Raw genomic sequence first — 72,089 nt, forward strand, 5'->3', positions numbered from 1 at the left:
TTTCAAACTAAGACTAAAATATCAATATTACAATAATATTAAATGTGAGTGTGAATGTTGTCTGTCTATCTGGCCCTGCGATGAGGTGGCGACTTGTCCAGGGTGTACCCTGCCTTAGGCCCGATTGTAGCTGAGATAGGCTCCAGCACCCCCCGCGACCCGAAAGGGATAAGAGGTAGGAAATGGATGGATGGATTAATTAATGTGGAAAATATTTAAAATATTTTCAGTTTTTCATCTATGAATAGGTGGGATTGTTTTTTTCCCCCCAAATACTGTATGTTGTTTGTAACCCGCAGCTAGCTTAGCTTAGCCAACGCTAAATGCTACAGACAAAACCATGGCTTGATTCAAACTTAATGCTGTGAACACAATAACATGTAGCAGGTGATGGCGCTATAAAAGTCATGTTTGATCGTCTTAAGACTGGCATCCAGGCTATTCATCGTCTCTTTATTAGTTTCCCAACCTAACTTCCTTCGGCTTTGCTTTCACGCTGGAAATGTCACCGAATCATTTATTTCCTGAAGCGATCATGAAAACCATTGTGGCAGTTATTGATATCGCGCTTTCGCGCCATGTTTTGAACGAGTTAAAGAAAAAGAACTCCAGCACAGAGCCTAGTTTTCAGCCAGGGAGATAAGCTATTCAGGGTCCAACAAGACCCACAACGGTGATGTTCTTGCTTCGTTTACACAAGAAGAAACAAACATAAGTTTTGATTGGACAATTGATGAGCGCCTTTGAGGCAGCGCACATTTTTTCAAGTACTGGTTAAAATCCTGGAGGGATTAATTATTCAAGATATACCGTATTTTTCGGACTATAAGCCACTTTTTTCCTACGCTGCATACGCTGTGGCTTTATGAATGTTTTTCTTGGACAACGCCCATATTGTTTTGTGTTCAACAAATGGTTTTCTAATTACACTGACAAAAACACCGAAAATATGTGTTATTGTTTGTGCTATGGCACCATGTTTTGGACGAGTTAGCTGTTGCGAGTTGAAAATGTACTTCCTGTTTTGTGCCTTGAGCCAGAAGTATATCCAGTTTCATCTACTATTCGTCTGTAGCGTTTCTTCTTGGAATGATTCTTCATTCATCACTCCAAGCCACGTGTGTAAGCTTTGCAATATAACTAAAACAATTCATATTTTCTAAACCGTCCCGTGTATGATGTCTGTAGGAATGTTTTCATGCATAGTTGTACGTGCTATCGTAATGTAATCAAGCTCACGTTGCTAGCATTCGCTAATATGCTAGCACGTCTAGGTTAGTATTATTAACTTACAATGGCATTCTTTTTGTATTGTTTCAGTTTTATATATTCACCAAATCGTCACAGTGGAGTTATTGAGTCTGTTTAGCTGATTGGAGAGCTAGCTTCCGCAACACGTGGGTCTATGACGATGGCTTCTGTTTTGTTTGATCAGCCGTTTTACTGCCGGGTCACAGACACCGTTTGGAAACATTTTAAGTATGTAAATAAACGTTTACAAAGTCTTGTAGTCTGGTGCGGCTAATTTATGTACAAATAATAATTTCTTCTAAACTTTGGTGGGTGCGGCTTATATATCGGTGCGCTCATAGATGGGAAAGCACTGTACAGTTGTTCTGCCTATTTCAATCATGTGTTGTCTTATTTTCCCCTTCAGTTCAGCCCATGTCAGTTCAAAGTTTTCTATGGACAAGATTTACAACATTGTTTTAGTTTCATGGTGTGACTTAATTAGTCACGGCTGGGGTTATGTAACGGAGGTTAGTTGCTCGGGCTTGTCAGACACAGCTCGTTAAATCTGCCACCCCTAACGTGCTGCGCTAATTTCGCACAATTGATGTACAACCAATGCACTATGAATCTCATATATTATCTCTGCACAGATCATTAAGGCAGGCAACAAAAATTGAAAAAAAAAATGCTTTTACTGCATGACCTGAGCTTGACCTTTGACCAGAGCGCCACATCGTCATGACGACAATGATGCATTGTTATAATAATGACTAAAAAAGGTGATATTCACCACAGACACGCAGACTAATTGCTTGCACCTCCAGATGTGTGGTATCACCACTAAAGCCTGCTCAGTGGAGCATGTATCGCACAGTCAGACAGACCAGCTGCTTTGAGGAGTTGCAGCTGTTGTGGTAAATTGTTTCGCTCTTTGTTCACACTTCAAACATTTCAAGATAATACGTTTAAAATGTTTTTTTTTTTTTACTTCTGGTACGATACAGATATCGGAGCCTCAAGTATTGGCCAGAACATTGAGCCGATACGATATCAGCATAAACCATGCATACTAGTGTTATTTAGTAGTGTGGAATGTTAGAAAAGGTTTGATCCGGTGAAATGAGTCAAACAGAGAATAATAGTAGGTATAAAAAACACAAATGTATTTATTATTACTTGTCTAGCTTATTGGAGGACATTTGGATGTCAACCGGCTGTCCAGCTTGGCAAAAACTGCAGGACTGCCTGTATCGCACATGATATCACACACAAGTAAACAGGCTGCAGAACTGCTTGTATCGCACATGATATCCCACACAAGTAAACACGCTGCAGGCCTGCTTGTATCGCACATGATATCACACACCAGTAAACACACTGCAGGGCTGCTTGTATCGCACATTTTACATTGAAGCCGATTGAATCCATTACTAGTTTTTTTTCCGATGCCAGACCAATATCGGATATCAAATTGGATTGGGACAATACTACTAAATACAGTAGTTCCCACTTTTTCAATGGTGAGAAAATAATGCATACATTAGGGGTGGGCGTATAGATCGATATATTGATTGTAGTGATACTAAGGTGGGTATTGGTATTGAATCGATACTAATGTGATGGAATTGATACTTTTGGAGCAGTTTTTTGTCTATGAAACCAGCAAATAACTTGTTTTTCCTTCAGAGTTAATGTGGACACAACATTTCACCTCTTACCTCATTATTTATCTTTTTATTGACTTCTTTATACGTATATTTTTGTTGTTTTGTTACTTTTTGGTCATTTACACTAGTAACTTTTTATTTCATATTTGAGTGGAGTTGACATATTTTAATTAATTGTATACTATTTAAAAACATATTTTTTACATTTAGTTATAAAAACATTTTTATTCTGATTTAATCATTTCCTGTGTTACCAAAAATCTAATTCAACTAACTCAGTAGCCCTAGTATCATTTGTCTATAACATTGTTATAAGTACACCACTGCATGAGGTTGTATCCTTATTACTATTAAAGGAAACAAAAAAAAATCAAAAAATTAAGAAATATAAATCAACTTAACAAAGAAAAACTTTTTGAACATTGTAACAGAAAATACTTAAAGTGCATCAGTTTGCCTGAAAATAAAATTGAAATTGTATATATACGATACACACAATACAATAATACCAATATATTGTCTTTTTATGTATTTAAAAAATAATAGTATAACCTGTTCAAAACATTTTGGTTCCTTTTGAGCACATTCAATAATTATGATCAACGTGGTCATTTTTGCGATACGAAAATTTGATATCGTTACATCCCTAAAGTATTGCTATCAACGATAGTAGCCTGTATTTACTTGATGAATAGCGAAATTTACAGTGTCTAAATTGACAGTATACTTTAAAAAGACAAAAATAATGTTTTTGAATTGTTCGTTGAAAATATTTGTCCGAAGGGGCCGAGATGTAGACGACTGTTAGCGTATCGAATGTCATAAAACGGGTGTCGAAAGTGCGGCACCGGGGGCCATTTGCGGCCCGCAGCTAATTTTTCAAAAAAACATTGAATAATAGAACGAACAGGTGTAATGTAATGAGAAATGGTTGCAATATTGACACTAATAACATAAAACTGCCATATAGGCATTTTTTTTAAACTTTAAATTATCATTGCTAAAAAAAATTAAAAAACGTATTAATTAATTAATTAATTAACGAATAGATCTGAAGTTTATCTAGAGATTTAAGTGTTAAAATAAAAAATAATACATATTGATATATAACTTATTTAAAAATATTTTGATTCTTTAATCTGATTTATTTTAAACAGTCATTGTTCCAAAACAATAATGAATCAAAAGCAATGTCGTTCTGAAATGCATTCTCAAATTATTTCACATCAAATATTCATACATGTTTTTTTGTTAAAATATTGCATATTTTGTGATTTTTCTTTAAAAAAAAACAAAACGGGTTGTCTTTGACAAAAGGAACATAAATCATTCAAAAACTCTCTGTCAATGGATAGGTCTGAAGTTAATCTACAGATATTTTAGCGTTGAAAGTAGAACAATATAAATACATCTGACTTGTTTTAAACACTTTAATGACTGAGACCCTTTTGGGTCCACGGGAGTTTTAACAATCCCCAAAAAACAACGTCTATGTCACAATACAAGTTTGCACTGCGGACGCACACGCAAACACACAATTTTCCGGTGGAGAGTCAAAGGTTTGTGTTGGATGGTAACAAGGGCATGTCCTGACCTGCAGCTGAAGCGATCTGTCGACCAAACTCTTGTGAACAGTTCTCTACATGTTCTCCAGTCTGCCCAAACCCCACCTCTCACACAAACACACACACACACACACACACACACACACACACACACACACACACACACACACGCACACACACACACACACACACACACACACACACACACACACACACACACACACACACACGCACACACACACACAAACACATATTCATTGTGTGGACATGGTCTGCATGGTACCGGATCACACACACTGCAAGCTTTAAAGCGTAATTTAGGACTATCATGGTACGGTAAGTAACAAAGTTGTTGTGCTGCAGCTTATTCAACTTGTTTCACTTTTTAAACTCGACTAGTTCTTCTTTTACTTTACAGATTGTGTTTATTCTGGCTATTTAATATTTCATAGACAGAGGCACGCGGCAGAGAGGACCATGGATGTTTCAGTGCTAGGAGTTCTGTCTTTTGGTACCTTTGGGTTTCAATTGGCAGAATAGAAAGGGAAAGAAGTGGTAACTCTTTGGGGATTGAAAATAATGCTAGAGATGGGATTTATGGCTCTTTGAGGATTGATTATTTTCAAAGAGCCATTCAAATGACTGACTTGTTTTTATAGTTCTTTATTCTACTGTTTTGTTTTTTTTAAATCAAAGAAACAATTATTAGTATCAGTTATACTGTAAAATGTAGAGCAGAATACTTAAATTTACACAAATATTGGCTATTATAAAAATAGTGTTGCGTTTTTATAAACATTCCAAAGAACTCGGTACCATATTTCCATGCTTTAGCAGTGACATCACTAGTTTAGACTTTCTTTCATCTGAAAAATGGTGTAAAAATTTAACAATATAGAAAATTATACACAAATAAGTAAGAAAAAAATGCATGATTGTATATACCAATTATAAATAAAACTACAATAAATTAGGACATTTATTTTATATATATCCATCCATCCATCTTCTACTGCTTGTCCCGTTCGGGGTCGCGGCGGATGCTGGAGCCTATCTCAGCTGCATTCGGGCGGAAGGTGGTGTACACCCTGGACAAGTTGCCACCTCATCGCAGGGCCAACACAGATCAAATCCCTTTCAACCTATATTCAATTGAATAGACTGCAAAGACAAGATACTTAACGTTCGAACTGATAAACTTTGTTATTTTTTGCATATATTAGCTCATTTACAATTTCATGCCTGCAACATGTTTCAAAAAAGCTGGCACAAGTGGTAAAAACAGTTGAGGAATGCTCATCAAACACTTATTTGGAACATCCCACAAGTGAACAGGCTAATTGGGAACAGATGGGTGTTGATTGGGTATAAAAGCAGCTTCCATAAAATGCTCATTCATTCACAAACAAGGATGAGGGAAAGGTCACCACTTTGTGAACAAATGCGTGAGCAAATTGTCGAACAGTTTTAAGAACAACATTTCTCAATTGGCTATTGCAAGGAATTTAGGGATTTCACAATCTACGGTCCGTAATATCATCAAAAGGTTCAGAGAATCTGGAGAAATCACTGAAAGGCTGAAAACCAACATTGAATGCCTGTGACCTTCGATCCCTCAGGCCGTACTGCATCAAAAACCGACATAAGTGTGTGAAGGATATCACCACATGGGCTCAGGAACACTTCAGAAAAACACTGTTAGTAAGTACAGTTCGTCGCTACATCTGTAAGTACAAGTTATGCAAAGCGAAAGCCATTTATCAACAACACCCAGAAATGCCGCCGGCTCTGCTGGTCCCGAGCTCATCTAAGATAGACTGATGCAAAGTGGAAAACTGTTTTGTGGTCTGACGAATCCACATTTCAAACTGTTTTTGGAAACTGTGGACGTCGTGTCCTCCGGTCCAAAGAGGAAAAGAACCATCTGTTACAGGGCAAAGTTCAAAAGCCAGCATCTGTGATGGTATGGGGGTTTATTAGTGCCTAAGGCATGGGTAACTTACACATCTGTGAAGGCACCATTAATGCTGAAAGGTACATACAGGTTTTGGAGCAACATATGTTGCCAGCTAAGCAACGTCTTTTTAATGGATGCCCCTGCTTATTTCAGCAAGACAATGCCAAACTACATTCTGCATGTGTTAGTTACAACAGCGTGGCTTTGTAGTAAAAGGGTGCGGGTACTCATCTGGCCTGCCTGTAGTCCAGACCTGTCTCCCATTGAAAATGTGTGGCGCATTATAAGTTAAAAAGTTAAAGTACCAATGATTGTCACACACACACGAGGTGTGGCGAAATTATTCTCTGCATTTGACCCATCACCCTTGATCACACCCTGGGAGGTGAGGGGAGCAGTGAGCAGCAGCAGTGGCCGCGCCCGGGAATCATTTTTGGTGATTCAACCCCCAATTCCAACCCTTGATGCTGAGTGCTAAGCAGGGAGGTAAAGGGTCCCATTTTATGAAACGTAAAATACGACAACTGAGACCCCGGACTGTCGAACAAATTAAGCTGTACATTCAGAATCAGAATCAGCTTTATTGTCATTACGCAAGGTAACGAGATTGAGGCCATTCCATACAGTGCGATGTGAGCATGCTAGAAAAACAATGTGCAAATATATAAAAATATAAAAAATGTAGAAGTGCAATGAATATGGTGTGAAATGAATATATACATGAAAAAAAACAAAAAAAAAACAGGGTGGTTGGTGGAATGGGTTATTGCACCGAAGAGAAGGCAGTTATGAGGGACAATGGGGCAGTCCGTTCAGGATGGTTATGGCCCTGGGGAAGAAGCTGTTCTTTAGCCTGTTTGTTTTGGTTTTAATGCACCTGTAGCGCTTCCCAGAGGGCAGCAGGTGGAACAGGTCAGAGCCAGGGTGGGTGCTGTCCTTGATGATGGCACTGGCTCTGTTGAGGCAGCGGGAGGTGTAGATGTCCGTCAGAGAGGGGAGAGGGCGGCCGATGATCTTCTGAGCCGTCTTGACCACTCTTTGCAGCCTCTCCCTGTCTGCTGCAGTGCAGCTGCCGTACCATACCGTAATACAGTAGGTCAGCAGGCTCTCGATGGACGAGCGGTAGAAGGTCAGCAGCAGGTCAGCTTCAGGTTGTACTTCCCGAGGACTCTAAGGAAGTGTAGCCGCTGCTGAGCCTTCTTGATGATTGATGTGGTGTTGACTGTCCAGGAGAAGTCATTAGAGATGTGGACTCCAAGGTACCTGAAGGTGTGGACCCTCTCTACATGCTCGCCGTTGATGTAGAGGGGGGCAGGGTCGGTGCTGCTCCTCCTGAAGTCGACGATGATCTCTCTGGTCTTGCTGGTGTTGAGAGCGAGGTTGTTCTCCGAAGACCAGGCCGTCAGCTTCAGGACCTCCTCTCTGTAGGCAGCCTCGTCACCCCTGGATATGAGCCCGACCACTGTGGTATCGTCGGCGAACTTGACGGTAAGGTTGTCACTGTGGGCCGGACTGCAGTCATGGGTGTAAAGGCAGTAGAGGAGGGGGCTCAGCACACAGCCCTGTGGGGAGCCGATGCTCAGCGTGCGGGAGGATGAGAGGTGCGGGCCAAGTCTCACATTCTGGGGTCGGTCCGTTAGGAAGTCCCTTATCCAGGCGTTTGTGAGAGGGGGGAGGCCAAGAGTGTCCAGTTTATTGCAGAGTCTGTCCGGGATTATTGTATTGAAGGCAGAGCTATAGTCCACAGAGAGCATCCGGACGTAGCTCTGCTGCTGCTCCAGGTGGTTCAGAGCAGAGTGGAGAGCAACAGCGATGGCGTCCTCTGTGGACCTGTTCGCCCGGTATACGAACTGGTGGGGGTCGAAGTCTGGAGGGATATGGTCCTTGATGTGCTGGAGAACAAGTCGCTCGAAGCACTTCATGATTACCGGAGTGAGGGCCACTGGTCGGTAATCATTCAGGCTGGTGATGGGAGACTTCTTCGGCACCGGGATTATTGTAGATGACTTCAGGCAGGATGGGATGACTGCCTGAGCCAGGGAGAGGTTGAAGATCCTGGTGAGGGGGGGAGCGAGCTGGTGGGCGCACGTCCTGAGCACCTTTCCAGGTACTCCGTCTGGTCCGGTAGCCTTCCTGGGGTTCACAGCCAGGAGCACTCGTCTGACACTGTGCTCCTGTACAGTGAGTGGAGTGGCGCCGGAGCCCGGTGGGGGCGGGGGCAGGGCTGGAGCAGATGAGTGTCGCTGGGGGGTTTCGAAACGGGCAAAGAAACAGTTAAGCTCCTCTGCCAGTGTCGCACTCTGATCCGCAGTTGTCATATTGCAGCCTCTGAAGTTCGTGATGTCATGAACATTAAGCAAGAATGGGAAACAATTCCAATTGAAAATCTTCAAAAATTGCTCTCCTCAGTTTCCAAACGTTTACTGAGTGTTGTTAAAAGAAAAGGAGATGTAACACAGTGGTAAAAATGCCCCTGTGCCCACTTTTTTGCAACGTGTTGCTGCCATTAAATTCTAAGTTGGTGATTATTTGCAAAAATGTTCTTGTCACCGCCTGCTGCCACCTTGTGGTTTGTATGCTCAGTTTTCCCTTGGTGCATCAGACCTGGCTCTTACTTTTTGTCTTCCTCAGAGTTCCTGTGTCTTCCTGTGGGCGGAGCTGCAAGACGTGCACAGCTGTGTCTAATCTCACCAGCACTACTTAAGCAGCACCTGGCCAGCTAGATGGCACTCCTATTCCACTTCTTGACTCTGATCGTATGAAGACTCCTATGCTCCTTGTATTTTTGCTACGTTCCATTTTGGCTATTTCCAGTGCCATCCAGCTTGGTATGTATGTTGATAGTTTGCACGTCTTGCAACTTCGACCCAAAGTTTAGTTAGTTTGTATATTAGCTTTTGTTCTTTTTGTCACGGTGCTCTTTTTGTGTTCTCTTTTTTCGCACCGTCGCTTTTTGTTATATTCTATTTTTGGATCATTGTTGTGATCGCTTCTTTTGTTAAGTAAAGAACTATTTACCAGAGGTGTGGACTCGAGTCACATGACTTGGACTCGAGTCAGACTCGAGTCATGAATTTGATGACTTTAGACTCGACTTGACAAAATGTAAAAAGACTTGCAACTCGACTTAGACTTTAACATCAATGACTTGTGACTTCACTTGGACTTGAGCCTTTTGAATTGACATGACTTGACATGACTTGCTACTTTCCCCAAAACCCAAAGATGAAAAAGTTATTCGGGAGCGCTCCGTATTTTTCATTGTATACTTGTCTATCAGCGTTGCGTGTGTCAGCTGGTGTGGTCTCAGTACAACAGCCAATCAAATTAGATCTACTTTGTTTTCATCACACAGCATTCATCCAATCAAATTGCAGGACAACCAACGAAGAAGACATGTCCAAACCACACGCCAGTGAACAAAAAATGATACCTAAAATAATTTTGTTTGGGTATAAAAATTACGAGGTGGTCAACACAAAACGGTTTGCAGTATGCAACACATGCGGTTCGAAAATTACTGATGGAGAGGCAACAACTTCCAACTTTGTCCGGCATTTGAAGTTGCACAAAGAACGGTAAGTTTTGAATGTAAGATAACGTTTATTGGCAAAGTAACGTGACTTTTATTTGCTGTGTAGTTAAATCAGTGAGGCTGTAAACTCACTGCTAACGTTATAACGTTATTGCAAACACGGGAATCTGTTGCAGTTCACTACCTTATTCATACTTTTTGTTCAGTGATTTTTTTTAAGCAGGGTTACGTTAGTCAATATATCACACGTAACGTTAGACGGCGGTCAGCAGCACCAAGTATTTTAGCCACCTAAAAAAAGACAAAAATAGTAAAATAAAGGTCAGTTAAAATGTATACTATATTATGAATATGTGTACCGTTTTAGCTAGCTTTCTGACATACTGTTGGTTGTTTACCTCAGTGGTCCCCAACCACCGGGCCGCGGCCCGGTACTGGTCCGTGGATCGATTGGTATCGGGCCGCACAAGAAATATATTTTTTTTCTTTTCTTTTTTTAATTAAATCAACATAAAAAACACAAGATACACTTACAAGTAGTGCACCAACCCAAAACAACTCTCTCCCCCCTTTTGTTCTGGGCATTGAACATGAAGACTCTTCCTTCACTGTTACGAGTGGCCATGAGAGTCTTGGCAGTGCCTGCCTCCAGTGCTCCAGTGGAGCGAGTTTTCAGCCATGGTGGCATCATACTACTTCCCCATCGTGCACAAATGACTGACAGACTCTTGGCTAATTTGGTCTTTTGCAAATGCAATGCAGCATAGGGCCCTGACATATAAAAAGTACAACTTTTTTGTTATGTTAACGTATATGTCATGTTTTTTCAATGTTAACACTTTTGTACAAATAAGTACATTTGCACTTTATTTTTCAATGTGTTTGTTCTGTAAAGGAATGAGTTAATGTTTAAAATGACTGGTTAATAGTGCTATTATAAAGTGCAATGTCAGCACAATTTTCTTTCCTGCAATTTAAAATGCACTTGTTTTAATAAATAAATACAGCGTTTGAAAAGCATACACAATCTGTGTTAATATATTAGTCTGTGGTTAAAAGGACTTGAAAGGACTCGAAACTCAAAATGCAGGACTTCGGACTTGACTTGAGACTTTCCAGTCTTGACTTTGGACTTGACTCGGGGCTTGCCTGTCTTGACTCGGGACTTGACTCGGACTTGAGGGCAAAGACTTGAAACTTACTTGTGACTTGCAAAACAATGACTTGGTCCCACCTCTGCTATTTACTCACAAATCCATCTGCATCCTTGGGTTCCTCTGTTCCACATCTAATTGAATTGTGACAGTTCTCAGTTCAAACATTAAATATCTTGTCTTTGCAGTGTATTCAATTGAATATAAGTTGAAAAGGATTTGCAAATGATTGTATTCTGTTTTTATTTACGATTTATACAATGTGCCAACTTTATTGGTTTTGTATAAATATATATGTTACACTTGGGTCGCATGGTAATGCGCCAATTGTTTCCCCAAGATGCAGACGGAACTCCGGAATCAGTGTGTAGGTATGAAAAATGATTTATACTCATAAATCAGGCAAAAATGCAAGCAAACAGGAAAGTGTGCCGACAGCACGGGAAACTATGACAAAGCTATGGAAAAGCTTGGCATAGAAACAAGAGCAAGAAGTAATGATAACCAAACGTAAATGTTGCATGAAGCACGCAAAACAGCCAGACCAAGTGTGATAAGAGGCAGGAATAAACAGCTCTCTGATTAGTGGCCAGGAGCAGGTGAGCGCCCCGACCACTAATGAGAGGCAGGTGGAATAATCAGCACCCATGGCAACGAAAAAGCACAAATCCAGGTGCTGAAAAACAGAACTAAGTGAATCCTAAACATAAAGAAAACATGATCCGGGCAGCGGATCATCACAATATTGATATTTGTACATATGATATAAACATAATGGATATATAATTAATATATTTGGATATTAAGAGTATGTGAAAGTTGGACTCCTACCTACTAGTGCAACTCCTGACAAAATATATATATATATATATATATATATATATATATATATATATATATATATGACACCTGTGCCCAGATGTCAATCAGTCTCCTATTTCAGGCTTATTTCCTAATGCTTTGCCCATTGATTCTTTCTCTGCTTTAACTCCAAGAAAGAAGTTATTCGCCGTCTTTTGATTTTCTCCATTCTTTTTGTAAATAATTTAATTATTTTTAATCTTTTTTTTTTTTTCAGGAGTTGCACTAGTAAGTAGGAGTCCAACTGTCACATACTCTTAATATCCAATTATATTAATTATATTATATATATATATTATATATATATATATATATATATATATATATATATATTAATATTTTATATGTTAATACTATAAGTATTGTACTTATTACACACCAGCTGTTTGTCACGTGCATCTCCGTTGTAGTTCTTATTGACTTGCCTTAATTTGGAGGTATTGAAATCGCCATGTAAAATGCCTAATGCTAATCAGTAGCATGTCAATATCAAAGCCAAATGTTTATTAGCATCATGCTAGCACATTTCTTTGAAAACCGGAGCCTTACTTTATTTACATTGGAGCATTTTTTTAGGTCAATTGCCTTGTTGGCATTGCAAATTTCAATATTACCCGAGGTAGTTCAGCTGAGTTCGCTCTCAGTGCTGCTGGAGTGATCGCCAAGTGACGTGGTAAAAAGTATGTTGCATTAAAACTACTCTGACAAGTATAATCCATACAAATGTCACCTCTGGTGGTAATGCACTCCTTCTTCCTCTGCAGGTGAGTGACTGGCGCATCGGAATGAAGCTTCTTTATTAGAGGAGAGACAAAGATGGCCATTTTGAGTTTTTTTCAGAACTCCGTTTTTTGAGTTGGAGCTCTCCTGCCAGTTTCCAGATCAGTTTCTTGACAAATACACTACCAGAGTTCAAATTTAGTTTGGAGTGCTCAACATTTATAAGCTCACTCAAAGTTTTGTAAGCTTTTTCGTCAGTGGAATCAAATATTCAAATTCTATTTTTTGGGGAGTGAGGTCGACAGCAACAAACACACGAAGATCACTGTCGACATTGTTTTACGAAACCTCGACAAAACAACGCACATGGAGCCGGGTGCTATGACAATGGTCTCGCCAAACCTGTCGCCGAGCGCTACCAGGGCAATGGACTCCTTACAGAGCACGACCAGCCACTTCCTGTCAGCCAACGTCATCAATGTTGGTAAGTGTCTACCTATTTTAACTGTGAGCCGCAAGCTGCATGCTGATTGGTTGTTTCCTCGTGCTGTGTTTTGTGTGTGGCACGCCAGCGAGTAGGGGGTGTCCCGATACCACACTGATATTGTGGCCTTGAGTGCAGACCAATACCTATGTAAACCGGATATAATTTTATTATTTTATAGTATGAAACGTTAGAAAAATGGTAGCTATGAACAACACTAACCTATTTATTATTAACAATGTAAGTATTGGATTTATACTGTCTTTAAGTAGAAGTGGAGTGGTAATTGACTCATTTATTTTAACTCACGACGCAGCAAGTAGAATGATGCGGACACTTTTGTTCCTGGATATTTTCTTACACACTTTTCTGCATTGGAGACTCTGTATGCGTCAGTAATATAATTTGATGTTTGTCTGCATTTAGACCTATTGTTTCATTAAGGACACTTAATAGCGAGGAGAGTGAATCTTTGGGCACTTAACGATTCATTCCGATTCCTGGGGGAAGATACGATTCAGAATCGATTCTCGATTCAAACCAATTCCCGCTTTGTTGGTGTAATAATGATGATTAAACTTCTTCAAAACAGGTTACAGCTTATAAAATCTCTTTTTGATTGCATGGAAATTGCTTAAAATCTATTTTTAAAAGAAAAATGATTCCTATTAAAAAAAAAAAAAAAATTCTAAGTTGATTTTAAAAAGCAATATGAATCGATTTATAATCAGGATGAATACGAATCACAATTTAATTGTGAATCGGTTTGTATGTGTGTGACTATGATTATTTGATTATTTGATAATTTGATTATTTGACAAATGTGCTGTTTTACACTGCAATGTTGTTCATTTATTATTATGTACCGGTATGTCTAGCTTGTGTACTATTGAGTGCTTAGCTGTTGTGTAGCTGCGAGCCCCTATTAGCCTTTAGCTTAGCGTGTTTACCTTTTGTAAATGACTTGACTAAAATAGAATAAATGGTGTGCTTATTGGAGGACATTTAGATGTTGACCGGCTGCTTGTATCGGACATTTTGGATGCAAACTCATATAATCCAATACTTCTTTTTCGGCTGATATCCGACATCAATTCCGGATCGGGACACTCCTACTAAAGAGCACAGTTAGCATGTTAAGTTTTGCTCCATGAAGCCCACAATAATTTCTAGAGTAAGGGGATAATAATCAATTCAAAGGTGGCTTTTTTTGGATAATTTTGAGAAACTGTTTATTGACTCAGCCAAAATGGAGTGCAGTCTTTGGTAGTTTGCTGTCTGACAAAAAAAAAGCAAGCGGTATCAGTGTGAAAATGTGATGTTGAGTTGCATCCATGTTGATGAAGGAAGGAAATGAATCAAGTCCATAATATTATCTAACATTTCGTAACACATGGAACTGGTCCTCTGAGATTTGTGATCAAAAACGTACTCTCACGATCAAATTAGGTTCCTTCAAAGATCACATTATAGTGATACCTTGGTTTTCATACGCCAGACTTTTTGTATGATTTAGTTTTCGATGAAAAGTTTTGTCAAAAGTTTGGCCTCGTTTCCAGATGCTGTCTACAATGAACGGAACAAATGTGTCCGTTTTCCTGCATTGGCGTTGGTAACTCTTTGTCTGTGATGTCTTTGTTTAAAAAACGTATAAAGAAAAAAAGAGCGTTTGAAAAAGATTTATACGATTTGCTATATTTTTTACGGCAAAAATCTATACTTTTTTTTTGCGATTTGGTTTTTGTCAGACTTTTTAGAGTATATTAGTTGTCCCTCATTTATCGCAGCCTTTTGGTTTCAGACCTGACCGTGGTAAACAAATTCACACGACGTAGAATTATTATTAACTAGAATCTGCAATTCCGGAAGGAATTGGTTGTGAATGCCCTGTGAGCGGAACCAAAAGGCGTGAATGTCCAGGGTGAGTGGAGTGTGTGGATGTGGAACGGTTCAAATCGGATGAGAAATGTGGGTTATAGAGAGGTTTGTATATTGCCCATTTATTTTCAATGGGGAGAAAGTCCTGGTAAATCCAGGTAATCGGGGAGTATTCGTAACTGGGAAACATGCTGGTTTGAATATTCGGTGTTAGCGGAGTTTGTGGATGCTGGAACGGTTCAAATCGAATGAGAAATGTGGGATATTCAGTAGATTGTATAATGCCCATTTATTGTCAATAGGGGGACATTCCTGGTAATTCCGGGTAATCAAGAAATATTCGGAACTGAAACATGCTGGCTTGAATGTCCTGAGTGAGTGGAATGTGCAGATGTTGGAACGTTTCGAATCGGTTCAGAAATGTGGGATATGGAGAGGTTTGTATATTAATCATTCATTTTCAATGGGGGGAAAGTCCTGGTAATTCCGGGTAGTAAGGGACTATTCGGAACCGAAACATGCTGGCTTGAATGTCCTGGGTGAGTGGAGTGTGTGGATGTTGGAACGGTTCAAATCGGTTCACAAATGTGGGATATGGAGACCTTTGTATATTGCCCATTCATTGTCAATGGGGAGAAAATCCTGGGAAAACTGGGAATTTGGGGAAAGGGAAAACATGTTTTGTGTTCAATATATGGTCAAAGTAGTAGGGGTGGATGGTTGAAAGCTTGTAAAAAGGGTTTAAAAATGGCGCAACATTTTGAGAATTTAGGGCATTGTAGAACTATGAATATGTCCATTCATTTGAATGGGAATATCGTGGAAATTTGGGAATTTCGGTAAAACTGGGAATCTTTGAAAATATTGATACTAGCACAATTGTCCCAGATGATATGAATGGGTTAGTTGACATTTTTGGAATTGGTTGAAAAATGTTGACGAAGTAACAGTTTGAATTAAGAATGGGTATTGTCCAGGGTGTACCCCGCCTTCCGCCCGATGCAGCTGAGATAGGCTCCAGCACCCCCTGCAATCCCGAAAGGGACAAGCGGTAGAAAATGGATGGATGGCTATTTCAGAATTCCTGGAATTTCAGGAAAACCGGGAATTTGCACAAAAAATTAAATAGGAGCGTTTGTTGTCCCAACTAAGAGTTATGTTTTGAAGGTGGAATGGTCATCTTATATGTGGATTACATTTTTTTGAAAATATCTATTATTGTAGCCATATGGTTGTTAAATTTGAATATTTTTGTGATTTCTGATCGATTGTGAGGGCAATAGTCCCTTCTGTGTGTGCATAGTTAAGCTTGTCATTGTTGTTGTTTTGGCTATTTGATAAAGAAAAAGTTGATCCATCACCTTCTTGTTATGTTTGTTTGATATACAGTACTGTATAGCACTCAAACCTTCACTAGAATATAAACTTTTGTCGGGGCTGCAACCAATTCTTCACATTTACATAGTTTATGGAGGAATTTGCTTCACTATACAAACTTTTCAATTTACAATGACTGTTCATGAAGTTCATAAATGGAGGTTCCAACATGTCTTTGTCTCTTAAACTTCAGCTTCAGATGGTTTTTGGTGCACCACCCGCCAGCCTGCCTTCAGATACAGTTGAGCTGCTTCGCACTCCAAGTGATCTCTGTCGACGGCGATATTTTTGCCCCCGAGCACAAACTTTATCAGCGGGAGGAGGGAAATGAGATAGTCACAACTTACATTACTCAACAAGTACCCGACAGGTTTACGGCGATGCACTCGGCCCCACAAACACGGACTTTAAGGGCTTGTGTTTTCACAGATGGATCAGAGCATGTTAGAGTCATATTTCTCCTCTATTTACTGTCATTAAAACCTGTTATTAACTTGGGTTTGGAAATCCTAGTCAAGTAATCACACTAAATGAGGATCATTGGCACTTTCATGTTAATAACTTGCCAGACCCTGCTAGAAACAAATTTTATTGATAGGAAGTGTTTGTCCATGAAAATATGTGCACACGAGAACATCAATTACTGCTAAAGGACTGCGTACTTTAACTCTGCAGTCATTATAAATATATATTAACTGTATAAATTAGATACAGCAGGAGTACACACAGTTTTTTAGCAGGCGATCTACTTATATATACATGTATGCACATAGTTTTGAGCCTGAATATACAGAAGTTGACCTATAAGTTTTAAAAGCTGACCCAGAAACAGGCACTAGTGCCAAGTGCTTAACAAAAAATACAAAATATAAACATAATTGAACAATCACTTACTGTACAATGTCTGCTCTCATTGAGATGCAGACTTATTGGATGTTTATATCTTCCGGTTTAGATGAAGATTTAATCATCATCCTTTTGTGGTCGCTCATTGCGACCACAAAAGGTGGTCGCAATGAGCATCTTTTCGTGTCTTTCTCGCCATCTCTAGGTCTAAGTTGGAAGTCAAAGTTGACCAACTTCTCGGTTTGTGTCCACAACCTTCTACTATCCAAGTGAAAGGCATGATTCATAATCTAGATTGAACTTTTGCCAACTCAGAGGCGATGCAGCAGCTCAGTATGTCAATATAGCAGCATAAGCTAGTTAGCTCTCTGTGATCACGGTGCTGCTAAAAATAGTTGGTCTGCGTTAGTGCTTATAACAACAATATCGCTAATACTAGGTTAATATTCAGGTCACCACATGGAAACGGAGTACTGTTGGGAGTTTTGGGATGTTTTTTTTTGAGTGTTTTATGAGCGGAATAGTGTATTCCTATTATCTTTATCGTCAACCATAGATCTCATCCTCACTTCAGACCGGCTTAAAATAAAAAATAGTGGGGTCATGATCTGTGGTCTTAGCAACCACTATCTAACCTTCTGCACCCGCAAAATAGCTAAACCTAAAGCCAATGGCCACATAACAGCCCAATCCAGATCCCTTAAAAAATACTCCAGTGATAATTTCAATTTAAAATTAGATGAGTAGAACTGGTCCCCTGTGCTCGCGAGCAACCTGGTCGATGTTGCTTGGGATTGCTTCAAAACAGCGTTCCTAAAGATACTAAATGACATGGCTCCCGTGAAAACAGTCAGGATCAAAGCCCGCTCTGAACCATGGATGCTCCTGGACCTACTAGCTGCCATAAAAGACAGAGACAGAAAATACTCCGAATACCAAAAGTGTAAAACAGAAGTAGATAAACAACCCACTAATAACAACCTCAAATCACTCCTTTCAACTCTCAAAAAGAAATGCAATAAATTGAGAAATAAGTCAACGAACCTGACTAAATCCTTAAAAAAAAAATTACATTAACGACAAAATAGAGGAAAACACAAATAAGCCACGTGAGCTCTGGAAAATTCTCAACAACCAGCTTCCCGGTTGCAGCCAAAAACTTAAAACCAGACTCACCAACATTAACATCAAGGAGGGTGACTCCCTCATTACAGACAAAATGGAGGTAGCAAGCAGACTTAACGCCTTTTTCACCAGTATAGACGCAACTCTTGTCAACAAGCTGTCCCACCGCTCTGGTCGCTTTGGTGTAGAACACATTAAAGCCTTCTACAGAAAGCTAGGAGTATTTAACAATGATTTCAAATTAGAAATGGTTTCAGCGGATGAAGTGCTTAAAAAATTGAGCGCGCTCCACCCAAACAAGGCCACCGGCCTTGACAATATCTCCTCCAGATTCCTCAGGGACTATGCCTCCATCATTTCCCCAATCATCACGCACATAATAAACCTCTCAATTTCACAAGGCCAAGTACCAAAAGATTTCAAGATAGCAAGAGTAACTCCCCTCTTTAAAAAAGGAAGCAAATTGGAACCTGGCAACTACCGACCTGTTTCTACTCTCAGTTCCATTTTGAAAGTAATGGAAAAAATAGTTTATGAACAGGTCGGTGGTTACCTTGCCACCAATAAACTCCTGTACAAATTCCAATCCGGCTTCAGAACTAACCACTCCACTGACACATGCCTTCTCTATCTGACCGACCACATCAAACATGAGGTGGACGTGGGCAAATACTGCGGCATGGTCATGCTGGACCTTCAGCAGGCCTTTGACACCGTTGACCACGCTATACTGTTGGATAAGCTCAGAGCAATCGGATTTGACAAAACCTCATCGAGCTGGATGCAATCTTACTTGGAGGGGAGGGAACAGGTGGTAGAGGTGAACGGCACTGTGTCCCCCCCCCCCTCTCAGTGAGCTGTGGAGTCCCCCGAGGCAGTATATTGGGGCCTTGACTGTTCCTAGTATACATAAACGACTTGTCATCAGCATGCGACTGTGAATTGTTCTTGTTTGCGGATGACTCGGCCCTGCTGATATCAGACAGGGCATACTTGCCAACCCTCCCGGATTTTCCGGGAGACTCCCGAAATTCAGCGCCTCTCCCGAAAACCTCCCGGGACAAATTTTCTCCCGAAATTCAGGCGGACTCAGGTCCTCCACAATATAAAAAAGCGTACCTGCCCAATAACGTTATAATTATAGAATGATGGAGGGCGAGTTCTTGGTTTCTTATGTGGGTTTATTGTTAGGCAGTTTCATTAACGTCCTCCCAGCGTGGCAACAACACACAACAACAGCAGTCACTTTTTTGTATACAGTAAAGCAGTTCGTCTGCGGTAAACCGCAATGTTGTGACACTCTGAAACAGGACAATACTGCCATCTAGTGCATTTGATGAAAGCACTTTTGTGCGTGCCTCACATCAATGTATCATCAGAGAGGGTGTTCAGCATGGTTAGAAAAATAGTGACAGAGACTAGAACAAGGATGGACAATTCAACCCTTAACTCAACAATGAGTAGATGAGTGTTATGTGTGTGTATATGTGTAAATAAATGAACACTGAAATTCAAGTATTTATTTTATATATATACATATATATATATATATATATATATATATATTTATATATATATAATTAAAAAAAAATAAAAAAAAAAATATATATATATATATATATATATATGAAATACTTGACTTGGTGAATTCTAGCTGTAAATATACTCCTTCCCTTTTAGCCACGCCCCCGTCCCACCCCGACCACGCCCACCCCCACCCCCACCCCTTCCCCCCACCTCCCGAAATCGGAGGTCTCAAGGTTGGCAAGTATGAGACAGGGACAAGTCACAGGTAGAGAAAATCCTCAGTGCTGAACTCTGTAGAACTTGCACCTGGCTCGCTGACAACAAGCTATCCATACACTTGGGTAAAACAGAATCCATCCTGTTTGGGTCCCACATAAACCTTAAGAAAGTCAATGACTTCACTATAAAAGTGGGTGACATTGTTATCACCAGGAAGGATGAGGTCACCTACCTAGGTTCCATTCTAGAGGCTAATCTTTCCTGTGATAAAATGGCAACCAAGGTAATCAAAAAGGTCAACCAACGAACGAGATTTCTCTATAGAATCTCCTCTCTGGTCAACAAAAGCACCATGAAGATTCTGGCAGGAACTCTCGTTCAACCCTTTTTCGATTACGCATGCACCTCCTGGTACCCTAGCACCTCCAAAACCCTCAAATCTAGTCAGATTACTTCTAGACCTCCACCCCAGATCCCACCTCACTCCTACCCACTTCTACAAAGTGGGCTGGCTCAGGATGGAGGACAGAGTAAAACAACTTGCACTGAGCCTAGTCTATAAAATCCGCTACACCTCCCTGATACCGAAGTACATGTCAAACTACTTCCTTAACGTAAATGACCGCCATAACCACAACACCAAGGGGAGCTCCACTAACCACGTTAAACCCAGATTCCGATCTAACAAAGGTCTTAACTCATTCTCTTTCTATGCCACATCAATGTGGAATGCGCTCCCAACAGGTATAAAAGAAAGGGCATCTCTATCCTCCTTCAAAACCGCAATAAAAGTACACCTCCAGGTAACTTCAACCCTAAACTAACACCCTCCCCGGATTGTTGTTAATAATCAAATGTAAACAACCAAATGCAGATATTTTTCTTATGCCTTCTGATCTCTCTCTCTCTCGCTCTATGTCCACTACTTGCTGTACATATCCTACCAAGTCAGACCTACACGGTTTCAATATCCATTTCTCTGATAATAACCCCCCCTCCCCCCCTCCACACCCGAATTGTAAATAATGTAAATAATTCAATGTATACACCCCTGATGATTATCTTGTGTGATGACTGTATTATGATGATAGTATATATGATAGTATATATCTGTATCATGAATCAATTTAAGTGGACCCCGACTTAAACAAGTTGAAAAACTTATTCGGGTGTTACCCTTTAGTGGTCAATTGTACGGAATATGTACTTCACTGTGCAATCTACTAATAAAAGTATCAATCAATCAATCAATACTTGTACTTTCCATATTTTACGACATAAAATCCTTAAAAAAAAAAAAACAATTGTTCTTGTCTTATGTAAGGATTGTGAATGATAGGCAAAACTAAAAAAAAGTGTAGCTCCACTTTAAAGAGATGTGTGTGTGTGTGTGTGTGTGTGTGTGTGTGTGTGTGTGTGTGTGTGTGTGTGTGTGTGTGTGTGTGTGACATATAAGGCCAGTTTGTGTTGCACACCCCCAGAAGGTCCAGTGTACGACGCATGCAGCGTGGCACGCTCACGTTTTGCTGCTGACCCAGTTCCATTGAGCTGCCAGCCTCCCCTCTGCAAAGATAAGGAACTCTGCAGAGGTGATTTTGACTTTTTAGACTCCACATGCACGTGTACACAGCAGACGTCCCCCCAACTAAAATTAAACATGCACACATCTTGCATCATATGGTAGGCTAGGACACTAACTTCCTACAGTGATTCATGTACTTCATTGTACCTACAAGTACATTTAGTATACCTGGATTGAGGCAAAGCCTTTAACAAATGTAACAAGCAGTTGTCGGAAGCTAGAAAAAAAAGGAATTTTTTACCTTTCAGTGTAAAGACTGGTGCTGCCCTGAGAAGAAATACAAAGCCAGCAGGCACAAGACGTCGATACAATGTTGTATACGTACAGATCCTTTAAAACTGACTTTAAAACATTGTTGAAAAATAGTTTAAAACATTGAGACAACGTTGATGTCTAATGTTGCATACACGTTGTTGGTTGAGAAATGACCAAATTTCAACGGTCAAATCAACGTCACAACCTGACATTGAGTAAACGTTGTCAAAAAGCATGTTGTTTCAATGTTGTATTTGTGTTGTAGAATATTGGTTGAGAAATGACCAAAATTCAATGGTCAAATCAAAGTGAGAATACAACATTGTGAGGGTTACTCAGTGGTTAGAGTGTCCGTCCTGAGATCGGTAGGTTGTGAGTTCAAACCCCAGCCGAGTCATACCAAAGACTATACAAATGGGACTCATTACCTCCCTGCTTGGCACTCTGCATCAAGGGTTGGAATTGGGGGTTAAATCACCAAAAAATTATTCCCGGGCGCGGCACCGCTGCTGCCCACTGCTCCCCTCACCTCCCAGGGGGTGAACAAGGGGATGGGTCAAATGCAGAGGACACGTTTCACCACACCTAGTGTGTGTGTGACAATCATTGGTACTTTAACATTGATTAAACGTCATCAAAGAGCATGTTGTTTCAACGTTGTATTTGTGTTGTAAAATATTGGTTGGAAAATTACCAAAATTCAATGGTCAAATTTACGTCAGAACCCAACATTGATTAAACATCATCAAAGAGCATGTCGTTTCAACGTAGTATTTGTGTTGTATAATCTTGCCAAATGATTCTCGGGCGTGGCCACCGCTGCTGCTCACTGCTCCCCTCACCTCCCAGGGGGTGATCAAGGGTGATGGGTCAAATGCAAAGAATAATTTCGCCACACCTCGTGTGTGTGTGACAATCATTGGTACTTTAACTTAACTTTAACATTCATTAAACGTCGTCAAAAAGCATGTTGTTTCAACATTGTATTTGTGTTGTAGAATATTGGTTAGAAAATGACCACATTTCAAAGATCAAATCAACGTCAGAACCCAACATTGATTAAACGTCGTCAAAAAGCATGTTGTTTCAACGTTGTATTTGTGTTGTAGAATATTGGTTAGCAAATTACCACAATGCAATGGTCAAATCAACGTCAGAACCCAACATTGTTAAATGTTGTCAAAAAGCATGTTGTTTCTACGTTGTATTTGTTTTGTAGAATATTAGTTGGGAAATGACCAAAATTCAATGGTCAAATCAACGTCAGAACCCAACAATGATTAAACATTGTCAAAAAGCATGTTGTTTCAACGTTATGTTTGAGTTGCTCAACGTCAGGACCTAATTCAACAAGATCTCAACGTTGTTTCAATGTCTTGTGCCTGCTGTGAAGCCATCTGCTTGGTCCCACGGTGCATAAAGAGCTGTCACTCAAACTAATACCTTCTTCTGTTCATTTGGGTTTTTGTCAAGTGGAGAAATTACCCAAATCCCTTTGTAGTAAATAAAGAGCTCAATGATGTCTCGGTCAGAATGAGAAGCAGGAATCAGATGCTTTTTTTCCGGAAACAAGGCTGCTTCTGATTATTCAGTCCCTCCAAGATTTCGAAGGGTATTTTTATTATTGTTGGTGCTTAAAATTGCAATGTTTTGAGTGTTTTTTTTTTTTTTCAATAACGTCGAATCGACATTGAATTTGCTATCAATGTTTTAAGTAGTGCTTGTAATTAACATAAGAAAAGCACAGGATTTCAACAAAAATTGAGAAACCAATACTGTTTTCTTATTATATACCGCACAGACTGAGAAGTAGACACTGGATGGCAGTAAATGCACATCTCATTGTCAAATTACTGTGCTGTTTTAATTCGTTATAACTAATAATATGTATAAATCATTATAATTACAGATAGAAACACCATCAAAGGCTTCTTTCTTGTCCGCTGTCTGCTCTGTTTTTTTTTTTTTTTCACGCTTGAAAAGTGTTTATCTTAAACATTCATTTAAAAAAGGAAAACACATTTACCGCCGCACGTTAGGAGCATTTGTGTGTTGAGAGTGATGTACAGCGCTATTTTTTGTATATGAGACACGATGAAAGATCATCACACATTAACATCTCTAACATGTAAATGCTGCCTCATTGCGAGTCAACATTGCAAATGAAAACATGTTCTAAATTGTCTTACTCTGGATAAATACATATTGAATACATTTATAAATACATGGCAGGGAATGTTTCTATACTACATTACCCAGAAGACATAGCACTGTAAACGGGAACAGGAAGTAGGTCTGAGTTACGCGGGAGGACGACAATTGTGCCATTTTAGCAATAAAGAGTTGACATATTGTTACGTGCGTTGTCGCAGCCGCACAGTTTTCACCTTCTTCTCTGAGGGTTTCGCATACTTGCCAACCTTGAGACCTCCGATTTCGGGAGGTGGGTTGTGGGGGCGTGGTTGGGGGTGGGGCGGGGCGTGGTTAAGAGGGGAGGAGTATATTGACAGCTAGAATTCACCAAGTCAAGTATTTCATACATATATATATATATATATATATATATATATATATCTCCTGAAAATATGCAAACCAAACTGTGTTTGGATAATTGATACTTCAAACTTGCATAAATAAATATTAAGGAATATAACATAACTTGGCTTCTGAGAGTTTCAAAATGTAATGAATAAAATGCTAAAGTTGTTGATGAACAAGCAATTATTTTAATAATTAAATATGGTCATTTTAAATGAATTATTATGATAATTTAAAATCAATTATTATGTTTATTTTAATGTATAATTCTATGGCTGGATGTAATAAGGAGTCACAAAAAATACAATTAAATTTGATGTTTTTAGCAAAATATAGTATTTTTAAGTTAATAAATATATTTATTTTTAGGTAAAATAAACATAATAATACAATTTATCTCTAGTCTGGATGATTTAGTTCTTGTCACCCTGTTGTCCTCCCGTCATGAAAAAAGGCTGTCCTCACTCAGGTCCGCATGGAGCTGGAGGGGGCGTGGCTTTCAGCTCCGGCTGAAAATCGGGAGATTTTCGGGAGAATATTTGTCCCGGGAGGTTTTCGGGAGAGGCGCTGAATTTCGTGAGTCTCCCGGAAAATTCGGGAGGGTTGGCAAGTATGGTGTTATCATTACTTTCGTAATTTGTGTTGCTGAGTCAGCAGTCAGATGTCATCATTATTCTGAGTAAATCTACCTGCCCTCGTTTTAGCTTCAATTTTATTTTGCACTGTCATTACCTGGGAACATTTTCTTAGCATCACCTAAGGCAGTCTTTTTCAACCTTTTCTGAGCCGAGGCACATTTTTTTTTATTGAAAAAATCCGGAGGCACACCATCAGCAGAAAACATTAAGAAATGAAACTCAGCAGCCGATATTGACAGTAAAAAGTTGTTGTCGCAATTGTTGGATATGAGCTTAAACCACAACCAACCGTGCATCACTATAGCTCTTGTCTCAAAGTAGGTGTACGACCTTTTACATCACGCTGTGACTTATTTTGAGTTTTTTGTTGTTTTCCTGTGTATAGTGTTTTAGTTCTTGTCCGCGCTCCTGTTTTGGTGGCTTTTCCTGTTTTGTTGGTGATATCCTGTAGCAGTTTCATGTCTTCCTTAAACGCCATTCCCCGCATCTGCTTTGTTTTAGCAATCAAGACTATTTAAGTTGTTGCTATCCTTCTTTGTGGGGACATTGTTGACTGGATGTACTTTGTGGACGTCGTTTTTGCTCCACAGTAAGTCTTTGCTGTCGTCCAGCATTCTGTTTAGTTTACTTTGTAGCCAGTTAGGTTTTAGTTTCGTTCTGCATAGCCTTCCATAAGCTTCAAAGCCTTTTCTTAGGGGCACTCACCTTTTGTTTATTTTTGGTTTAAGTATTAGATACCTTTTCACCTGCATGCTGCCTCCCGCTGTGGTCTGCATATTGTGATCATGACAAACCATGTTCCTGACATCTACAAAGCAATTAGCTACCGACTGCCACCTACTGATATGGAAGAGTATAACATGGTTACTCTGCCAATCGCTAGACGGCACCGACACTCAACAATGGCACATTATTTGCAGACTATAATACTGGTTTGCAAAAAATATTTTTGCCCCAAATTGGTGAAATTAAATAATCTCCCATGGCACACCAGACTGTATCTCACGGCACACCAGTGTGCCGCGGCACAGTGGTTGAAAAACACTGACCTAAGGAGTGAAATGACTGCCAAAACTACACAAAAACAAAAATATTTTTACTCACGCCCAACGATTTGCAAGGAAAAAAACAATTTCCTGCAAATAGAAAAACCTTTCATAAAATAAAGATTTTTTTCCAATTAAAAAAAACATTCTCAAGTATAAAAGCAATTTTCTACACGTTAAAATTAGTGTGGAAAGGGCAGGGTTGAATACTACTGCCAAAAGTTTTAACTTCAATAAAAAAGTTGTTTTACCAGCAGAAAATTGTTTTTGTATTTGCGAATCTTTTTTTTTAGTTGCAGAAATTAGATTTTTTTTTTTTTTTAACTTGTAAATCGTTTTTTTAGTTGCACAAACATTGTTTTAAACTTGTAAAATGTTTATATTTGCAGAAAGAAAACGTTATACTTCAGAAACGTCTTTTACTTAGTTTTTTTTTTACTTCGGAATCGTTTTTTTACTTCCAGGAAATTGTGTTTTTTTTTTTTTTACTTGCAAATCGTTTTTTTACTTACAGAAAATTGTTTTTAAACTTGCAAATCGTTTTTTTTTTTACTTGCAGAAAATTATTTTATACTTCGGCGACTTGTCCAGGGTGTACCCCGCTTTCTGCCCAAATATACCCCCCGCAACACCGAAAGGGACAAGCGGTAGAAAATGGATGGATGGATGAACTTCGGAATCACTTTTTTCCTTACAGAAATTAGTTTTTATTCTTCGGAATTGTTTCTTCACTTGCAGACATTGTTTTTATACTTCGGAATCGTTTTTTTAATTGCAAAAAATTGTTTTTGGACTTGCAAATCGTTTTTTTTAATTGCAGAAAATTATTTTATACTTCAGTATGTCTTTTCCCTTACAGAACATAGTTTTTATACTTTGAATTCGTTTTTTACTTGCAAAAATATGTTTTTATACGTCGGAATTGTTTTTTTTACTTGCAAAAATATGTTTTTATACATCGGAATTGTTTTTTTACTTGCAGAAAAGAGTTTGTTTTTTTTCCTTGCAGAAAATTGTTTTTATACTTCGGAATCGTTGTTTTACTTCCAGAAATATTTTTATTTTCTTGTTTTTTTTTTACTTACTAATCTTTTTTTTTTTCTTGTAGAAAATAGTTTTTGTACCTGCAAATGTTTTTTTTATTCGCAGAATTGTATTTTATCTTATTAATTTTGGACTAAAATCGTTTTTTTTACTTGCAGAATTTGTTTTGTACTTGCGAATTGTTGTGCGTGAGTAAAAACATTGTTGTGCGTTTGTGGCGTTTTGGCAGTAAGTTCACTCCATAATCATCTGCCTGCTCTCTTCTCCCTGCATTTTGTCTTCCCAGTCCGTGACACATTAAATATTTTTTTTTAATTGCAATTCTGTGTGCCCGTTTACATATGTTACATTAAATATGATGCATATGTTACATTACATATTATACATTATTTATTATACATTCCTTCCACCCGAGTGCAGCTGGGATAGGCTCCGGTACCCTCCGCGACCCTAAAAGGGACAAGCGGTATAAAATGGATGAATAGATATATTATACATTATATATGATACATTTCATATGTTACATTACATATGATACATTATGCTGTATATTATAAATTACATATGTTACTTTACATGTGTTACATTACATATGATACATTGCATATTATACATTATATATGATACTGTGGGAGTCGAGATAATGAGAGCAGTAGTTCTGAGCCGGTGAGTTTATTATCAGACTTCTTTCCACAACAACTACAGCAACTCTCAAACAAAAAACATGATGATGAAACCTTTCACAGAGCCCGTTTGCTTGAGGGTGATAAGCAGTAGTAACCGGGAAACCGAGCTGTGGAACGCAATACTGCATCACATTCCACAGCTCTGAAGTGAACTGAGCTCCCCTGCCTGAGGTCAGTTCAGAGGGTGTGCCAAACCGCTAGAACTAGTTGGAAAAAAACATGAGCAATCTTGTCCGTTGTTGTGGACAAGAGTGGAACTACCTCTGTGTCTTTGAGCGTCCAGAGCAGCGACAACATGGTAGTACCGTGTCTCATCTGTTGTAATCCCCCTGAAGTCGAAACTGGGCTTCTGGAACCAGGGCTCAGGATCGTGCTGCCACAACTCCGGGAGTTTCACTGTTGCAGAGCCGCTACTGGCTGTTTTAATGGTGCCGAGCCGTCAGACATGACAAGACCAGCAGCGGTAAACATTTCCGAAAAACGTTGGGGTCACCAATGTGGGAGTCGAGATAATGAGTCGAGAGAGCACTAGTTCTGAGCCGGTGAGTTTATTATCAGACTTCTTTCCACAACAACAACCCTTTTTACCTGAAAGTGTGTCCCCTTATAACTGGCCACATCCGACCTATCTACCAATCCCCAATCTGGTGATGAGAACAATTAGTGCCCAGCTATAATACATTACAAATATTACATTACATATGATACATTATACAGTATATGATACATTACAAATGTTACATTACATATGTTACATTACATATGTTACATTACATATGATACATTACATATTATATGTAGCCGAGCTAAATTTTATTTTATTTTATTTTAATTTTGGTCATTTATTCACATCATTTTTTGTTGTGAACTTCCCCAAAAGTGTTTCTCATTGTAAATAGGTTCCACTCTATTATTTTCCATTACATACCTTGTTGTTTCCCTGGGGGGTGATTTGGCGTCGCACCTGTGTGTATCCAGCTTCAGTGAGCACTGATGCTTGGAGCTGGTAAGTCACGTTTATGTCTCTCTCCTTTTATTTTTTTATATACTTTTTGGTTGTCGCTCTTAAGCAGGGGTCTCAAACTCAATTTACCTGGGGGCCACTGGATGCAGAAACTGGGTGAGGCTGGGCCGCAAGAAAAGATTTCTTAAAAAAAATTTAACATGCACTTGTTAATGAATTCACCTTCTTTGAATGGCTTTCCCGCTCTAGCAACCATCTCACTCACCATGTAGCTAGCTTCATACTTGCCAACCTTGAGACCTCCGATTTCGGGAGGTGGGGGTGGGGGGGGGGGGGGGGGGGGGGGGTGGTCGGGGGTGGGGTGGGGGGCGTGGTTAATATATATATATATATATATATATATATATATAAAAAATATTTGACTTTCAGTTAATTCTAGCTATATATATATATATATATATATTTATATATATATATATATATATTTTATTACATATATATATATATAATAAATTATTATTTATTTATATATATATAAATAAATAAAAGAAATACTTGAATTTCAGTGTTCATTTATTTACACATAAACACACACATAACACTCATCTACTAATTGTTGAGTTAAGGGTTCAATTGTCCATCCTTGTTCTATTCTCTGTCACTATTTCAGAACACACACATTATACAAATATACATTATAAAATCAATAAGAAAACTGGAGCTCTAATTTGGGAGTCTGAATTAGGATCAGAAGTTCCTATATAAACATTGCGTACTCAAGTCGCCATTTTGTATTGATGACTGCAGCTGTGCACTGGATTCATTCACAAATACAAAGTACAACTCACAAACACTTTAGAGTTAGGCTCCACCATCAGAATGTGTACTTAAACTTATAAAGATCACATGGATATTATTCAGTGAGTTGATTCACCAAAACTAACCTGTTATACAGGAGGAAAAAGCACACAGGACGTTTCAATTGTTCACAGACTGGTCGCGCTCATCAGAATGACAAGACACTTCCGGTCTGCAGGTGATAGCATTCAATTGGGAAGAAACGCCCTACTGCCCCCTACTGACCAATGTGAATACTGATAAATGTGGAATGACAGCTCCAAAAACGAATTCAAACCACAAAATAAAATAAATAAATCAACACAAAAATGTGACACATTATGGGTGGGTCACATATGCATGTACAGTAGATGGCAGTATTGTCCTGTTTAAAAGTGTCACAACATTGCTGTTTACGGCAGACCAACTGCTTTACGTAGACGAAATGCTGTTGTTGTGTGTTGTTACCGCGCTGGGAGGGCGTTAATGAAACTGCCGTACAATAAACCCACATAAGAAACCAAGAACTCGCCCTCGATCATTAGCGGTTTAAATTGTGGGAAAGCGGACGTGTGACCAGGCTGTCAACACGTCACTCAGGTCCGCATGGAGCTGGAGGGGGCGTGGCCTCCAGCTCCGCCTGAATTTCGGGAGATTTTCGGGAGAAAATTTGTCCCGGGAGGTTTTCGGGAGAGGCGCTGAATTTCGGGAGTCTCCCGGAAAATCCGGGAGGGTTGGCAAGTATGCCAGCTTTGACTGCTGCATCGCTCTTTTCAGTTGCTTTCCTGAAGAAATCTTTTTGCCTCAGTAGACTGGGGTCCAGTGCACCACAGTTTTGTATTGTCGCTCGGTCCTTCGGCGGAGTGCTTTGGAAGCTACCGGACCGCTCGTCTTCCCCGCCCGTACTGTTTACAGCGGCGCCAGGGGCGGGAGCGAGCAGGCGGGCGAGCGAGAGAGGGAAGGAGAAAGAGCGTGTGCGGGTGTCGTGGAAAAGCGGCAAAATGTTTCTCTGCTTGAGTCACGCAAGTGACGTCAATGCATATTTGCCAACCTTGAGACCTCCGAATTCGGGAGATGGGGGCATTGGGGGTTTGAGGGGTGTGTGTGTGTGTGTGTGTGTGTGGGGTAGCGGGGGTGTTTTTGTAGCACGGAAGAGTTGGGGCTGCAAAGGATTCTGAGTATTTGTTCTGTTGTGTTTATGTTGTGTTACGGTGCTGATGTTCTCCCGAAATGTGTTTGTCATTTTTGTTTGGTGTGGGTTCACAGTGTGGCGCATATTTGTAACAGTGTTAAAGTTGGTTATATGAACACCCTCAGTCAGACCTGTATGGCTGTTGCTCAAGTATGTCTTGCAGTCACTTATGTGTGCCTGCAGATGCCGCATACAACATGTGATTGGGCCGGCACACTGTTTGTATGGAGAAAGACCGCGTGATGACAGATTCTAGAGGACACTAAAGGCAGTGCCATCACGGAATGCCCCCAATATTGTCGAGAGCCACATACCACACCGTGATTGGTAGATTCCTTCAGCTCCTTACACAACGCTGTCAAGCGCCATTCATTTAAAACTCGCGGGCTGCACTAACATTAAACTTTCATATCAAGGTGGGGGCCGCAAAATAACGTCTCACGGGCCGCAATTAGCCCGCAGGCCGCGTGTTTGAGACCCCTGCTCTTAAAAGTATTTTATAAAAATGCACACTGTCTTGTGACTTGTTGATAAGCATGCGGGTTGAATTCCCAAATTATGGTTGTTAAATTGTTGTAAAAACCCGACTTTTATATGCTAAATGATGTGTGGATTAGCTTAATTAGCTTAAAGCTAGCGGCAGTTATTACAGGGTTTCCTGGTCTCGTAAGTTTGTACACGGGTCAAAAACTCCGCTGGGTGTCTGTGTCGACATCTTGTGTGCTGCTGTGGCATTAATATGAGTGTGTATCATTTCTTTCTTTATTCTTTAGTGGAGAGAGATCCTGTTTACTGTGGACTGTGTGTGACACCCTGTTGTTTTTGTTTCCATTCAAAAAAAGGTATATCTGTTATGAGTTTTTTTGGCATAGTTTATTGTCGAAAAAATATAAAATGAGTTGATGTGAGTGGGGAAAAATGAGGTATATTGCTGTACATATTAAGGATCCTTTTTCTTAATATATATTTTTGTTCTTTGCTGATGTATATATTTTATATACTGTTTTTTTATTTAATTAATTTATTTGAGACTATTTTATGCTTTATTTACCTTTTATTATTATTTTATGTATTATTATTATTTTCGCATGTAAGCATAAATAATTGAATTGAGTGAGCACTGCACTTCAGCGGTCGCGGAGGCAAAAAATCGAACATGGGAGGAGTTCGGGGAAGCCATGGAAAACAACTTCCGGACGGCTTCGAATTCGATTCTGGACCACCATCCGCCGCCTCAGGAAGGGGAAGCAGTGCAATGTCAACACCGTGTATGATGGGGATGGTGTTCTGCTGACCTCGACTGCGGATGTTGCTGTATCTGTAGAGGGAAAACTTCGAAGACCTCCTCAATCCAACCAGCACGTTTTCTTATGAGGAAGCAGTGCCTGGGGAATCTGTGGTGGACTCTCCTATTTCTGGGGCTGAGGTTGCCGAGGTAGTTAAAAAGCTCCTCGGTAGTAAGGCCCCGGGGGTGGATGAGAACCGCCCGGAGTTCCTCAAGGCTCGGGATGTTGTGGGGCTGTCTTGGTTGACAAGACTCTGCAACATCGCGTGGACATCGGGGGCGGTACCTCTGGATTGGCAAACCGGGGTGGTGGTTCTTCTCTTTAATAAGGGGAACCGGAGGGTGTTTCCAACTATCGTGGGATCACACTCCTCAGCCTTCCCGGTAAGGTCTATTCAGGTGTACTGGAGAGGAGGCTACGCCGAATAGTCGAACCTCGGATTCAGAAGGAACAGTGTGGTTTTTGTCCTGGTCGTGGAACTGTGGACCAGCTCTATACTCTCGGCAGGGTCCTTGAGGGTGCATGGGAGTTTGCCCAACCAGTCTACATGTGCTTTGTGGACTTGGAGAAGGCATTCGACCGTGTACCCCGGGAAGTCCTGTGGGGAGTGCTCAGAGAGTATGGGGTAACGGACTGTCTCATTGTGGCGGTCCGCTCCCTGTATAATCAGTGTCAGAGCTTGGTCCGCATTGCCGGCAGTAAGTCGGACACGTTTCCAGTGAGGGTTGGACTCCACCAAGGCTGCCCATTGTCACCGATTCTGTTCATAACCTTTATGGACAGAATTTCTAGGCGCAGTCAGGGCGTTGAGGGTATCTGGTTTGGTGGCTGCAGGATTAGGTCACTGCTATTTGCAGATGATGTGGTCCTGATGGCTTCATCTTGCCAAGATCTGCTGCTCTCACTGGATCGATTCGCAGCCGAGTGTGAAGCGACTGGGATGGGAATCAGCACCTCCAAGTCCGAGTCCATGGTTCTCTCCCGGAAAAGGGTGGAGTGTCATCTCCGGGTTGCCGAGGAGATCTTGCCCCAAGTGGAGGAGTTCAAGTACCTCGGAGTCTTGTTCACGAGTGAGGGAAGAGTGGATCGTGAGATCGACAGGCGGATCGGTGCGGCGTCTTCAGTAATGCGGACGCTGTATCGATCCGTTGTGGTGAAGAAGGAGCTGAGCTGGAAGGCAAAGCTCTCAATTTACCGGTCGATCTACGTTCCCATCCTCACCTATGGTCATGAGCTTTGGGTCATGACCGAAAGGACAAGATCACGGGTACAACCGGCCGAAATGAGTTTCCTCCGATGGGTGGCGGGGCTCTCCCTTAGAGATAGGGTGAGAATCTCTGTTATCCGGGGGGATCTTAAAGTAAAACCGCTGATCCTCCACATCAAGAGGAGCCAGATGAGGTGGTTCGGGCATCTGGTCAGGATGCCACCCGAACACCTCCCTAGGGCACATCCGACCGGTAGGAGGCCAAGGGGAAGACCCAGGACACGTTGGGAAGACTATCTCTCCCGGCAGGCCTGGGAACGCCTCGGGATCCCCCGGGAGGAGCTGGACAAAGTGGCTGGGGAGAGGGAAGTCTGGGCTTCCCTGCTTAGGCTGCTGACCCCGCAACCCGACCTCGGATAAGCGGAAGAAGTTGGATGGATGGATTGATGGATGGAGTGAGCACTGACGCTCGGAGCTGTGGAGAGAGATCCTGTTTACTGTGGACTGTGTGTGACGCCCTGTTATTTTTGTTTCCATTCAAAAAAAGGTGAATAAAGTGTGTGCCTCACTACAAAAGACACAACGCAGAACAGTGACTGTTACATATACATTATATATTATACATTACATGTGTTACATATGTTACATGACGTTTCAGTCTTTCAGGCGAAGAAAGGACGAAAGTGTATACATCTGGTCACTTGGCCAGTGTTGATATTCTGTCATCACAGTTTTCTTAACCAGAGGGGGGCAGTGTCATGCTCTCACTGAATGTAGGACCTTCAGGGTGTCCATCTTTCCTCAAAGAGAGCAAAAAAGTCTTAATATGGAGGTTTGAGGGGTGGTTACTAATAATGAAACGTTAATAACATAAAAACTATAATAATTAGACAAAAACATTTTGCAGCACAAACATAGCACAAACGAATGGCAATGTTATGTTCATATGTGCAACGATATCAATACTGACTGCTACATACTGTATAAAACAAGTTATGGTAAGCATAAAATCTTTGTTTATTGAAACTATTTTCCTTAAAATACACGCTCAGGCTACAAAGTGAGTTTTATCTGATTACTCGTTTAATCGAACAGAATAATCAATAGATTACTAAAATAATCGATAGTTGCAGCCCCACTTTTGTGTGTTCATGTGGAAATACGTGTTGCTTTGTTTATTAATAGAAACTACATTTTAATATAACAATTAAAAGTACACTGTTGATAATTAATAACTATAATGATCTAATTTTAATCTATTTTATTCTATTTTAATGCAAACAGGTTAGTAGGGCAATTTAAATGTTGATGATATGCATTTTTTTTTTAGAAAAAATGAAGGTTATGACAAACAGAAAATCTTTGTTTTTGAAACTATTTTACTTAAAATACACATTGAGGCTACAAAGTGAGTTTTATCTGATTACTCGATTAATCGGACAAAATAATCAATAGATTACTAAAACAATTGATAGTTGCAGCCTTACTTTTGTCTGTTCGTGTGGTAATACATGTTAATTTATTTATTAATAAAATTAACATATTTAATGTAACAATTAAGAGTACACTGTAATAATTATAATTATCTAATTTTAATCTTTTTTTATTTAATTTTTTAATGCACAAATGTGAGTAGTGCAATTTAAGTTTTAATGATGTGCATTTCTTAGAAAAAAAATAAAATATTTGTTTATTGTAACTATTTTCATTAAAATACACATTGAGGCTACATGGTGAGTTTTATCCGTTTACTCGAACAAAATAATCAATAGATTACCCAAATAATCGATAGTTGTAGCCTTACTTTTGTGTGTTCCTGTGGTAATACAGGTTAATTTGTTTAATAATACAATCTAAATGTTTAACATAATTAAGAGTATGCTATAATACTGTCAAGTTGTGATATGTTGTTTTCTTGCACTTCTGAGTATCATTTGCGAGTATGCATTCATTTCAGTTTGTTCTATGTCTGTTGCCGTAGTCAGGAAGTAGCCTTTGCCATTAAGTTGAATGTGCCAATCTTATCTTATGTTGAGTCCTACAAAGTGTTTGTACTGTAAGTATTGTACTTATCACACACCAGCTGTTGTGCATCTTAGTTGTGGTTTTCACAAACAAATGTGTAGGTGTTGAAATCGCCATGTAAAACCGCTAATGCTAATCCGTAGCATGCATATGGCATATCCAGTGTAAATTAGCTTTGAGCCGTGTTTTGAATAATGGCGTTACATAACATTGTTATTTCAACTAGTAGCGAGTGATCTAGTTAACTGCTTTTTTTGTGTTACAACTTCATTCCTGAGACGTCTGATGTAACGCGGCACACTGCTTCTCATGTGGTTGTATGTCAACAAGACAGCGTCAGAAGCACAGCTAGTTCAAAGCAGGAAATAACGTTTTAGTAATGAAAGTAACAACCAGCACTGCTCTAAAATGTACTTGATATAAAAAAAAAAAGGAGGCAACATCACACAGCAAACAACGCACAACATGTAAGTACACACGCTCGTACACACAATACCCCACAATGACAATGTGAAAAAGTATTTTTTAGAAACGTTTGCAAATGTATTAAAAACAAAAAACTGAATACTACAGGGTATTTTAACAACATATGCTAACAGTGTCGCCCTGATAATATAGCTATGTGCGGACGTGCCTGCGCCCCACTAGAGTCTCGATACATCCGCACCCCTTCCTGCCCCTGCGGATACTCCCCTTACATTGGCACTCATTATCATCGATATCCCAGGCAATTAGCACCGATGGCGCCTTCCATCTTGCTATGGCTCCACCGCTACCATCTGCCAGCCGCCACACGCAAGCCTAATGAATTATATAGCAACTGCAAAATATCCTTATGTGCATAATATGGTGTGGCTCTCGCTGAGCCTAAACTTAGGCGATCGGGGAGGATAATGACGGCAATATCATGCAATATTAAAGCGCGTGGAAAGGGAGAGGGTTTGAAAAAACAACAACACGTGTTTTGTAATGTGCTGGACTATTAGTGCAATCGTTGTGTTTATTCCAAGATTTGTAAAGGTCGACTAAGGAGGAACATATAATGTTTGTTCATTGCTATGGGGGTGGTAATAACGCAGTAGTATTGCAATATGTTGCAAAAAATAAAGAAAAAATTGAACAGGGGTGTCCAAAGTGTGGCCCGTAGCTAATTTTTCAACGGCTCAATTGTTAGCATTTTTTTGTTGCTAATTTTGCAAGTATACACCTCAGCGTCAAATATTTTGCTTCTTGACGAATGATAACTGTTAGCATGCTAACATTAGTATGCTAGCTTTTTTTTTTTTTAGCTGATTATTTTAGGTTGACACCTCAGTCATATTTTTGTCCTTGATGCATGCTAACGTTAGCGTGCTACCAAATGCGTGGGTTCTCTCCGGGTAATCCGGCTTCCTCCCACCGCCAAAAACATGCACCTGGGGATAGGTTGATTGGCAACACTAAATTGGCCCTAGTGTGTGAATGTGAGTGTGAATGTTGTCTGTTTATCTGTGTTGGCCCTATGATGAGGTGGCGACTTGTCCAGGGTGTACACCGCCTTCCGCCCGAATGCAGCTGAGATAGGCTCCAGCACCCCCTGCGACCCCAAAAGGGACAAGCGACAGAAAATGGATGGATGGATGGATGGATATATATATATATATATATATATATATATATATATATATATATATATATATATATATATATATATATATATATAGTGGTTAGTGTCCGCCCTGAGATCGGTAGGTTGTGAGTTCAAACCCAGAGTCATACCAAAGACTATTGTCATGATTCGTGGCCGGATCATGTTTTGTTTAGTTATGTTCTGTTAGTTTTGGACTCCCTAAGTTCCTGTTTTGTGCACCTCTGGGTTTGTTTTGGTTTCTATGGGGATTAATTGGCTTCACCTGCCTCTGGTTAATGGTCGGCACGCTCACCTGCAGGCGACCACCAATCAGAGAGATATTTATTCACCTTTCTCGCCATGCTCAGTCTGGCTTCATTGTTTGCTGCATGCAACAGTCACGTTGGTATTCCTGTTTTCTGGCTAATGATTCCTGTGCTAAGTTTTGGTTCTTTAGCTTCTCATGCGAACGCTTTCATTTTGTTTGGTTCCTGTCTTTTTGTAAATTGGATGATTTGAGGAATAAATCATATCCTACCTTCACGCTTTCGTCCGTAGTTGTCCGTTCTGCATCTGGGAGGAACGACTTCGCAGTAAGTTGCACCCACACGTGACAACTATAAAAATGGGACTTATTACCTCCCTGCTTGGCATTCAGCATCAAGGGTTGAAATTGGGGGTTAAATCACCAAAAATGATTCCCAGGCGCGGCCACCGCTGCTGCCCACTGCTCCCCTCACCTCAAGGGTGATGGGTCAAATACAGAGAATATGCAGAGAATAATTTCGCCACACTTAGTGTGTGTGTGTGATATTCATTGGTACTTTAACTTATCTATATATATATATATATATATATATATATATATATATTAGAGATGCGCAGTTTGCGGGCACAACCGCGGAGTCCGCGGATTATCCGCGAATCGGGCGGATGAAATCTAAAAAAATTAGATTTTATCAGCGGGTCGGGTCGGGTCGGGCGATTGAAATTTAAAAAAATTAGATTTTAAATAGATTCAGGCGGGTGGCAGTTAAACCAATTCGGAAATATATATACATAGTTAAATGTTGTTACCCACATACGAAAAACGAGCAGGCACCTGCTGCATATGCCACAACAGAAGAAAAAAAAAAAAGAGATGGACACTTTTACGGAGCGGAGAAGGCCCCCGACGCCTCGCCGGGGTCCGGGACCGAGGCCCCTTCCCCCGAGAGGGCCCCACCGGGAGCCGTAGCTGAGGCGATCCGCGAGAAGGGCCCGACGCACGTCCAGGGTCACCACCGCGCCCACCGCACCGACACCCCGCCTCGTCCGCCTTCGCCGCGGCCGGCGTCACGCGCAGCAGGTAAGCAGCTTACCTGCCCGCCACCCCCGTGGCCGGGGGCTCGTAACAGGGGTCACTCCGCGCGCTCCGCCCGCGCAGCTTACCTGCCCGCCACCCCTGTTGCCGGGGGCGCGTAACAGGGGTCACTCCGCGCGCAGTGCGCTCACGAAAGGGGTGGGGCTCACCCTGGTTGATATAGACAGCAGCTAGGACGGTGGCCATGGAAGTTGGAACCCGCTAAGGAGTGTGTAACAACCCACCTGCCGCATCAACTAGCCCTGAAAATGGATGGCGCTGGAGCGTCGGGCCCATACCCGGCCGTCGCCGGCAGCGAGACGCGCTTGGAGGTGCGCTCAGCGCGGCTCCCATATGATTGCGCACTGGTGTGCGTCTGGGTCGTGACAGCGTGGCACGCGAATGCTGCATTGGATTAGTCTCTTTTCTTTAACAGGCAAAAGCTTTATAACCTCACTAATGCCTTGCATCGTCTATATTAGATATATAACAACGGGCGGGTGCGGGCGGATGGCGGGCGGATGCGGTTCTGATCAAATGTTAGATCGGGTGGATTGCGGATGGTTGACGACTTTCTGATGCGGTTGCGGATGAAATAATTGCCTATCCGCGCATCTCTAATATATATATATACAGTGACGTGCAGTCAATAGAAAGTCATGGAAAAGAAAGAAAATGTAAAAAGAAAAAAAAAAAATTAAATTGTTATATGTATCCAGTGATTATACTATAAAGTTGTTTTCCATTTAACTTCACCCGTTTTAGATTATTTTTATTCAAAATCGCTGAATTTTCACATTTGCCGTTCAAATACTGAGAAGAGACTGTGCGGTGAACAGCAGCCAGTTGAGGCACGTCACTCAGTGCCTCAACATGGATTCCGGACTCGGCTAACTGCTGGCCTGCTGTGCAGTGAGACTGTATTGCTATATGAATTATATTATGCATTTCCATAGTTTAGTTAGCTGAGGTATATAATGTACAGTGTATTTTGTCAACAACTGTATGTGTGTAACGTATTTCTTGTGCTGAGCGATCATAAAACGGCTGCAAAAGACGCACTGGCTGAGGCTCCAGTAATCCCACCTCCTGCACCCCCGCCGTAGAATTGTTATATCAACTAAAGCCCACACTTAAACTTTCCATGTGCAAGATTGAATCTATTTAAAAAAGTTATTTCATAAGAAGCCAAAAAGTGCAAAAACAATAATGTTCGTGTTGGAGGAGTTGTGAATGACTGCAGGGCCACAACATTAGGTACACCTTTAGACTGCAGGTGTATCTAATTCACAACTCCTCCAACACGAACATTATTGTTTTTGCACTTTTTGGCATCTTATTAAATAACTTTTGTAACCTATTTTCATGGGCTTTCCTCTTTGTGATGTTAAGTTCCTGTTATGCGCTGTTATACAGTATATGCCTTGAGCTCTTATTTTGAAGGCGCTAAGAGCGGAAGTGATGACACGGAGTGGAGCGGAGGTTTTTGAAAGAAGGTAAATAAAGTGGTCCTTGTGTAAACTGGAGCCTCCGTGTTTGTTATTTTGTAGTTTCATACAGTATAGGCGACATTTATAAACCCTCGGTTACACTTTTTTAAATAGATTCAATCTTGCACGTGGAAAGTTTAAGTGAGGGCTTTAGTTGCGCCGCATGGACTTAATTTATTAGTAAAGGTAAGACCATAGTAATCATTTTTGGTGATTTAACCCCCAATTCCAACCCTTGATGCTGAGTGCCAAGCAGGGAAGAATGCTGGTATGAGCTTTTAAACATAACCCGTTAACTGCTGCCAATCAAATGGTGAATAAGATACTCTTTAGGGTTCATATGTTTGTAAATCTGACTGTGATGAAGTCAGTGCCTCACCAGCCATCAACCTCACCGCACGTCACTGAGATATATATATATATATATATATATATATATATATATATATATATATATATATATATATATATATATATATATATATATATATATATATATATTAGTACTTGACGCATGTTACAGTTAACATTTTAGCATGTGAACATTAGCATGCTTTCGTTCGTGAAAAAGTTGTATCAGGGTGCCTTTAATTTGAACCCTCAAACCTTTGCGGCCAACATGCGATTCGATGCGTTCATGAATAAATCAATTTATAATTAATAATCCACTAAAATAATTAAACACTCTCATAACTTCGTTGATGAATTATTTTCTGGTGGGGAACGTTAGAAAAGGTTTGATCAAGTAAAATGAGTCAAACAGAGAACAATGGTAGCTATGCAAAACTATAAACTATTTATTATTTACCCTCTCAAAAGTACTTATGCTGTCTTCAGGTTGAAGTGCAGTGGTAGTGGTCACAATAATTAATGAAGTTAAGCTTGTGGCGCTGTGAATTAAATGATGCGAACACTTTTGTTACTGAATACGTTCACGTCGTGCATGTACAATGGTTAAAAAAAACTGCAACTTTTTAATATTTTAACAAGGGATGTCCTCATACAACTTTTTCACCTCCAATACTGACATTGAAGCCTTGAGTATTGACCATCCATCCATCTTCATCCGCTTATCCGAGGTCGGGTCGCGGGGGCAACAGCCTAAGCAGGGAAGCCCAGACTTCCCTCTCCCCAGCCACTTCGTCCAGCTCTTCCCGGGGGATCCCGAGGCGTTCCCAGGCCAGCCGGGAGACATAGTCTTCCCAAAGTGTCCTGGGTCTTCCCCGTGGCTTCCTACCGGTCAGACGTGCCCTAAACACCTCCCTAGGGAGGTGTTCGGGTGGCATCCTGACCAGATGCCCGAACCACCTCATCTGGCTCCTCTCGATGTGGAGGAGCAGCGGTTTTGCTTTGAGCTCCCCCCCGGATGGCAGAGCTTCTCACCTATCTCTAAGGGAGAGATCCGCCACCCGGCGGAGGAAATTCATTTCGGCCGCTTGTACCCGTGATCTTGTCCTTTCGGTCATAACCCAAAGCTCATGACCATAAGTGAGGATGGGAACGTAGATTGATCGGTAAATTGAGAGCTTTGCTTTCCGGCTCAGCTCCTTTTTCACCACAACGGATCGATACAGCGTCCGCATTACTGAAGACGGCGCATCGATCCGCCTGTGGATCTCACGATCCACTCTTCCCCCACTCGTTAACAAGACTACGAGGTACTCGAATCACTCCACTTGGGGCAGGGTCTCCTCGGCAACCCGGAGATGGCACTCCACCCTTTTCCGGGCAAGAACCACGGACTCGGACTTGGAGGTGCTGATTCTCATCCCAGTCGCTTCACACTCAGAGCTGAAGATCCTGGCCAGATGAAGCCATCAGGACCACATCATCTGCAAAAAGCAGAGACCTAATCCTGCAGCCACCGAGCAATTCTGTCCATAAAAGTTATGAACAGAATCAGTGACAAAGGGCAGCCTTGGCGGAGTCCAACTCTCACTGGAAACGTGTCCGACTTACTGCCGGCAATGCGGACCAAGCTCTGACACTTCTCCAAGTCCACAAAGCACATGTAGACTGGTTGGGAAAACTGCCATGCAACCTCAAGGACCCTGTCGAGACTATAGAGCTGGCCCACAGTTCCACGACCAGGACGAAAACCACACTGTTCCTACTGAATCCGAGGTTCGACTATCCGGCGTAGCCTCCTCTCCAGTACACCTGAATAGACTTTACCGGGAAGGCTGAGGAGTGTGATCCCACTATAGTTAGAACACACCCTCCGGTTCCCCTTCTTAAAGAGAGGAACCACCCCCCCGGTCTGCCAATCCAGAGGTACCGCCTCCGATGTCTACGCGATGCTGCAGAGTCTTGTCAACCAAGACAGGCCCACAGCATCCAGGGCCTTAAGGAACTCCGGGCGGGTCTCAACCACCCCCAAGGCCGTGCCACCGAGGAGCTTTTTAACTACCTCAGCAACCTCAGCCCCAGAAAGAGCCCACCACAGATTCCAAAAGCTCTGGAAGACGTGTTGGTGGGATTGAGGAGGTCTTCGAAGTATTCCCTCCACCGATCCACAACATCCGCAGTCGAGGTCAGCAGAACACCATCCTCACCATACACGGTGTTGATAGTGCACTGCTTCGCCTTCCTGAGGCGGCGGATGGTGGTCCAGAATTGCTTTGAAGCCGTTCCGGAAGTCGTTTTCCATGGCTTCCCCAAACTCCTCCCATGTCCGAGTTTTTGCCTCCGTGACCGCTGAAGCCGCATACCGCTTGGCCTGTCGGTACCTGTCCGCTGCCTCAGGAGTCCTATGAGCCAAAAGAACCCGATAGGACTCCTTCTTCAGCTTGACGGCATCCCACACGGCCGGTGTCCACCAACGGGTTCTAGGATTACCGCCACGACAGGCACCAACTACCTTGCGGCCACAGCTCCATTCAGCCGCCTCGACAATAGAGGTGCGGAACATGGTCCACTCGGACTCAATGTCCAGCACCTCCCTCGTGACATGTTCAAAGTTCTTCCGGAGGTGGGAATTGAAACTCTCTCTGACAGGAGACTCTGCCAGACGTTCCCAGCAAACCCTCACAATGCATTTGGGCCTGCCAGGTCTGTCCGGCATCCTCCCCCACCATCGCAGCCAACTGATTGGTAGAAAGCTATGCCCCTCTCTTCACCCGAGTGTCCAAAACATGAGGCCGCAAATCCGATGACACAACTACAAAGTCGATCATGGAACTGCGGCCTAGGGTGCCCTGGTGCCAAGTGCACATATGTACACCTTTATGTTTGAACATTGTGTTCGTTATGGACAATATGTGACGGGCACAAAAGTCCAATAACAAAACACTACTCGGGTTCAGATCCGGGCGGCCATTCTTCCCAATCACGCCCCTCCAGGTTTCACTGTTGTTGCCAATATGAGCGTTGAAGACCCCCAGTAGAACGAGGGAATCACCCGGGGGAGCACTCTCAAGTACTCCCTCGAGTGAATCCAAAAAGGATGGGTACTTTGAGCTGCCGTTTGGCGCGTAAGCGCAAACAACAGTCAGGGCCTGTCCCCCCACCCGAAGGTGGAGGGAAGCTACCCTCTCGCCCACTGGGTTGAACTCCAACGTGCAAGCTCTGAGTCGGGGGGCAACAAGAATTGCCACCACAGCCCGTCGCCTCTCACTGCTGGCAACGCCAGAGTGGAAGAGAGTCCAGCTCCTCTCGAGAGAACTGGTTCCAGAGCCCTTGCTGTGCGTCGAAGTGAGTCCGACTATATCTAGCCAGAACTTCTACACCTCGCGCACTAGCTTCGGCTCCTTCCCCTCCAGCGAGGGGACGTTCCATGTCCCAAGAGCTAGCTTCTGTAGCCGAGGATCGGGCCGCCAAGTGCCCTGCCTTCGGCTTCTGCCCAGCTCACATTGCACCCAGCCTCTATGGCCCCTGCTATGGGTGGTGAGCCCTTTGGAGTGGGGACACACATTGCCTTTTTGGGCTGTGCCCGGCCGGATCCCATGGAGACAGGCCCGGCCACAAGGCGCTCGCCATAATGCCCCACCTCCGGGCCTGGCTCCAGAGGGGGGGCCCCGGTGAAATCTGGGTCCTTCGTTTTTATTTTTCATGGAGGTCTTCAAGCTGCTCTTTGTCTGATGCCTCACCTAGGACCAGTTTGTCTTGGGAGACCTTACCAGAGGGCATAAATCCCCCGGACAACATAGCTCTCAGGATCATTGGGACACGCAAAATCCTCTACCACGATAAGGTGGCAGCTCAGAAAGTAGGAGTATTGGCCAATACTGATATGTATCTGATGCGATATCGGCAGGAATCATACATGACTAAATCCTTAAGAAAAAATGACATTAACGACAAAATAGAGGAAAACACAAATAAGCCACGTGAGCTCTGGAAAATCCTCAACAACCAGCTTCCTGGCTGCAGCCAGAAACTTAAAACCAGACTCACCAACATCAACATCAAGGAGGGCGACTCCCTCATTACATACAAACTGGAGACTTAACACATTTTTTAACCAGCATAGCCACAACTCTAGTTAACAAGCTGTCCCACCACTCTGGTCGCTTTGGTGTAGAACACATTAAAGCCTACTACAGAAAGCTAGGAGTATTCAACAACGATTTCAAATTAGAAATGGTCTCAGCTGACGAGGTGCTCCAAAAATTGAGCACGCTCCACCCAAACAAGGCCACCAGTCTTGACAATATCCCCTCCAGATTCCTCAGGGACTCTGCCACCACCATTACCCTAATCATCACACACATAATAAACCTCTCAATTAAACAAGGCCAAGTACCAAAAGATTTCAAGATAGCAAGAGTATCTCCCCTTTTTAAAAAAAGGAAGCAAATTAGAACCTGGTAACTACCAACCTGTTTCTATTCTCAGTTCAATTTCGAAAGTACTGGAAAAAATAGTTTATGAACAGGTTGATAAATACCTTGCCACTAAGAAACTCATGTGCAAATTCCAATCCGGCTTCAGAACTAACCACTCCACTGACACATGCCTTCTCTATCTGACCGACCACATCTAACATGAAGTGAACGCCGGCAAATACTGCGGCATGGTCATGCTGGACATTCAGAAGGCCTTTGACACCGTTAACCACGCTATACTGTTGAATAAGCAATCGGATACATTTGATAAAACCTCATCGAGCTGGATGCAATCTTACTTGGAGGGGAGGAAACAGGTGGTAGAGGTGAACGGCACCGTGTCCCCCCCCCTCTCAGTAAGCTGTGGAGTCCCCCAGGGCAGTATATTAAGGCCTTTACTGTTCCTAATATACGTAAACAACATGTCATCAGCATGCGACTGTGAAATGTTCCTGTTTGCGGATGACTCGGCCCTGCTGGTATCCGGCAAGGACAAGTCACAGGTGGAAAAAATCCTCAGTGCCGAACTCTGTAGTATTTGCACCTGGCTCGCTGACAATAAGCTATCCATACATTTAGGTAAAACGGAATCCATCCTATTTGGGTCCCAAATCAACTTTAAGAAAGTCAGTGACTTCACTATTAGAGTGGGTGACATTGTTATCACCAGGAAAGATGAGGTCACCAACCTAGGTTCCATTCTAGAGGCTAAACTTTCCTGTGATAAAATGGCAACCAAGGTAATCAAAAAGGTCAACCAACGAACAAGATTTCTCTACAGAATCTCCTCTCTGGTCAACAAAAGCACCATGAAGATTCTAGCAGGAACTCTCATTCAACCCTTTTTCGATTACGCATGCACCTCCTGGTACCCCAGCACCTCCAAAACCCTCAAATCTAGACTCCAAACATCCCAGAACAAGCTAGTCAGGACCTCCACCCCAGATCACACCTCACTCCTACCCACTTCTCCAAAGTGGGCTGGCTCAGGATGGAGGACAGAGTAAAACAACTTGCATTGAGCCCAGTCTATAAAATTTGCTACACCTCTCTGATACCGAAGTATTTGTCAAACTACTTCCATAACGTAAATGACCGCCATAACCACAACACCAGGAGGAGCTCCACAAACCATGTTAAACCCAGATTCCGATCTAACAAAGGTCTTAACTCATTCTCCTTCTATGCCACATCAATATGGAATGCACTCCCAACAGGTGTAAAAGAAAGTGCATCTCTACCCTCCTTCAAAACCGCACTAAAAGAACACCTCTAGGCAACTAACCCTAGACTAACACCCTCCCCCCACCACATCCCACCTCCCCGGATTGTAATTAATCAAATGTAAATAATCAAATGTATATACTTTGTTGGGAACTCGCATGGCTGCCGTTTGTGTGACCCCAAGATGCAAGAACCAGGAGGAGGATGAGCAGGTAAGATTACTTTAATTAACATCAACAGAGAAATGAAAGCAGTCTTGCATGAACGTTCCAACATAAATAGTTTATCATCGAGCACTGAGGAGTGCTCGAGTGAAAACATAAATAGACATGCTGATTGGCAGCAGGTGTGGACCGGCTGTCAATCAATGGCAGGTGGGGAGAAAACAGTGCTCCGCGTAACAAACAGGAAATTTAACAAAATAAGAGCACTGACAGGAAGTAATACAAAAACAAGGAAAACCAACAGAAATTAAGTGACCGATCGTCACATACTTGTTCTTATGCTTTCTGAGCTCACTATAATCCCTGCTCGCTGTACATATCCTACGAAGTCAGACCCACACTGTTTCAATGTCCATTTCTCAGATTATATTATTGTTGATGACTGAAGTGGTGATATCAACCAAACCTGCAATCTAGTAATAAAAGTCTCAATCAATCAATCAACATGCTTGTATTATTTCGTAATGTGGAATGTGAGAAAAGGTTTGATCAAGTAAAATGAGTCAGAGAACAATGGTAGCTATGAAAAACACTAACCTATTTATTGTTAACCAGCTGGAATGGACTGATGCAGTCTTTAAGATGAAGTGGAGTGAAAATTGTTTTTGGCGACACATAGCAATCACAATAATTCATTAATTTTAGTTCATGACACAGTAAGTCAAATGATGCAGACACGTATGTTACTTGGAGACTTTGTATGTGTAAGCAATATGCAACTATGATTATTTGATACTGTGACAAATGTATCATATGTGCTGTTTTACACTGCAATTTGTTAATTAATTATTACGTATGTTAAGTTTGTGTGCTATTGTGTGGTTAGCTGTTGTGTAGCTGCTAGCTCATGTTAGCCTAAAGCCAAAAGACAACCTTGTGTGCTTATTAGAGAACATTCAGACGTTAACTGTCGAGCTTTGCACAAATAAAGCAGGATTGCTTGTATTGCACATGATGTCACACCCAAGTAAACACGCTGCAGCACTGCTTGTATCGCACATGATATCACACACAAGTCAACTCGCTGCAGGACTGCTTGTATCGTACATGATGTCACACACAAGTCAACACGCTGCAGGACTGCTTGTATCGCACATAATATCATACACAAATCAACACGCTGCTGGACTGCTTGTATCGTGCATGATGTCACACCCAAGTCAACACACTGCAGGACTGCTTGTATTGCACTTGATATCACACCCAGGTCAACAACATGCTGTAGGACCGCTTGTATTGCCCATGATATCACACACAAGTAAACACGCTGCAGGACCGCTTGTATTGCACATGATATCACACCCAGGTAAACGCGCTGCAGGACTGCTTGTATCGCACATGATATCACACATAAGTCAATGCGCTGCACGACTGCTTGTATTGCACATGATATGCACACAAGTCAACACGCTGCACGACTGCTTGTATCACACATGATATTACACACATACAATCCTATACTTTTTTTTGTTTTGACTGATATCGGACTCATATTCGATTTAAGACTGGTTTTCCAGAGTTCTGAGTGGGCTCTGAGGCCATCTTCAACAGGTGCACATCATGTGTGGCCCCTTTATGATGTCATCACTGGTTGACTTCCTAACAACCACAGTTGTGCTTCACATACAAATGTTCTATTTATGAATTGGACTATAAAGCATTATTTTATGAATGTATTAACATTAATTCGAGGCATGAAGTCATAAACTGCTCTTGGCTCATTTGTCGGCCTTTACGCCGCTGCGCAGCTAGCTAAGTAATATGTTGCAACTTAATGTTAAGAACCAGGCTTTGTTGGCTCCTGCTGCATAGGGGGCCTCATAAAAGCAATGGTGCAGCTGAGGACAATTCTCCTTCCTCTGCTCCACTTGCAGATGCTGCACATCACCATGCCCCCCTTCCCCCTTGCTCCCCCCACACGTCTTACTCGTTGTCTCTGTCTTTCGTTCATGCCCCTTTCATAATTCATAGCCCGCCCTGCCTTCTTCCTCCGTCCTCTTTTCCGTCACTTCTTCCACCGACACTGGAGAAAACAGACAGGAGGTAACATAACAACATCTGAAACATAAACGTCATTATTAACCAGCATAAATGTTCTGTAACGTTTCCTGTGGAATATGTGCTGCATCTCACCAGTCCGACAGTCGGTGGATCTGTGGTTTTTTTTTGACATAATGAATACTCATTCATTGCTTTTTTATAAAGAAACCTGGAAGAGTAAAACACACACAACACAAATGTTGTTTATTAAAACGGCTGTATGACTATGCTCTTATCATGTTGTATTACTTTATTGCAATAATTTCACAAAATCATTGCTCCCAAAAAAAAGAGGAATAAACCATAATAACAGTAAATGTCATATAAATAAAATTATACATACATATAAATAAATATAAGTAATAGTAATAAAACACTAACAAAATAGGTACATAAAAAGCAAATAGATAAATAATAAATAAAATAAATAATAATTAAACACAAAACATTGTTCCATCTCAACAGTGAAAGAAAAGCCCGTCATTTATTTTTTCATTACTTTATTGCAATAATTTCATAATAATACACAATATGTTGACTTTTATTATTGCCCTTTAAATATATATATATATATATATATATATATATATATATATATATATATATATATATATATATTAATATTACAGTGAATGTCATATATATAAAAAATACTAATAATAGATACAATAATTAATAAGTATATTAACAAATAAATTAATTAATAGACAAATATTAGTCACACATAACAAACACAAGTAAGTACAAAAAAAATGTTATAGATAAATTGTAGTCGTACAAAACAAACAAACAAAAAAATACTCCCATCTCAACAGTGGAAAAAATACCCCCCATATTAATTCTTTAGTATTCATTTGTTCATACTTTATTGCAAAAATTCCACAAATGTATACAAAATATTGACCTTTAACATTGCACCACCTTAAAAAAAAAAAAGGAATAAACAATAATTACAGTGAAAGTCATATATTAAAAATATATGACTTTTAAAAATAAATAAAAATAAGTACAGAAAAAAAAGATAAATAATGTAAATAAAAAACAAAACAAATATTGGTACATAAAAAATGTATAGATAAATAATAGTCGTACAAAACAAACAAACAAAACAAATCATCCCATCTCAGCAGTGGACAAAATGCCCCAATTATTATTTTTTTGTTATTTATTTTTTCATTACTTTTTTGCAACAATTTTACAAAATATTGACCTTTAACATTGCCCCCGCCTCCTTTAAAAGAAAAAAAGGAATAAACAATAATCACAGTGAATATCATAATTTTGTTAAAAAAAAAATAAAAAATAATAATAAATACAATTTTTTTTAAAGTACAGAAAAAATAAATAGATAAATAATGTAAATTAAAAAAAAAAAATCACACATGCAGTTTGTACAGAAGTAAAAATAATAGATACATAGTAGTCGTACAAAACAAACAAGTAAAAAATATTTCCATCTCAACACTGTCAACAATGCCTCTCTTATTAATTTGTATTTATTTATTTTATTCATTACTTTATTGGAATAATTTCACAAAATTATACAATATATTGACCATTAACAAAGCAATAATTACAGTGAATGTCATATATATATATATATATATATATATATATATATATATATATATATATATATATATATATATATATATATGCCTGCAGCAACATAGATAATAAGTCTGAAACGACGGGGTCGCATGGTGATGCGGATGTTGTTCTCCCAGGGATGCAGACGGCTTCGGACACAGCTTGCAGGTAGGAAAATGATTTATTTTAAGACATAAATCATACGGTGAACAAACAAAAATGTGCTCATAGCACGGAAGGCAAAAACAAAGAGACTAGCGTGGGAGCTAGCAAGCAAAAATAGCATAGCGTGAAAAGCTAGCAGGAATCAAAATAGTCGTCATCCGTTGCATACAGCAAATTAGGAAGCCAGGCCAAGTGAGGCCAGGGCAAAGACTAAATAGCCCTCTGATTAGCGCCCGGGCAACAGGTGTGCGTCCCCAACACTAACCAGAGGCAGGTGAAAGCAATCTGCCGTCATGGCAACTGAAACAAACAAAACTCAAGGTGCTGAAAACACATGTGCCTCGAAAACATAAACAAACTATGATCCGGGCAGCGGATCATAACAGTACCCCCCTATAAAAGGACAGATTCCAGATGTCCCTTGAAACCAAAAAAACTAGAACCCAAAAAACAAGAAATAGTTAAAGAGTCAAGGGAGGGCGGAGGGAGGATTTGGTGGTGGGTCGCCAGGCCAAGTGTCCCCGAATCCACCGGGGAAGAGTCAGGTGGCGGCGGCGAATGGAATGCCGCTGCCGCAGGCGAGGCGGGCGACCACGGAAAGGCCACATTCGTGGCCGCCGAGAAGGTGGGCGTGAGTGGTGCCAGAAGTTCAGCAGCCGGAGAGTTCTCCGACAACGTCTTGGGTGTTGCTGCTGTTTGCGCCACTGGTGTACATTCACTGACCTCGAGAGCTGCATGCGGGCCCCAGATTTCCGCTTGCGCAGCCGGACAGCTCGAGGTCGCAGAGACGACGCCGTAGAAGCAGGAGCACGAGATGTAGTCGTCGCCGTGGAAGCAGGAAGAGACGTCGTCGCCGAGGAAGCAGGAAGAGACGTCGTCGTCGCCAGGAAGCAGGAGAAGTTGTCGTGGACGCGGCACCTGGTGCAGGTTCTGGTGCTAGCCTTGGAGCCGCGACTCGTGCTAGCCTCGGAGCAGGGACAGGAGCTGGTCTTGGAGCCGGTGCTGGTGTGAGAATCAGTCTTGGAGCCGGTGCTGGTGTGAGAATCAGTCTTGGAGCCGGTGCTGGTATGTGAACCAGTCTTGGTGCTGGTGTGGGAACCAGTCTTGGAGCCGGTGCTGGTGTGGGAACCAGTCTTGGAGCCGGTGATGGTGTGGGAACCAGTCTAGGTGCCGGTGCTGGTGTGAGAACCAGCCGAGGTGCCGGTGCTGGTGTGAGAACCAGCCGAGGTGCCGGTGCTGGTATGAGAACCAGCCGAGGTGCCGGTGCTGGTGTGAGAACCAGCCGAGGTGCCGGTACAGGAACCTGCCGTGGAACTTGGCGTGGTGGAGCTTGACGTGGTAGAGCTTGGCGTGGTGCAGGTACAGGAGGCGAAGCTTGGCGTGTCAGCTGAGGTGCAGGAAAAGGTGCAGATGCTAGCCGAGGGGCAGCTAGAGGTGGCCTAGCTGGCGGTTGTGGCTTAGCAGGCCGAAAAACCGGTGGTGGCGGCCGGGCAGGAGCTTGCGGCTTAGCACGCCGAAGGACTGGTGGCGGTGGCCGGGCAGGAGGTTGCGACTTAGCACGCCAAAGAACTGGTGGCGGTGGCCGGGACGGGGGTTGCGGCTTAGTTCACCAAAAAACTGGTGGCCGGGACGGAGGTTGCGCCTTAGCACGCCGAAAAACTGGTGGCGGTGGCCGTGCTGGGGGTTGCGGCTTGGCTGAGCGCAGTTGTGCCACTCAACTAGCACAGCTCCTAGCACTAGCCCCCCTCTCAAGACGCGGATACCGGACGCGCTCCTTGCGGTTTGGAACCGTCTTCAAGGGTGGGTGGAGGGAGGTCAGGAGAAGGGCAGAATCCTCCCCTCTAAATTGTCCAAAATGTCTATTCTTACCCCCCACTTGAGACTGGGTGGGAGCACAGGGGGAAAAATATATGTGCAGTGGGCGGAGCAATAGTCACTGGGGGCAGAACCAAAGTCACTGGAGGTAGAGCTTGAAAGTCAGAAAGTGACTGGGACTGACTAGACTTACATTCAACAAAAATGTCCTGATAATGTTTTATCTTGGAATTAAAGTCATTTGGAAGTGGCTGACAGAAAGAAGCAGAAGATATGGAAAAAAAATCTTGATCTATGACGTCATCTGAAGTGGGCGGGGTTACCTCCTCAGGGGGCGCCAATGGAATGACGTCATCGTAGCCGCTGTCCAGGTGACTGACAGCCCAGTGGGGAAACTGTTTGACAAAGTGGTCAATTGGATTGCCAAACATCTGAGAAGGGGAAGCTTGGGCTGCATGTAGCTTGCTTCGGTCCGGGGGAAGAGCTTGCGGGAGCGGCGCGTCTTGACGGCGAGGGAAAGACCTTCTGGCCGGCTTCCGTCTTTGCCGGCGCGCCCGGTACTACGGTGTGCCGGTGATGTCTTCCGACCAGAGGGAGTCGATGGGGATAAGAGAGCCTCCAGCTCCCCACATGAGATTCGACCTCTCCTCCGTCAAATAGCGAAGTGTCTCGGCTTCCATCGCTCGCAACACCATGAGCGTACCTTCATCCATCTCCTAAATAACCGTTGCGGGAGAATTGTAATCTGCTGGCTTCCTACTGAAACGACGGGGTCGCATAGTGATGCGGATGTTGTTCTCCCAGGGATGCAGACGGCTTCGGACACAGCTTGCAGGTAGGAAAATGATTTATTTTAAGACATAAATCATACGGTGAACAAACAAAAACGTGCTCATAGCACGGAAGGCAAAAACAAAGGGACTAGCGTGGGAGCTAGCAAGCAAAAATAGCATAGCGTGAAAAGCTAGCAGGAATCAAAATAGTTGTCATCAGTTGCATACAGAAAATTAGGAAGCCAGGCCGAGTGAGGCCAGGGCAAAGACTAAATAGCCCTCTGATTAGCGCCCGGGCAACAGGTGTGCGTCCAGAACACTAACCAGAGGCAGGTGTAAGCAATCTGCCGTCAAAGCAACTGAAACAAACAAAACTCAAGGTGCTGAAAACACATGTGCCTCGAAAACATAAACAAACTATGATCCGGGCAGCGGATCATAACCAAGTCAGTGTCTTTAAGTCTTCAACACGGGAGGTAAGAGGTGGCACTCTGGATTTTAACATCTTGTCCTGTGTATTTGGAAACATTCCCTCTGGAGTCATCCAGTGACTGCCGTGAATAGAGTGGCTGACAACAAGGGAAAGACCATGTGACTGCTGGAAAGACAGCTGACAGTAGGAAATAGACCCCACCGGGGCAGGCATGGGATAGCTACCCATATCGGAAGGATCCAATAAGTATTTTGGAGACACCCACCAATTGCTACAGACACAACTAAAGAGAGAACACCCCTAGAGTCTGCGAGAGCGGGGGCGGACAATGACTCATCAACGGATACCATGGTTTTAGACCCAAGAACGGAAAAGACTACGAGGAAGACTAGCACTGAACAAGAACCAGGCACAGCATTATCATCAACATTGGAGAAAAGGCTCCAGGTCTGTTCCTTTGGTTGGAAGAAAATAACATCTTCACGGAGGCTTGAAAATACATCAAGGAAAGAAAGGGTGCATGAGAGAAGGAAAACAGGGATCTCGCATTGATAAGTACTTCTTGAGAAGTAAATCAAATCAGTCGAATGAAGTCCAGCAACTGGAGTCTCACCAAAGCTTGCAGAACGTCAGCCTCCCTGAGGAACGAAACTCAAGCACATTGACAGATGCACAGTGCAGAGCCCATCCAGCCAAGGAAACCTGCAGTGGAAAAGAAGATCAGCGGGAGAAAACCTCGGGTGAAATGGTGGGGAGCCTCCCAAAAGAAAGAATGGGCAATCATAAACTCAGACCTAATCAGCATCCTACATGGACTAAAGGGCACAGTCGAAAGAAAGTTTGACAAGATGGGAGACATCATCCACAACTATGGGGCAGAACGATATGGAGCAAGATTCAAAACAGCAAAGGTAAGCACCACAATGCAAGTCCAGACGGCAGCAGGAGATAGAATGCCTGATTCGGGAGAGAAGACACCTTAAGAAGCAGTGGAGGAAGGCTTCAGACAGTGAGAAAGAAGGCATTAACAATCTCCAGGGAAACATCAAAAGCCGGTTAACAACACTAAGACGAGCAGAAAACCTGCGAAAACAGCGGAAAAAGAAAGAACGTGCAAGATCAAGTTTTTTCAAGGACCCCTTTAAATTTGTGAAATCACTTTTCACTGAAGAAAAGGGGGGAAACCTAAAAATGTCTAAGCAGGAGCTGGAGAAACATCTGGGAGAAATGTTTGTGGATGACAAGACGAACGTGCAGACAGCTATTCCATCGGACATCCGACCAATTGAACAACCACAACACCAGATGGACATTAGCCCCCCAAAGTGGAGTGAAGTGGAGAAAGCAGTTAAGCGGGCGAGAGCATCATCAGCCCCAGGGCCAAATGGAGTTCCGTATCGACTCTACAAGAGTGCCCCTGATGTACTTCGCTTCCTGTTGCGGCTAATGAGGGTGGCTTGGGAGAAGTGAATCATACTCAAAGCATGGCGTAGGGCCGGAGGAGTCTTGATTCCCAAGGAAAAGGAATCTACAGATATCAGCCATTCCGCCCCATCAGCCTCCTCAATGTAAAGGGTATGATTTTCTTCAGCCTAACAGACGTGTGGATACCTCAGTCCAAAAAGCAGGAATCCCAGGGTTCTCCAGATGCCTCGAACACACCAGCATAATCTGGTATCAAATCCAGGCTGCGAAGAAAGAGAGGAGAGATCTCCACACCATCTTCCTAGACCTTGCCAATGCATTTGGTTCTGTCCCACACAGTTTCCTCTGGGCATCCTTCGACTTCTTCAGGATACCTAAGACCATCACCAACCTTGTCAAGGCATACTTTGAAGATCTGCAGCTCTGTTTTACCACGCCAGACTTCACCACCACTTGGCACCATATGGAGGTTGGAATAATGGCAGGGTGTACCATCTCCCTGTTGGCCTTCACCATGGCAATGGAAGTCATTATGCGAGCATCCAAGTGGGTAGTGGGTGGCGAACAGCTAAGTTCGGGAATCCGCCTACCTCCTCTCAGGGCCTACATGGATGACATGACAACCATAACAACTACAGCACCCTGCACCAGGCGCCTACTAGGGAAGCTTCATGAGAACATCACTGGGGCCAGAATGAAATTCAAGGCCTCAAAATCAAGAAGCATCTCCATCATCAGAGGCAAACTGACAGAACAAAGGTTTCTCATTGGTGAAGAACCCATTCCAACTGTGTCAGAGAAGCCAATTAAGAGCCTGGGAAGGTGGTATGCCTCAAATCTGAAGGACACTGAGCAAGCAGACAAGCTAAGGCAAGAAGTCACCAAAGGTCTGAAGAACATTGACAGATCTATGCTGCCTGGCAAGCTGAAAATCTGGTGCCTCCAGTTCGGGTTACTACCCCGCCTCATGTGGCCACTAACCATGTATGGTATCTCCCTCACCAGAGTGGAGAAAATGGAAAGAACAATCAGCTCTTACGTAAGAAAGTGGCTAGGTGTCTCTCGATGCCTGAGCAGCATCGGCCTGTATGGTCATGGATTACTTAAACTGCCTCTCTCTAGCCTGACAGAGGAGTTCAAATGCTCCAAAGTGAGGCTCGAGATGACCCGGACAGAGTCGAAGGATACTGTGGTCCGAGCTGCTGCCCCAAATCTGAGAGCAGGGAAGAAGTGGTCAGCTAAGAATGCAGTACAGCAGGCAAAATCTGCTCTTCACCACGTTGACATCGTGGGCCAAGTCCAGCATGGAAAAGCCGGTTTGGGACTTGGAGCGACACGGTCTTCCTGGAGCAAGGCATCCTCTGCTGAGTGGTGCAAGCAGCTTGTGGCCGAGGTCCGTCGACAGGAAGAGTCGAATAGATATGCCAAGGCTGTGGCGCAAGCTAAGCAGGGCCAGTGGACAAGGTGGGAAGGGGTGGACAAATGGAAGATCAGCTGGAGGGACATATGGGAGATGGAATCGAGTAGGGTAAGTTTCCTACTTCGAGCAACCTATGATGTCCTTCCCACCCCCAAAAACCTCAACAAATGCACCGCTGAACCTACTTGAGGCGTCGTGGGCCAGCGAAACGTCAATGAGAGTAGGAGCCCACTTGAAAACCCTAATGATGTGTCTGTCCAGCCTGCAGCAACATAGATAATAAGTCAGTGTCAATAAGTCTTCAACACGGGAGGTAAGAGGTGGCACTCTGGATTTTAACATCTTGTCCTGTGTATACATACAGTATATGTATGTGTATATATATATAAATAACAATAATAAATAAAATAAAAATAAGTAAACATGCTAAATGATGACTTGTCCGCTGAGTATGCAGGCCATGCAAGAACTGGGATGTTTTCAGCGTGTACAAGTCCTTGCAACATAGGGCCGTGCACTGTCAGGCTGCAACATGAGGTGATAGTCTCGGGTGAACAGCACAACAATGGGCCTCAGGATCTCGTTCCGGTATCGCTGTACATTCAAAATGCCATCAATAAAATGCACTTGCATTCGTTGTCCATAACATACGCCTGCCCATACCATAACCCCACCCCTGCCATGGGCTACTCGAGTCACAACATTGACATCAGCAAACCGCTCTCCCACACGACGCCACACTTGCTGTCAGCCATCTGCCCTAAACAGTGAAGAGAACACTTCTCCAACGTGCCAGACGCCATCAAATACGAGTATTTGCTCACTCAAGTCGGTAACGATGAAGAACTGCAATCAGGTCGAGACCCCGATGAGAACGACGAGCATGCAGATGGGCTTTCCTAAGACGGTTTCTCTCCGTTTGTGCAGAAATTATTTGGTTATGCAAACCAATTGTTGCAGCAGCTGGTCTCAGACGATCATGGAGGTGCACCTGCTGGATGTGGAGGTCCTGAGCTGGTGTGGTTACACGTGGTCTGCAGTTGTTAGGCCGGTTAGATGTACTGCCAAATTCTCTGAAATGCCTTTGGAGACGGCTTATGGTAAAGAAATGAACATCCAATTCCCGCGCAACAACTCCAATACATGCATACAAACATGGTGGAATGCACTCCCTTATGAGTTGAGAGCTGCACCTTCTGTTGACATTTGTTTTAAATCCAGTTAGAAACACATTAAGTGTGAAGTCCTATAATATTAAATTTTAATTTTTTATCATTTGATATAACATTTTGTATTACTTTTTTTTGCAATGTTTTTGTTGTTGCATTATTATGCTTCTTTTGATCGTACTATTTGTATTTTAGCCATGAGAAGCACTTTGTGAGCTCTCTCTGTGAGAAGTATCAATAAAAAATACTTACAATATTGACCTACATTCTATTTATCATTGATCATATTACAGAAATATTCTGGTTATGATTGATTAATTATGTCCATTTTATCTCTAATACCAAATGTTAATCTTTCCATTTATATCTGTGCATACTTTTTTCTGAGGTAATTTTTGCATGAGACATAATTATTCATGCTCCAAAGCCCCGACTATTTGTAAAGGAAAAAAAAGAAAAAGTACTGTTTCCTTGGTAACTTGGGGCGTAGGGATTCACTGCCCCACATAGGAGAGAAACCACAGGAAGTAAAAACTGCATTAAATAAAATATTGACAAATATTAATATTAGGGTTGTCCCGATCCGATATTGATAGTGTACATTGGTTTGATATCATCAAAAAAAACAAGTATCAGATTGTATCAGTTTGCGTCCTAAAATTCTGATACAAGAACTGCAGTTAACATCTAAATGTCCTCCAATAATATCACACAATGTCTTCTATTTTAGTCACGTTATTTATAAAGTATATATATGTGTGTGTGTGTGTGTGTGTGTGTGTGTGTGTGTGTGTGTGTGTGTGTGTGTGTGTGTGTGTGTGTGTGTGTGTGTGTGTGTGTGCGTGCGCGATGAGAGAGATGTCGTTTCTTGAGTGTGCGACCCCCGCGGTCAGCAAACTTTTTTTTGCAAATTTTGCAGGTATACACCTCAGCGTCAAATATTTTGTTACTTGATGAATGATACTTGTTAGCATGCTAATGTTAGTCTGCTAACTTATTTTTTTTGCTAATTTTGCAGGTATACACCTCAGCGTCAAATATTTTGTTACTTGATAAATTATACATATTAGCATTCCAATATTAAAATTCTGTTTCGTTTTTGTGATAATTTTGCAGGTATACACTATATTTTGTTACTTGATAACTGATACCTGTTAGTATTCTAATATTAGCATGCACACTTTTTTTTTTACAAATTTTGCAGGTGTCAAATATTTTGTTCCATTGTGAATGATACTTCTTATCATGCTAATGTTAGTATGTTAACTTTTTTTTTGCTAATTTTGCAGGTATACACCTTGGCATCAAATATTTTGTTACTTGATAAATGATACATGTTAGCTTTCCAATATTAGCATGATATAATGGGTTTTTTTGCTAATTTTGCAAGTATGCACCTCAGCATTTGCTTATATTTCTTTGATTCTTTACGCTGTCCAGCCAGCATGCTAACTGTTAGCATTTCAGTTAGGCTTTGGCTCTTTAAAATAGATTCACATGAAAATGTATACCAAATTAGCATTTTCTAGTTCTTTGAAGGCAATTTATATATTGTAATGGTTTTGAAGGTGAAAATTACCAAAATGTCCGCCGCATCCTTTGATTTTGTCAGTCTGTGGCCCTTAGTGGAAAAAGTTATAGCACTCCTGATGTAGATATTGCACGTCCAAACAAAATATGAAGTCTGTTTTCTAAAATTCAGTCAACTAAGAGAAAAGTGCAGCACATGGCGTTTAGAAGCCTCCATCTGCTGTGTGCAGATACGCTTGTGCTGCTGTGGTGTTTGTACTTTGGGCTGACATGCAGTGTTTCATGCAATGTTTGCCAACGTCCGCCATTAAAAAACACAACGGGGGTCTCAAAGGGTCCGTCCAGAAGAGAAGAGCCTTGGGCTTAGTATTTGTTAGATATATCATCTGCGCTCACCAAGGAGATATACACTTTTATATTCGTTACAAAAGACCATTTTTACAGGTGTACGCCAAAGTTTGTCCGACAAACTTTTGCACACTAAATTTCCGCACACGCTATGATATATATATATATATATATATATATATATATATATATATGTATCTGTGTATGTGTGTGTGTGTGTAATCTTGAGGGCAACACTTACGTTTTCAGTCATAAAATTGTTTTGTTTTTTTTAAAAGTAATTTGTTATTAATTTTTTCAAAATTAAACAATTATACATTCTATTCAAATCTATCTGTCGATGTAAAAAACATTGTTTTTTTGTTTTTGTTTTTTAATGTTTTATGCCCTTTTTGTAAAAGAAAACCTTGTTTTTTATGGCAGAAACACAAAATATGCAACATTTTACCCCTGAAAATATTTCAAAGTGGAATATTTTATGTGAAGTAATTGGAGCCTTGAATAAGTAATTAATTCTTAGCAACATTGATTTGAGTCATTATTATTTTTTGAGCAATTAGAGTTAAAAAAAAATCCAACTAAAATATTCTGGGACTTAAATAATAGTGTAAAAATTATTATTTTTTAACTTTCAATGCTTTAGTCTCTAGATCAACTTCAGATCAGTCGATTACCCTTTTTTTTGTTTTTTTATGTTTTAAAAAAATGTTTTAATGGAAAACACAAAATATACTGTGGGGGGAGGTGCAGTCAGTGCTGCCTGTAGGAGGAAAAGTCACCTCCACTGTCCACTGTACTGAAGACGAGCACCAGCGGGCAGGGGCGGGGCATGTGCTGACGGCGAGACACAGCTGGCAGGTGATTAGATTTCACAGGTGATACTTGTTAATCTGTTGTCTTTACAGTAAGCGGTCGGGAGCAGAGGGGGAGAGAGGATATGGACAACACTGAAAAGTCATGTTCTGGGAGAGAAATCGATTATTGAAGAAAACATTATCATTAAAAACCTTGTTAAACCTGCACGTTGGACTCTTGTGCCGTGTCTTCAGTGGAACTGCTAGGAAGCGACTTCCACATATACAATATTTTCCCCCAAAAAATTTCAAGTTGGAATATTTAATGTGAAGTATTTGGAGCCTTCAATAGGTCAGTAATTCATAACAATAATTTTGATTCATTTTTTTTTTTGAGGAGCAATGACAGTTTAAAAAAAAAAAAATCCCCCTAAAATTCTCAGGGACTCAAAAGTGCCCACTCATAAAAGTATACAAATAAGTCCTGCATTATTCTATTTTTTTTTAACTTTCAGCGCTTACATCTCTTGATCAACTTCAGATCTGTTGATTGTAAGGTTTTATTATTTTTTTCATGTTTTTGTTTGTTTGTTTGGTGCCCTTTTTGTCATAGAATTTTTTTTTTTATTTTTTTTTATGGCAAACACACAAAATATGCAAACTTTTATTTCAAAGTGTAATATTTGATGTGAAGTAATTGGAGTTCTGGTTAATAATTCATAGCAACATTGATTTTGATTCATTATTATGTTTTGAGCAATGACAGTTTTAAAGAAAAAACAGCCTGCATGGCATCTTTGTGTTATTAGAGTCAACATTGCAACTTTTTCTCGTTACATTTCACCTGTTTGTCCTTTTATTGCACTTTTTTATATATTTATTTTTGTAATTGCCGCAAGCTGCTGAGATAGGCTCCAGCACCCCCCGCTACCCTGTAAGGGACAAGCGGTAGAAAATGGATGGATGGATATTTAAAAATTAGCTGCGGGCCACAAATGGCCCCTTTGGACACGGGTTGGACATGATTTTGGCCCCAAATTAAATTCCAATTATTCGCTTTGAAAACTCCATTTTCCATTTACCTTTTTGGTTCAAACTTCAAAAGACAACAGAGAAAAGCACACTCTCTTTGTGGGCTTGTGTAGGCGGATCTCGTTTTTTGAGACAACTCTCACTCCACCTTTAAAAAAAAAAAAAAAATGTCAACCAAAGGCAATTTTTATTTTTCAATTTGTAAACAAAACTGGTACTTTGGTTAAAAAAAAATTTTGTTTGCAAATGTATTTTTTTAAATGTCAAACCAACTATTTGAAGTGTTTAGAACTGGATTATTTTGTGTTGACTATTCAAAACCTTTTTTTTTCTCATGAAACAACACATTTTCTTTGCATTGTATTTTCTTAATTATTATTTTTTCAAAGTTTTGGTTGTGAATCAATTTCAATCTTGTGGGCGGGGCCTCCTCTGAACAATATTGGAAGCCTTTTTATTGGTCAGTCTCGAACCACGAGACTGACCTGCGATGAGGTGATGACTTGTCCAGGGTGTACCCCGCCTTCTGCCCGATTGTAGCTGAGATAGGCTCCAGCACCCCCCGCGACCCCAAAAGGGAATAAGCGGTAGAGAATGGATGGATGGATGATGGCACGTGAGGCCCCGCCTCACCTGCCTCCCCTGACTGCATGTCACTGCCATGGTCTCACTAGTTAAGGGAGGGGTAGCGGGGGAATGATTTATGACAGGAAGTATACTTCATATCCAGCTGCCAATGTAATTTTTTAGTTTTTCAAGCTATCCGCCATTTTGGTTGTAGTCCATACTGATTCATGACACTTACAGGCTGAAAAAGCCTCTAATTTTGGCTCGTATCAGAACCATATTGTGCAAAATCCATAACAGTAACTTTAAACATGTTAGTGTTTCTCCTGGGAGACTGTCCAGATGCATGATGAAGCAATATTTCATGATTATATGCACATTGACAGTCATCACAGAGAGCTAAAACAAAGTTAGTTCTTATGGATTAATTATGATTATATTCCCCTAGCTGGAATTGCCTTTAATACAGTCACATAAGACACCTTATCGCATACAATAAGCTGCCGAAACAGTATCATGACGTCTACGCTTATGACGTAGCATAAATTTATGTTTTAAATACGATTATAAATGACGTGCCGCTAAAGAAGCATCATAGTGACCTACCATCTGCCGTAACAGAGAGCTAGCAGGTGTGTAGGAGTACGCCCGACCACGTTACTGACCACATGTTACCTTGTTTTTGATGTTTAGTATTTATTCTTACATGTATACAGTTGACAATAGCTTCAGAAGAGCCAGGAAGAGAATGGAGTAGAGATCGGTCCGGCAACACCGATGCATCGGCGCATGCGTCGAGCTCAGAGAGCAAAACCCTGTCGGTGCGCGTACCGCTTTTAGAAAGTCACGTGACCGATACGCGAACTGTGTCGCACTGACGCCTCCTCTGTGCCCTGTAAGCGGGTCTTTTCTACAGCCGGAGAAATAATAACTAAGAAGAGAAATCGTCTAAAATGTACTACGTTGGAAAAACTGTTTTTTTTAAATAAAAATGTGTAAAAAAAAATAAAAAAATTCCCAGTCCACAAGCATCCTCATTCACAACACGTTCTCTTAGATTTCCAAGTTATGATACATGTTCACATTATTTATTGACTCTATCTAAATGTATTTATTGACCGTATCTAAAAGTCGCCACCTCATCGCAGGGTGTACACCGCCTTCCGCCCGATTGTAGCTGAGATAGGCTCCAGCGCCATGCTTGCCAACTTTGAGACCTCCAATTTCCGGAGGGGGGGAGGGGCGTGGTTGGGGCGGGGGCGTGGTTAAGAGGGGAGGAGTATATTTACAGCTAGAATTCACCAAGTCAAGTATTTCATATATATATATATATATATATATATATATATATATATATATATATATATATATATATATATATATATATTGTATATGTATATACATACAGGTAAAAGCCAGTAAATTAGAATATTTTGAAAAACTTGATTTATTTCAGTAATTGCATTCAAAAGGTGTAACTTGTACATTATATTTATTCATTGCACACAGACTGATGCATTCAAATGTTTATTTCATTTAATTTTGATGATTTGAAGTGGCAACAAATGAAAATCCAAAATTCCGTGTGTCACAAAATTAGAATATTACTTAAGGCTAATACAAAAAAGGGATTTTTAGAAATGTTGGCCAACTGAAAAGTATGAAAATGAAAAATATGAGCATGTACAATACTCAATACTTGGTTGGAGCTCCTTTTGCCTCAATTACTGCGTTAATGCGGCGTGGCATGGAGTCGATGAGTTTCTGGCACTGCTCAGGTGTTATGAGAGCCCAGGTTGCTCTGATAGTGGCCTTCAACTCTTCTGCGTTTTTGGATCTGGCATTCTGCATCTTCCTTTTCACAATACCCCACAGATTTTCTATGGGGCTAAGGTCAGGGGAGTTGGCGGGCCAATTTAGAACAGAAATACCATGGTCCGTAAACCAGGCACGGGTAGATTTTGCGCTGTGTGCAGGCGCCAAGTCCTGTTGGAACTTGAAATCTCCATCTCCATAGAGCAGGTCAGCAGCAGGAAGCATGAAGTGCTCTAAAACTTGCTGGTAGACGGCTGCGTTGACCCTGGATCTCAGGAAACAGAGTGGACCGACACCAGCAGATGACATGGCACCCCAAACCATCACTGATGGTGGAAACTTTACACTAGACTTCAGGCAACGTGGATCCTGTGCCTCTCCTGTCTTCCTCCAGACTCTGGGACCTCGATTTCCAAAGGAAATGCAAAATTTGCTTTCGTCAGAAAACATGACTTTGGACCACTCAGCAGCAGTCCAGCTGGTGTCGGTCCACTCTGTTTCCTGAGATCCAGGGTCAACGCAGCCGTCTACCAGCAAGTTTTAGAGCACTTCATGCTTCCTGCTGCTGACCTGCTCTATGGAGATGGAGATTTCAAGTTCCAACAGGACTTGGCGCCTGCACACAGCGCAAAATCTACCCGTGCCTGGTTTACGGACCATGGTATTTCTGTTCTAAATTGGCCCGCCAACTCCCCTGACCTTAGCCCCATAGAAAATCTGTGGGGTATTGTGAAAAGGAAGATGCAGAATGCCAGACCCAAAAACGCAGAAGAGTTGAAGGCCACTATCAGAGCAACCTGGGCTCTCATAACACCTGAGCAGTGCCAGAAACTCATCGACTCCATGCCACGCCGCATTAACGCAGTAATTGAGGCAAAAGGAGCTCCAACCAAGTATTGAGTATTGTACATGCTCATATTTTTCATTTTCATACTTTTCAGTTGGCCAACATTTCTAAAAATCCCTTTTTTGTATTAGCCTTACACAATATTCTAATTTTGTGACACACGGAATTTTGGATTTTCATTTGTTGCCACTTCAAATCATCAAAATTAAATGAAATAAACATTTGAATGCATCAGTCTGTGTGCAATGAATACATATAATGTACAAGTTACACCTTTTGAATGCAATTACTGAAATAAATCAAGTTTTTCAAAATATTCTAATTTACTGGCTTTTACCTGTATATAAAATATATATACACACATATATATATATATATATATATATATATATATATATATATATATATATATATATATATATATATATATATATATATGAAATACTTGACTTTCAGTGAATTCTAGCTATAAATATATGTTTATTTTATTATATGTATATATATATATATATATATATATATATATATATATATATATATATATATATATATAAATAAAATAAATACCTGCATTTCAGTGTTCATTTATTTACACATATACACACACATAACACTCATCTACTCATTGTTCAGTTAAGGGTTGAATTCTCCATCCTTGTTCTATTCTCTGTCACTATTTTTCTAACCATGCTGAACATCCTTTCTGATGAGGCATTGCTGTGTGGCACGCACAAAAGTGCGTTCATCAAATGCACTAGAGTCTGGAATCTTCCATCTCTCCCTAGCATGGCCAAAAGTTTTGGGCAACCCCGAAGGGAATGAGCGGTAGAAAATAGATGGATGGATGTATCTAAAAAAGATACAAATATATTTTATTTAAATGAAGATATGAAATAATCCTAAATGAAATACAATGACTTGGTTTATGTTATTGTGTATACTAGGTCATAAGTGTCCGCCCTGAGATCGGTAAGTTGTGAGTTCAAATCCCGGCCGAGTCATACCAAAGACTATAAAAATGGGACCCATTACCTCCCTGCTTGGCACTCAGCATCAAGGGTTTGAATTGGGGGTTAAATCACCAAAAATGATTCCCGGGCGCGGTACCGCTGCTGCCCACTGCTCCTCTCACCTCCCAGGGGTTTAACAAGGGGATGGGTCAAATGCAGAGGACAAATTTCACAACACCTAGTGTGTGTGTGACAGTGTGACATTCATAACATCAGTGTCAGTTGAGTCGGTCCATAGGTTGCATGTAGGGATTTTTAATGTCCAGCAGATGTCAGTATTTAGTGACACAGTGTCAACATTGTATCAATACAGTTTTGCAATGTGTCAAAACGCTTCATGACGCCTCTTCAACCCATCACTAAGGAGGGTCTACAGAGAGGCTCATTATCTAGTCCATCTTTTCCACTCACGGTGCGGTAATAAAACTTTCAAATATGTGATGCATTACATTGTATCGTATGCATGTTCAAAATAAACTGAAACCGTAATTCCAATGTGCGTTACTCTTTATCAGTGCTAGTTTAACTCGGTTTTGTGAGTGCAATGCATTGTGGGAACAATGACGCCGACCAGTGATAGTTAGCACAGCCAGTCATGAGGCATTAAAGGCTAAAGAGGGTATTTTGGGTATTGTAGTCTTTTAAGCTATCCGCCATCCTACTTGTAGTGTTGATGCAGTTATACCGTTTTGAATGTACTGTAGTGCCCCGCAGTGGAGAAGGAGTCACACAGACGAGGATGTGCTGCTCAATCGCTTTATTAACCAGCGGTAACTTGTTAATCGGTTGAAAGTAACGCACACACATACACGAGTTGCTGTTAGCCACAACTCACGCTCACACACACTCTCGCTTATCGCCAACTCACCCGCGCATGCGCGTTCACCAAACCCTTAAAGACACAGTACACTAATACAAATATCACAGATATTACACTGCCTCCCCCTTTATGAAGCCCCTCGCCCCGAGGGGTCAACAAGAAAATCCCTGAACCTCGGCGGTCTTTGTGGCCGGCCCTGTTCTGACTCAGGTCCATCAACACGTGGCGCTAACGGCTGAACAGGGGCAACAATGGTGGAATATGGGGAACCTTGATCCACTAACTGTCCATTGCCATCTGGTGAGGCAGGCGCCGTCTCAAACTGGGGAACTTCTCTGCCCCTGTAGGGTGCCAAACGGTCTCTATGCAGGACAACCTTTCGGCCCTTAGGGGGCACTGCAACTCTATAGACTACTTCTCCCACCCTCTCAAGCACCCTACACGGACCGTCCCAATGACTGTCCAACTTGGGGCAACGTCCTTTTTTTCTTTTTGGCGTGTACACCCAGACCAGCTCGTCAGGCCTAAAATCCCGGCCCTTGCTCCGCACGTCATGGTTCCTCTTTTGCCTCAAACCAGCCTTCCCCAACTGGTCTCGTGCGAAGGCATGTGCCGCTTCCATCCGATCCTGCAACTTCCGAGCGTACTCCAGTCCCGGCCGATCCTCGGTGCTGCCTGGTGGTCTCCCAAACGCCAACTCAGCAGGTGTCCGGATCTCCCGACCCAACATCAGCAGGGCAAGGGTGCAGCTTGTGGAACTTTGAACCGCGGAACGGTATGCCATTAGCACTAGTGGAATATGTCGGTCCCAGTCATGCTGATGGTTGGCGGTGAGGATGGCTAGCTGCTGCTGCATGGTGCGGTTAAACCGCTCCACTGGTCCATCACTTTGCGGATGCAAGGGAGTCGTGCGTGTCTTTTGCATGTCCAGTCTTTCACACAGGGCAGCAAAAACCCTAGATTCAAAATTCCTGCCCTGGTCGCTGTGGAGAATATCTGCAGTTCCAAAGCGACTAAACATGCCCTCCAGTAAGGCATCAGCCACTGTCTCCGCTTCTTGGTCCGGCAGTGCGTACGCCTCCGGCCACTTAGTAAAATAATCCATCGCGCAAAGCACATACTTGTTTCCTCTGTCTGTTACGGGAAAAGGGCCCATAATGTCCACAGCTACCCTCTCCATGGGTGCTCCAACCCCTTGCTGCTGAAGCGGTGCGTGTGACCGTTCCTGGGGTCCCTTGTAGGCTGCGCACTCATCACAGCGCCGACAGAAGTCCTCCACGTCCCGCCGGTGCTGACCCCAGTAGAACCCTTGGCGCAACCGACGGAGCGTCTTTGTGCTGCCAAAATGCCCTGAGCCCGTGCCCCCATGACACGCCTTCAGCACTGCGTCCCTCAGAGTCTTCGGGACCACCACCTGCCATCTCTCCTCCCCGGTGGCCGGCTCCTTCCACGCACGCTGCAGTACGTCGTCCCTGATGCGCAGCACAGCAAACTTACTCCACAGGCCCTTGGTGCCGACTGACAGCCCCAACACGCCTTCCCAGGGTGGTCTCCTACCACTCTGGACCCATTGCCGCACTGGTTTGAGATCGCTGTCTTCCCCCTGCCTGGCCGCCCACTCTGCAGCGTCCACAGTCTCCAAAGTGCAGCATGAAGGCCCGTCAGCGGTCTCATCTCCGCGCAGTTCCTTCTCTCTGACGTCTCGCCGGTCACAGTAGCTACAACCATCAATAGCACACGGCCGCCGAGAGAGAGCGTCTGCATTGGCGTGCTGTGCCCCAGCCCGATGACACACACTAAAGTGGAAAGACTGCAGCTCCTCCAGCCATCGCGCCACCTGACCCTCTGGTTCACGAAACGACATCAGCCATTGTAGTGCTGCATGGTCGGTTCTGATGGTGAAGGACACGCCACACAAGTAGTACTTGAAATGGCATACAGCCAACACAACAGCTAACAGTTCACGTCTGGTCACACAGTACCGCCGCTCACTCTTGTTGAAGGTGCGGCTGAAGTAAGCCACCACCCGTTCACCTTCTGGGCCCACCTGCGACAGCACCGCGCCCATACCAACATTACTGGCGTCCGTATCTAGCACAAAAGGCTTAGCTGGGTCTGGAGTAGTGAGGACAGGAGCATTCATGAGGGCCTTCTTGAGCCCAGAAAATGCCTCCTGACAGTCCGGCGTCCACACGAACATCTGATCGTTCTGAAGGAGGCTAAACAACGGTGCGCCACTGCAGGAAAATCCCTTTACAAAACGCCGATAATATGAGGCAAGTCCCAAAAAGCTTTTTAGCTGCTTCTGGTCCTTCGGAATTGGCCAGTCTCTGATAGCGCTGATCTTCTCCTCCAGCGTGCTGATGCCGCTTCCGTCCACCTTGTGGCCCAGAAACTCCACCTCACGCCGCATGAAATGGCACTTCTCTGGGTGTAGTTTCAGTCCAGCTGCCGCAATCCTTTCCAGCACCAGCCTCAAGGAATCAAGGGCTGACTGAAAGGACCGTCCATGGACGAGGACATCGTCCAAGTAGACCAAGCACTCTTGCCTGGGGATGTTAGCGAGCACTGTGTCCATCAGTCGCTCAAATGTCCCTGGTGCGTTGCAGAGCCCAAAACTCATGACCTTGAATTGCCAGTGGCCCCTGGTGGTGCAGAACGCTGTCTTCTGTCGTGACTCAGAGGTGCCAGTATCCACTGCGCAGGTCGAGCGACGAGAACCACGAGGACCCTGAGACCAGGTCCAACGTTTCATCGACCCGCGGGAGTGGGTAACAATCCTTTTTTGTCACCTTATTCAGCGGCCTGTAGTCCACACAGAACCGCGGCCTCATGCTGTTCTTCCTGGGAACCATGACCACGCCAGACGCCCACGGACTGTCAGAGGGTTCTATGATTCCCGCCTCGAGCATGGCGTGGACCTCTCTATCAGCCGCCTCCTGCCGGATCATGGGAAGGCGACGGGGGCGCACCTTGATTGGCCGCGCATCCCCAGTGTCGATGTGGTGTTCAACCAGATGGGTGAGACCCACCTCATTTTCATTGAAGGCGAAAATGTCCTTAAAGTCCCACAGTACGTGCCACAGCCGCTCGCGCTGCTCCCCTTCGAGGCCGACGCAGTTCTTTTCCCAGATGGAGCGGACCGCTACTGTTGTGGACGGCCTGGATGACGTCGCCCCCCACTTTGGACTTGATTCTTCAGGGCGAGCGGACTCTGCCCCCATTATCGGTGGCTGCTGCGTGGTGGATGGTGTCCTCTTGGCTGCGAGCTCCCTGATTGCCTCATCCCTCTCTATGGGGGGCCTGACAGTCTCTTCCCATGTTGTCGGACTGGCGACTGCTGTGTTGACGGACACAGCCACAGTCCGTTCAGTGGGAGCGGTCAGCTTTACTCGCTGGCCACTCGGCAGAACGAGCACCGCAGACCCCAAGTCTATTACACATCTTGTGGCTTTCAAAAAGTCTCGACCAAGTATACACGGGTCGCTCACATCCGCCACCCAAGCGGAAAATGTTGCTGACAAGCCTCCTATTATGAACATAAATGTCGCTCTGCCTTTCATCTGGGCTATTTCCCCAGTCACTGTCTTTAATCTGGTGAGACTTGGTTCTAAAACGGTTCCAGCTGGAACAACGTCCGGTCTCACAATCGTGGCTGAAAATCCAGTATCCACCAGGGCTGTGCAGGCCACGTCCCCAATCTGCACGAAAACATGACATGGGTCCCCCACTTCTGTCCAGCCCACAGTCACAACAGTCTCGTCACTCGAGGGCTGGTGCTCCCGGTAACTGGTTAAAGGGGTCCGTGTCGTCCGGGCTACACGGACCCTCTCCCGTTTCCCTGCTGGTCCTTTCTATTTGGACAGCGCCGCAGCAGGTGGCCAAGTTGTCCACACCCCCAGCAGACAGCAGTGCACGCTCGTCTGTCCTTCTTTTCCTCATACTGGGTTGGGCGGGTCTGCAGCGCACATACAAGTTCCTCCACCCACGCCGGTCTTTGCTCCGCTCCCTGCGTAAACGATGCAGCCGAAACTGGGCGGGAAAATGTCTCAAGTGCTGCCCCAGTGGCGATCTCTCTCTCCATAGCGAGTTCGAGTGCATCTGCCAGGGAAGTGGGGTGGGCGAGCTGGACGCGCAAGCGCAGCTCATCCGGTTTCAGTGCTTGGATGAATTGATCACGTATCAGTTCGTTTTGGATTGCATTCGGCATTCCGATATACGCACGTCGACCCAGCCTCTCGATCCCATGAGCAAGGCACCGAAGCGACTCACCCGGTAGTCTGTCACGGTGCTTAAACTCACAGCGCAAAGAGTCTCTCAAGTCAAACTCTCCAAAACGCCTTTGCAGCGCAGCAACCAGCGCACTGTAATCAAGTCTCTCTTCCGGGTTCAGCAGGAGCAAACAGGACGCAGCTTCTTCTGTCAGTGACAAAGCCAACTGTATTGCCCTCACCTCCTCAGTCCAGCCTGCTTTATTAGCCACAAGCTCAAACTGAATTTTATAAGCTTCCCAGCTTCCTTTCCCGGAAAACTTCAGTGTCCTCAATGCTTCGCACACAAACTCATGGGCGCCGCCATGTTTGTTTACATTCGGCGGCGGCGCCTGCGCTTCTGCGTCATGACGCCGCTCCGTCATGGCGGTACTATTGTCCATGTGGCGCGACACGCTGGCTTCACGGCGTCCGTGCTCGACGCAAACTGCGTCCGGCATGTCAATCGCACACTCTCCAGTTCCTCTCTCTACCTTCACTCGAGCGCTGCGGTCGGCGAACATCCTCTCTCCACAATGCGGGCGGCAACGGGTTGAAATCGAAGCACTTCTGACACCAATGTAGTGCCCCGCAGTGGAGAAGGAGTCACACAGACGACGATGTGCTGCTCAATCGCTTTATTAACCAGCGGTAACTTGTTAATCGGTTGAAAGTAACGCACACACATACACGAGTTGCTGTTAGCCACAACTCACGCTCACACACACTCTCGCTTACCGCCAACTCACCCGCGCATGCGCGTTCACCAAACCCTTAAAGACACAGTACACTAATACAAATATCACAGATATTACACTACTACTTAATATGATTACAGTGGTTTTAGTTTTTAACCCACTGTATTAACTGTAGTTAATGTAAATATGGCATTCTTAGCCACTATTTCACAGCATTATAGCCCATTTATACAAAAGTCTATTTCTATGCCGGTTTAAACCCATATATTACCTTATTTTAGATGTCTTGAACTACCAAGGCTGCTTTTGTAACTGATTTGAGTTGTAATAGATATGTATAATTTAATACAACATGAATAAAAAGTTTAAACATCAAGCTAAGATATTCCCTCCATTGCCTCCCTGAAAAAACAAATTAGTAGTCAAATACAAATAGTATTTAAAAATGTGTCATTAGTTTTATAGCTAATTGTATGGGGTTAAAACATAATGTTTAAAGTGTTTCACTACTCTTAGAGCTCGTAGCAGACAGATACAGATAGTGTTTGGATTGTTTCATTAGTCTTTTAGCTAATGGTGTACCTTAGAAATAGTGTGTCAACGTTTGCGTTAAATTGAATTAAAAAATAGTCATAATATTTAAATTGCTACATTAGTCTTACAGATACAAGTTTAGAAAACTTGTATTTAAGGCAAGAGTATACATAAGTATAATTTAAAAATAGGAACAGTTGGTTCATTACCTTCTATCTAAGACACAAGTAAACATAAGTGTTTTTTCAAAATAGAAAATGAGCTCATAAACTTTTAAGACAAAACATCATTTATAAAATATAACCCTTTTTTAAGAAAAAACAAAGTTTAGAAACTTTTATTTAATACATAGTAAATACGCTTTTATCTAAGAAGTATAAAAGTATACAATATAATCCATCCATCCATCCATCTTCTTCCGCTTATCCGAGGTCGGGTCGCGGGGGCAGCAGCTTAAGCAGGGAAGCCCAGACTTCCCTCTCCCCAGCCACTTCGTCCAGCTCCTCCCGGGGGATCCCGAGGCGTTCCCAGGCCAGCCGGGAGAGATAGTCTTCCCAGCGTGTCCTGGGTCTTCCCCGTGGCCTCCTACCGGTCGGACGTGCCCGAAACACCTTCCTAGGGAGGCGTTCGGGTGGCATCCTGACCAGATGCCCGAACCACCTCATCTGGCTCCTCTCGATGTGGAGGAGCAGCGGCTTTACTTTGAGCTCCCCCCGAATGACAGAGCTTCTCACCCTATCTCTAAGGGAGAGCCCCGCCCCTTTGCGGAGGAAACTCATTTCGGCCGCTTGTACCCGTGATCTTGACCTTTCGGTCATGACCCAAAGCTCATGACCATAGGTGAGGATGGG

General features: G+C 42.4%; 1 long non-coding RNA gene across 2 annotated transcripts; it reads left to right on the forward strand.

Moving 5' to 3' along the window:
• Positions 1-4,721: 4,721 nt before the first annotated feature.
• LOC133614169 (uncharacterized) lies at positions 4,722-60,353 on the forward strand. Of its 2 annotated transcripts, none has more exons than XR_009816536.1 (3): positions 4,722-4,801; positions 12,737-13,176; positions 59,777-60,353. It is a non-coding gene; the product is annotated as an uncharacterized lncRNA (long non-coding RNA). The 2 variants fall into 2 exon arrangements; XR_009816537.1 differs by lacking the exon at positions 4,722-4,801 and adding an exon at positions 9,151-9,250.
• Positions 60,354-72,089: the final 11,736 nt, after the last annotated feature.

This window comes from Nerophis lumbriciformis, linkage group LG01 (genome assembly GCF_033978685.3).
Source record: "Nerophis lumbriciformis linkage group LG01, RoL_Nlum_v2.1, whole genome shotgun sequence".
NCBI lineage: Eukaryota > Metazoa > Chordata > Actinopteri > Syngnathiformes > Syngnathidae > Nerophis > Nerophis lumbriciformis.